The following is a 68,115-nucleotide window of genomic DNA, read 5'->3' on the forward strand; positions in this document are numbered from 1 at the left end:
AACCTACTGGCATGACCTCGAGAGATACAACCTACTGTAACCTACTGGCATGACCTAGAGAGTTACAACCTACTGTAGCCTACTGGCATGACCTAGAGAGATACAATCTACTGTAACCTACTGGCATGACCTAGAGAGATAGAACCTACTGTAACCTACTGGCATGACCTAGAGATATACAACCTACTGGCATGACCTAGAGAGTTACAACTACTGTAGCCTACTGGCATGACCTAGAGAGATACAACCTACCCTAACCTACTGGCATGACCTAGAGAGATACAACCTACTGTAGCCTACTGGCATGACCTAGAGTTACAACCTACTGTAACCTACTAGCATGACCTAGAGACACAACCTACTGTAGCCTACTGGCATGATCTAGAGAGATACAACCGACTGTAGCCTACTGGCATGACCTAGAGAGATACAACCTACTGTAACCTACTGGCATGACCTAGAGAGATACAACCTACTGTAACCTACTGGCATGACCTAGAGAGATACAACCTACTGTAGCCTACTGGCATGACCTAGAGAGATACAACCTACTGTAGCCTACTGGCATGACCTAGAGAGATACAACCTACTGTAACCTACTTGCATGACCTAGAGAGATACAACATACTGTAACCTACTGGCATGACCTAGAGAGATACAACCTACTGTAACCTACTGGCATGACCTAGAGAGTTACAACCTGCTGTAACCTACTGGCATGACCTAGAGAGTTCCAACCTACTGTAATCTACTGGCATGACCTAGAGAGTTACAACCTACTGGCATGACCTAAAGAGATACAACCTACTGTAACCTACTGGCATGACCTAGAGAGATACAACCTACTGTAGCCTACTGGCATGACCTAGAGAGATATAACCTACTGTAACCTACTGGCATGACCTAGAGAGATACAACCTCCTGTAGCCTACTGGCATGACCTAGAGAGATACAACCTACTGTAACCTACTGGCATGACCTAGAGAGATACAACCTACTGTAACCTACTGGCATGACCTGGAGAGATACAACCTACTGTAACCTACTGGCATGACCTAGAGAGTTACAACCTACTGTAACCTACTGGCATGACCTAGAGAGTTACAACCTACTGTAACCTATTGGCATGACCTAGAGAGTTACAACCTACTGGCATGACCTCGAGAGATACAACCTACTGTAACCTACTGGCATGACCTAGAGAGTTACAACCTACTGTAGCCTACTGGCATGACCTAGAGAGATACAACCTACTGTAACCTACTGGCATGACCTAGAGAGATACAACCTACTGTAACCTACTGGCATGACCTAGAGAGATGTAACCTACTGGCATGACCTAGAGAGTTACATCCTACTGTAGCCTACTGGCATGACCTAGAGAGATACAACCTACTGTAACCTACTGGCATGACCTAGAGAGATACAACCTACTGTAACCTACTGGCATGACCTAGAGAGATACAACCTACTGTAACCTACTGGCATGACCTAGAGTTACAACCTACTGGCATGACCTAGAGATATACAACCTACTGGCATGACCTAGAGAGTTACAACCTACTGTAGCCTACTGGCATGACCTAGAGAGATACAACCTACCTTAACCTACTGGCATGACCTAGAGAGATACAACCTACTGTAGCCTACTGGCATGACCTAGAGTTACAACCTACTGTAACCTACTAGAATGACCTAGAGACACAACCTACTGTAGCCTACTGGCATGATCTAGAGAGATACAACCGACTGTAGCCTACTGGCATGACCTAGAGAGTTACAACCTACTGTAGCCTACTGGCATGACCTAGAGAGATGTAACCCACTGGCATGACCTAGAGAGTTACAACCTACTGTAACCTACTGGCATGACCTAGAGAGTTACAACCTACTGTAGCCTACTGGCATGACCTAGAGAGATACAACCTACCCTAACCTACTGGCATGACCTAGAGAGATACAACCTACTGTAGGCTACTGGCATGACCTAGAATTACAACCTACTGTAACCTACTGGCATGACCTAGAGAGTTACAACCTACTGTAGCCTACTGGCATGACCTAGAGAGATACAACCTACTGTAGCCTACTGGCATGACCTAGAGAGTTACAACCTACTGTAACCTAGTGGCATGACCTAGAGAGATACAACCTACTGGAACCTACTGGCATGACCTAGAGAGTTACAACCTACTGTAACCTACTGGCATGACCTAAAGAGATACAACCTACTGTTGCCTACTGGCATGATCTAGAGAGTTACAACCTGCTGTAGCCTACTGGCATGACCTAGAGAGATACAACCTACTGTAGCCTACTGGCATGACCTAGAGAGATACAACCTACTGTAACCTACTGGCATGACGTAGAGAGTTACAACCTACTGTAACCTACTGGCATGACCTAGAGAGTTACAACCTACTGTAACCTACTGGCATGACCTAGAGAGTTACAACCTACTGGCATGACCTCGAGAGATACAACCTACTGTAACCTACTGGCATGACCTAGAGAGTTACAACCTACTGTAGCCTACTGGCATGACCTAGAGAGATACAACCTACTGTAGCCTACTGGCATGACCTAGAGAGATACAACCTACTGTAACCTACTGGCATGACCTAGAGAGATGTAACCTACTGGCATGACCTAGAGAGTTACAACCTACTGTAACCTACTGGCATGACCTAGAGAGTTACAACCTACTGGCATGACCTAGAGATATACAACCTACTGTAACCTACTGGCATGACCTAGAGAGTTAAAACCTACTGTAGCCTACTGGCATGACCTAGAGAGATACAACCTACTGGCATGACCTAGAGAGTTACAACCTACTGTAGCCTACTGGCATGACCTAGAGAGATACAACCTACCCTAACCTACTGGCATGACCTAGAGAGATACAACCTACTGTAGCCTACTGGCATGACCTAGAGAGTTACAATCTACTGTAGCCTACTGGCATGACCTAGAGAGTTACAACCTACTGTAGCCTACTGGCATGACCTAGAAAGTTACAACCTACTGCAACCTAGTGGCATGACCTAGAGAGATACAAACTACTGGAACCTACTGGCATGACCTTGAGAGTTACAACCTACTGTAACCTACTGGCATGTCCTAGAGAGATACAACCTGCTGTAACCTACTGGCATGTCCTAGAGAGATACAACCTACTGTAGCCACTGGCATGACCTAGAGAGTTACAACCTACTGTAGCCTACTGGCATGACCTAGAGAGATACAACCTACTGGCATGACCTAGAGAGATACAACCTACTGTAGCCTACTGGCATGACCTAGATATATATATATATATACAAGCATTTCTAAACTTTTTTTCTCACTTTTATGGGGTATTGTGATGTCTTTATGAGGTATTGTCTGAAAATTGATAATTGAAAAAAAAAATCTATTTTATAATAACCAAATGTGTAAAAAGGGAAGGGGTCTGAATGCATGTATGTTGTATGTTCTAGGGCAGATTTTTTTTTAAAATAGTATTTTTTTTCTACCAAGTGATTGGTTGAAATGTTATGACGTGTATTTGTTCGTATAGACACACCCCGTTTGTTTAATAATTCAACTGTATGTGCAGAACTTGAACTGAACTGATGCTTCAAGCGTTTGATTAAATAATTAACACACACAAATGACTTGAGGAAGCCAGAGATCAATATAACCAGAAGAAAATAACCAATTCCCCACCTGCTGCTGGCCTTCGTTAATTCTGACGTTATGCTCCTGGAGTTTCCGGTAAAATAGGCAAACTTTTTCCATTTCCGTTTGAAGTGCCAATTTATCTTACCATTTCTACCGATCTGCGTGCCAGTTATGAACGAGTTACAACACCTGTTTGGCTCCGCCACTTCCTGGGTCGGTGAAGTGAGGTATTAAATTTAAGGATTAAATCATTTAAGGAATATATCCGAGTCTCACGCTCATCACCTGTGGAATGCGGGGCTTCGAGCGAGGTGTTGATTTAATAGTATGTTGTACCTAGTTTCCCTCCTTCAGGGAACAGTAGTTATAGTCATAACATGTGGATTTAATAGTATGTTGTACCTAGTTTCCCTCCTTCAGGGAACAGTAGTTATAGTCATAACGTTAAGCTTGTCATACGCTGGGAAAACAGTTTTCATGGGCACAGAAATCCTAAATCATTTCAGTTTACTAAATCCAATGGTTCTAACCAAGAGTCACCTTAACTTTATTGACAACTCCCAAATGGATACTGTCATTAATGCGGTTCTTCAATAATTACACATAATACTTAATACTGTAGCTGTTTAGTTACAGTCACATGTTCAACTATCATCAGCTGATCCAGGAAATCATTTTCTCCATGCCAGTCAAATGTAGTTCTTCATTCATTACTCTGGTAAAGACAGTTATGCCGTGCTCCACGTTGGATCCAACATCCCAAACAAATCGATATTTATAATGTGTTATTGTCTACTTGATTTACAGTAGGGTCTCGTTAGTCCGTTTGGAAACGGAGATACTTAGCTCATAATGTGTAGAGAACTGTTCCTTGGTGGATAGGCTATTGTACAACACACAGAGCTATTTTCCTTTATTCAGGACATTTAGAATGACAACACATTACAGAGTAGCCTAGTGGGATTATTCACAAAATTATCTGGTGATCAGGTTATGAATTGTCATGACAAAGACATTTTAGTCTCCTTGTTTCACCTAAAATATTAAATCATTTATAGTCCTAGGTCTATGTTATTGTTAGGTGAAGTTATGGGTCCTACAGTAGGTCTATGTTGTTGTTAGGTGAAGTTATGGGTCCTACAGTAGGTCTATGTTGTTGTTAGGTGAAGTTATGGGTCCTACAGTAGGTCTATGTTATTGTTAGGTGAGATTATAGACCACATACACTTAGTGGACAAAATCTCATTGTCAGGCTGATGGAAAACTAGCCAATGATCATTTTACTGGTTGAAGTCGTTTTTAAATATAAAGTAGTACATTTTCGACAATAACACAAACATTATATTAAATCAGGACATTCAAACGAGCCTTACAATTATAATCCAAAGTAGTGTCAAATTATGATAATAATAATCAACCTGGAAATGGAGGCTTTATTTGCTGTCAGCCTATGAGAACTCCCCTGAGTTTTCCCCCACGGTGGTGAATTAGTGAATAGACACAGAGCTTAATGTGAGTTTCCTTGAGTAGCACTCCTGATCTAGTGCTGTAATATTCAGAATACATTGTGAAAACTAATCTTTGCTCACCATTTTTTAAATATATATATTTTTTTCACCCCTTTTTTCTCCCCAATTGGTACTTACAGTCTTGTCTCATCGCTGCAACTCCCATACGGACTCTGGAGAGGTGAAGGTCGAGAGCCATGCGTCCTCCGAAACACAACCCAACTCAGAATCTCTAATGGCACAGCTTAGGCCACTTGCTCACCATTTTTGCTCCAGGCAGATATACTACATCCATAACTAGCGGTTTCTGCATTAGCAGGGAGGTGTTTCTGCAATCAAATTGTGTGCGCATCGCCCTTGTCGCAATTTTAGCAAACACAGAAAGGTGCCTATATTTGAGAACAAAAGTGGCCTGGCACACTGCTTAGGAGTTCAACACCTTTTACTTATTTCTAGTTACTACTAATGTGAAAACAAGACTAAATATGACTATTGTTGCTCACTTGACTGTCTTAAGACAATTGTCAAGTAATTTTAACATTCATTACAGACGTCAATTGTTGTACAGTATCATGGCTACGCTGTTGGCATCACCTTTTTCAGTGGATTTCTGCTGTTGTGAGCCTTTAACTATCTGTCTGACTTGTTCACACAGGAGAGAGACGTGACTATCATGGATCCTCTGGGGAGCCTCAACATCATGATGCTAACGAGTCAGAGAAGAGTCTGTCCAGATTCTATCACCTCAAGAAACACCAGCAGAGACCCACAGGGAAGAAATCTATCTGCTGCTCTGACTGTGGAAAACATTGCAAATCTTCATCAGAACTTAAAATACACCAGCGAACACACACAGGAGAGAAATCTCACCACTGTTTTGATTGTGGGAAGAGTTACTTAAGATTAAAAGCACTAAAAGTACACCTGAGAATTCACACTGGAGAGAAACCTTATAGCTGTGATCAATGTGGGAGGAGTTTTACTACATCTTTCTCTCTGACTCTACACCAGAGAATACACACAGGAGAGAAACCGTACAGCTGTACTCAATGTGGGAAGAGTTTTACTCAGTCAAGCAACCTGTTATCACATCAGAGGATACACACAGGAGAGAAATCTTTTAGTTGTAATCAATGTGTGAAAAGTTTTATTTCATCTAGTTACCTGACTGTACACCAGAGAACACACACAGGAGAGAAACCTTATAGCTGTGATCAATGTGGGAAGACTTATATTTCATCTTGCCATCTGACTAGACACCAGCGAGTACACACAGGAGAGAAACCTTATAGCTGTAATCAATGTGGGAAGAGTTTTACTCGGCCAGACAGCCTGATATCACACCAGAGAACACACACAAGAGAGAAACCTTATAGCTGTGATCAATGTGGGAAGACTTATATTTCATCTTGCCATCTGACTAGACACCAGCGAGTACACACAGGAGAGAAACCTTATAGCTGTGATCAATGTGGGAAGAGTTTTGCTGCATCTGTCTCTCTGACTCTACACCAGAGAACACACACAGGAGAGAAACCTTATAGCTGTGGTCAATGTGGGAAGAGTTTTACTACATCTGGCTATCTTACTCTACACCAAAGAACACACACAGGAGAGAAACCTTATAGTTGTGGTCAATGTGGGAAGAGTTTTACTACATCTGGCTCTCTGACTCGACACCAGAGAAGACACACAGGAGAGAAACCTTATAGCTGTGGTCAATGTGGGAAGAGTTTTACTACATCTGGCTGTCTCTCCAGATCAAAACACCTCAAGAAACACCTGCAGAGATCCACAGGGAAGAGAACTCACTGCTCCTCTGACTGTGGGAAGAGATTAACCTCTTCATCAGGCATTAAAATTCATCAGAGAATCCACACAGGAGAGAAATCTTTTAGCTGTGGTCAATGTGGGAAGAGTTTTACTAGGTCAACCAGCCTCATATCACACCAGAGAATCCACACAGGAGAGAAGCCTTTTAGCTGTACTCAATGTGGGAAGAGTTTTACTTCATCTAGCCATCTGACTCTACACCAGAGAATACACACAGGAGAGAAACCTTATAGCTGTGATCAATGTGGGAAGAATTTTGCTGCATCTGGCTCTCTGACTCGACACCAGAGAAGACACACAGGAGAGAAACCTTATAGCTGTGGTCAATGTGGGAAGAGTTTTACTACATCTGGCTGTCTGACTCGACACCAGAGAACACACACAGGAGAGAAACCTTATAGCTGTGATCAGTGTGACAAGAGATTCTCCGGTAAAAGACATCTGATCAAACATCAGAAAATACATGAATGAGTTGTTTCATGATATCAATGATATAATATCACAATGTAGAATGTTTTAACATTGTAGTAGGAGTATTTTAATGATGTCACAATGTAGAACCCTAAACGTTTGTCCCCTGTTCTATTGATTTCAACATGATATGGATATTAGCCTCAGGGGGAAAATCCAGGCTCTGAAATGGAAGAGTTACTATTTATGAGATTTATTAAAAAGTGACTAACAAAAAAAGAGTTGTGTTACACTTACCATGTTGGTTACGCACTTGAATCGAAATGTAGCGAGCTGTTTTCTACAAATTGTCCTCTAACCAGTGATGTACACATTATCCCCAGATTCCGTGTGGTTTTTGAGCTGTTAGTTTTAACAAGACGTGCAACCTCCTCTCCCTCCTCTCGGCACAATTGATTTCAATATGATATCGATGAGTTATGACAAATAAGTGTTGTGTTCCTTTGTTTAGTGACCCCTAAATTTAAATGTATCACTCCAAAATGTAGCTGACTGTCTTCTGCAGGTTGTCCTCTAACCAGTGAGGTAAAATATATCTCCATTTCCATGTGTTTTTTGTTTTGTTGTGTTAGTTTGTAGAGCAGATTCAACCTGATTTCCCCCCAAATCGATATAAGATTTGTGTTTTGCGTTTAGCCAGTGCGTTGCCATAGATCTTTATTTATTTTGACTGCACGTTTTTCGTATTGGAGATGAATTTTGTTTGGGCTCGTTCCAAGGAGACGAGAGTTCTAGAAGCTAGTGGGATTTAGAAAGACTTGAGTTCTAGAAGCTAGTGAGTTTTAGGAAGACGAGAGTTCTAGAAGCTAGTGAGTTTTAGGATTCTATAGAAAGAAAAATGAGAAAAATAATACTATTGTATATTATTATTTAGAAATACGTGTTTTTTTCTTGTTTTTAATTGTTGACAGCCAGTGATTATATTGTAGAAGGTGAATCATTGTAGTTGATTATCATGTGAAATGGAAGTTGTTTTCTGTTGGTGGTGAGCAAACTTTTCCAACAAAAATATAGGATATATTTGTTGTCTTAAGGTGTTACAGGCTTTGGTTTTTCCATTTATGTTTTGAGGTTGGACTTTAACAGGTAGCTCGTTAGCACGTCTAGCTCGTTAGCACGTCTAGCTCGTCAGCACGTAGGACGCACTGATTGGTGTCACCTCGTTAGTCAGTATGTGTTTCACCTGTGCTGGCTTGTCCATCTCGTTAGTGGGAAGGTGTTTCACCTGAGCTGGTCCAGGTTCTATTTAAGAGTGTCTGGCCCAGTGCTCCAGTTGTCTTGATACATGTGGAGAGTCAACACCTTTAGTTGCTCCACCTTTTTGGTTTGCTTCCTGTCTTTAAGTTTGGTGTGGGTTTTTCTTTTGTTTTCCTCTTCTTGGGCAGATTTAGTGGGTCTCATGGTGGGTGTCTTTTAGGTCCCAGTTGTTGTTACTAGTCAACTTTCAGTAGACACCCTCATAGTGTCTTTCAGAGCCCCTCCTATAAAACAAGCTTGTAGTTTGGGTTGGACATTGCATCCAATTAATATTTTAATCAACGGAATTTCCTTAGGGTGACAATTAGTCTTTAAGATGTTAATTTACTTTTTTATCCTCTTATGTTTGTTGTGTACTAAATATTTGTTTTTCTCCCCTGTGAAGCCATTGTGTTGCATCCATGTCTGAAATGTGCTGTATAAATAAAGCTTGATTTGATTTGAACATATTGCAAAACAAATTAACCCGATGACCGACAATCAACATACTCTTGCAAAACCAATTAACAAATATGTGCAAAAGCAACACATATTGGTCCATCTTAGTATGAAAAACAGTATAAATTCAGTATATCTTCCACTGTCAAAATAGTGCAAATGGTATGCATGTTACTTATGTAAGTTTAGTATCACTTTTCAACCAACCCAGTTCATTTGTTGAAAATGAAAAATGTTGAACTCAACAATACATCAGAGGATATTATGTTGAAAATGATTCAACTACTGAAAACTGAAACAAACAAATGGATCAATCCCACTTTTCCAGCCTGCTGAAGGCATGGTGGAGTGGTAAACGCCACCCCCGGCTCTACCAGGGGCTTGAGGTGGTCTCCCACAGCTCTGCTTATGTCATGTTCTGTGGCCTTGCTGTTCCATTTCTTTACTACCACTGCAACACAGAAACACATTTAGTCATATTATATAAAACACTCAAAGTAATGGATATGGAGCATCTATGGCCTCAGTTACACCTGGCACCTAAATGTGACTTCTGTCATCCGATCACTCCAAACTGCATTAGGTTCAGATCTACCAGGATGGGCTTTTGACATAGTCTGGATGCAGTCAGGCCACTGAATATAAATAAGCAATGTAAAGAGATGGGGTGAATGAGGGGAAAAATACATTTTACACAAATTACCTTCATATTAACAAAGAACAAATGTGTGTGCCTGAGGGGAAATTACCTTTCATACAGCTAAAAGGGGTGAGAAATTACACCAATTTCAGTGGACAATTTGCACTAATGTAAATAAACATGGATGATGGAACATATTACCTTTTGCTGAGGTGATGAACCGCTAAGGGGACATAAATATTTACCATCTAAACCATGTGTGACCTCTCACCTCTCTGGCTGTAGAAGTGTTCTTCCTAACCAGTCCCTCAACAGCTCTCTGACTGAGCTCCACACTCACTGGGTCTTCAGAGGAGAGGAAGGCTGAGGAGGGATGGAAGGATGAATGGATCAGTCAGTCAAAGTGTAGAGCTGCTGTCTATGCTGTCTGACAAAATCACTATTTTAGTAGTTTATTAAAGTAAATTAGGCTTTATGACTGCTGAATACCAACTATCAATAACTTAGATCATGTATTTTCAGGTAGAGATACATCCTTTGGACGTCCCTAGCCCATTGAAGTTGACATTTAAAATGGTTAAGGTAGGGGTTAAGGTTAGGGTTTAGGGTAGAGATGTCCCAAGGATCCCGGATAGCATTGACCATCATACATTCTTCTGTCTCATTTACATAGCAAGTGTAAAATAAACAGACAAGACAAGTAGGCATTATGGATTATGGTCATTGTAGTTAATTAGGACACGGTTGATTGGCTATCAGACAAGGTTCATTACACTGCTAGCTGGTAGGACTGCTTTGCTGGATTATACTATAGCTGAGATCCCAATACCCATGTAAACATAGCTTACTGACAGATCAATGAGGTCAGATCCCAATACCCATGTAGACATAGCTTACTGACAGATCAATGAGGTTAGATCCCAATACCCATGTAAACATAGCTTACTGACAGATTAATGAGGTCAGATCCCAATACCCATGTAGACATAGCTTACAGACAGATCAATGAGGTCAGATCCCAATACCCCTGTAAACATAGCTTACTGACAGCTCAATGAGGTTAGATCCCAATACCCATGTAGACATAGCTTACTGACAGATCAATGAGGTCAGATCCCAATACCCATGTAGACATAGCTTACTGACAGATCAATGAGGTCAGATCCCAATACCCATGTAGACATAGCTTACTGACAGATCAAGGAGGTCAGATCCCAATACCCATGTAAACATAGCTTACTGACAGATCAATGAGGTCAGATCCCAATACCCATGTAGACATAGCTTACTGACAGATCAATGAGGTTAGATCCCAATACCCATGTAGACATAGCTTACTGACAGATCAATGAGGTCAGATCCCAATACCCATGTAGACATAGCTTACTGACAGATCAATGAGGTTGGATCCCAATACCGTGTAGACATAGCTTACTGACAGATCAATGAGGTTAGATCCCAATACCCATGTATTGCGAACAGGTTGATTATAGCGGTAGTTGTTTCGATAGTGAAGTACTTTACAGTTGTTTTGACTGTGGTGGTTATTGGAGTCGTGGTTTCCTGGAAGAAACCGTTGTTGTGCATCATCTTTCAATGCTCCAATATCTGATAATGACCAAACCTGTAGAGGCTATTTGGGAATTAAACTTTTATTAACCTGAAAGCGTTGCTTCATAGTATTACCATCTGTTGTGTTGGTAGAATGTGGAAAGACCCACCTCATTGGTTAATATTCACTGTAGTATTACCATCTGTTGGGTTGGTAGAATGTGGAAAGACCCACCTCATTGGTTAATATTCACTGTAGTAGAAACATCTGTTGTGTTGGTAGAATGTGGAAAGACCCACCTCATTGGTTAATATTCACTGTAGTATTAACATCTGTTGGGTTGGTAGAATGTGGAAAGACCCACCTCATTGGTTAATATTCACTGTAGTAGGAACATCTGTTGGGTTGGTAGAATGTAGAAGTAGGTTATAAATTCATACTTATTACAAATCTGCAGTTGTCTGACTATTATATTATTATTTAATGAAAGAAATGTAAAAATGCACTTTTTGTCTGGAAATAAAATCCACATTTATCTGCGTTTCCCTCCAGTCAACAGACGGAGATGTGCGTCTTTCAGGCGATGCTTTCAGCGTGACGTATAATGTAGTGGACGGAACACTTCTTCAACAACATCTAGTCAGACACCTCGGTAGCTTCCTAGCCGAGTCATTCAAGCTGTTCAGACTGCTTCGGTGTATATTTGTCACTGTATTTTAAACATAATTCTGTCTTATAACTATTTTCTCTATTTAATGTAATATTTCCGTTTAGTCAGGTAACGGTAGCTGGCTTGATAAATTAGCCTATCACTAGGCTAGTCGCTAACTAGCTAGGTTAGCTGGCCAACATTCCCGACCATGAGCTCACTAAGTTACTCTCCTGTTAAAGAAGAGGAGGTCTGCTGGACGGAGAAAGAAGCTCTGGGGCTGAACATGGTCGAGGAAGAGGAGAAGGAAGAGGAGGATGTTACAGTACAAAAAGAAGTTGAGGGTGAGGCTGTTACATTGAAAGAAGAAAAGAAAGATGATGCTTTTTTTGGAGTGAAGGAAGGAGAGAGAACTGTCATATTGAAGGAGGAAGAAGAGGAGGAGGAGACAGAAGATCTGAACACCAGTAAGTCCTGTCTTGAAAATAGTTGTTGAACTGATGCGTGGTTTTAAAACGGCATTCTACTGAAGTTCTGAGCTTAAATGCCGTTTTTTAATGTAGGAATTGATAAAGCTACACTGTAAGATTTGAATACCATCAACAAGCTGGCCAACAACAAAACTTTAACAATGGATTTGCAGCAAAATCACAACTTAGATGTCTCACAGAATGGACTAGCCCTCATTCAATACTGCAATTACATTGTATTAAACTGGAGGGCAATTCCTAGGCCAATATTAACTGCGGTCAAGTGAGCAGACAGTCGCAAAACGCGGTCAGTCCATCTGCTCTTCAGTTTCTTCCTGAAATCGCGTGCGCAAATTGACTTTACGGAATCACGTATTTTTTCTGGTAGGGAAACTGAGTTGGATGGACTCTCATGCACAGATAGTCGAGACATGGCTACAAATCATTCCAAGAAAACCGTTTGACGCACACTTTTAATTTTCGCGTTCTCAAAAAGGACTTTGATATCGTTGCTAGAGTGAGGCTGCAGTAGTCTAACATGGTGCTGTTTAGCAAATGTTGAATTGTTAAAGCAAGTTGTTTACAGTGATGACATACACTATCTATACAAAAGTATGTGGACACCCCTTCAAATTAGTGGATTCGGCTATTTCAGCCACACCTGTTGCCGACAGGTGTATAAAATCGAGCACACAGCCATGTAATCTCCATAGACAAACATTGGCAGTAGTATGACCCGTACTGAAGAGCTCAGTGACTTTCAACGTGGCACCGTCATAGGATGCCACCTTTCCAAAAAGTCAGTTTGTTGAATTTCTGCCTTGCTAGAGCTTCCCCAATCAACTGTAAGTGCTGTTATTGTGAAGCGGTAACATCTAGGAGCAACAACCGCTCAGTGGTGGGCCACACAAGCTCATAGAACGGGACCGCCATGTGCTGAAGCGCGTAACGAGTACAAATCGTCTGTCCTCGGTTTCAACACTCGCTACCGAGTTCCAAACTGCCTCTGGAAGCAACGTCATCACAATAACTTTTTGTCAGGATCTAAATGAAATGGGTTACCATGGCAGCCACATACAAGCCTAAGATCACCATGCGCAATGCCAAGCGTCAGCTGGAGTGGTGTAAACGCTACGTTAAACAATGACATTGTAGACGATTCTGTGCTTCCAACTTTGTGGCAACAATTTGGGGAAGACCCTTTCCTGTTTCAGCATGACAATGCCCCTGTGCTCAAAGCGAGGTCCATAAAGAAATGGTTTGTCGAGATCGGTGTAGAAGAACTTGACTGGCCTGCACAGACCCCCGACCTCAACCCATCGGACACCTTTGGGATGGATTGGTACGCCAACTGCGAGCCAGGCCTAATCGCCCAACATCAGTGCCCGACCTCACTAATGCTCTTGTGGCTGAATGGAAGCACAGCAATGTTCCAACATTTAGTGGAAAGCCTTCCCAGAAGAGTGGAGGCTGTTATACCAGCAAAGGGGGGACCAACTCCATTTTAATGACCGTGATTTTGGAATAAGTTGTTCGACAAGCAGGTGTCCACATATTTTTGGTCATGTAGTGTATCTACTGTAGTCCAAAGTTGCTCTATAGCTCTGTCACCGAAATAAATGTATTTCCTGTTGCCAAGTAATTTCCGGTTTCTATACCTTTAGTTTTCCTTGTGGACCAATTTATGGGTGAATCCTGAGAGCTATAGATGGATTGTTCCAGAACGTTGTGTTTTTAGGAATTCATATTGATTCTTGTTGAAACGTTTAATTTTCTTCCACATTGTTCTAGTGTTCTTAAGTATGACGCTGTTAATGTTCTATATTTTATCCTTTGAAAATAGATACGTACAATTATTCTGTGGATGAGCAAGTGCATCTTCAATCTGTACCCATTGTTCCTCTTTAGTGCATTTAACTATACAGTACCAGTCAAAAGTTTGGACACAACTACTCATTCAAGGGTTTTCTTTATTTTTACTATTTTCTAAATTGTAGAATAATAGTGAAGACATCAAAACTATGAAATAACACATATGGAATCATGTAGTAACCAAAAAAGTGTTAAACAAATCCAAATATATTTTAGGTTCTTCAAAGTAGCCACCCTTTGCCTTGATGACAGCTTTGCATACTCTTGGCATTCTCTCAACCAGCTTCACCTGGAATGATATTCCAACAGTCTTGAAGAAGTTCCCACATATGCTGAGCACTTGTTAGCTGCTTTTCCTTCACTCTGTGGTCCAACTCATCACAAACCATCTCAATTGGGTTGAGGTCGGATGGTTGTGGAGGCCAGGTCAACTGATGCAGCACTCCATCACTCTCCATGGTCAAATAGCCGTTACACAGCCTGGAGGTATGTTTTGGGTCATTGTCCTGTTGAAAACCAAATGATAGTCCCACTAAGCACAAATCAGGTGATATGGCGTGTCGCTGCAGAATGTTGTGGTAGCCATGCTGGTTAAGTGTGCCTCGAAATCTAAATAAATCACAGACAGTGTCACCAGCAAAGCACCCCCACACCATCACATCTCCTCCATGTTTCACGGTGGGAACCGCACATGCGGAGATCATCCGTTCACATACTCTGCGTCTCACAAAGACACGGCGGTTAGAATAAAAAAGCTCAAATTTGGACTCATCAGACCAAAGGACAAATTTCCCTGGTCAAATGTCCATTTCTTGTGTTTCTTGGCCCAAGAAAGTCTCTTCTTCTTATTGGTGTCCTTTAGTAGTGGTTTCTTTGCAGCAATTCGACCATGAAGGCCTGATTCACACAGTCTCCTCTGAACAGTTGATGTTGAGATGTGTCTGATACTTGAACTCTGTGAAGCATATATTTGGGATGCAATCTGAGGTGCAGTTAACTCTAATGAACTTATCCTCTGCAGCAGAGGTAACTCTGGGTCTTCCTTTCCTGTGGCAGTCCTCATGAGGGCCAGTTTCATAGTGCTTGATGGTTTTTGCGACTGCACTTGAAGAAACTTTCAAAGCTCTTGACACTTTCCGGATTGACTGACCTTCATGTCTTAATGTAATGATGGACTGTCATTTCTCTTTGCTTATTTGAGCTGTTTGTGCCGTAATATGGACTTGGTCTTTCAGCAAATAGGGCTATCTTCTGTATACCAACCCTACTTTGTCACAACACAACTGATTGGCTCAAACGCATTAAGAAATATTCTAGTGTTATAGTGTTCTAAAACTTTTCTAGTGTTCTAAAACTTTTGACCGGTAGTGTATATTAAAGGAGATCTAGACTGTAGATCATCAGTTATTAGGTCTGCTATCATGTTATATATATTTATATATTAAAGGAGATCTAGACTGTAGATCATCAGTTATTAGGTCTGCTATCATGTTATATATATTTATATATTAAAGGAGATCTAGACTGTAGATCATCAGTTATTAGGTCTGCTATCATGTTATATATTTTTATATATTAAAGGAGATCTAGGCTGTAGATCATCAGTTATTCTTTATTTTTCCTATTGTCATTATTTCGTTTTTTCCATGTTAATTTTATGTCCTGAGATTTTAGAGGATTCTGAAAATATTTTTAGCAGGGGGGCATTGAGTTTTCAATATTGGTCATGTACTGTATATCAGTAAATGTAGTTTATATTCATGTTTAAAAATACTGACACCTGTTATGTGCAAACAGGAAGGGGGAGAGGGGACATCCCTGTCTTGTGCCCATTTCTAAAGCAATTTAATCAGATAATGATTGTAAGTTGCTTTGGATATAAGTGTCTGTTAAATGGCATATATTATGATAAGTAAAGAAAATAAACCTAGCAAATGTCTCGCAGCTCTCAGAAAAGGAAAAGGAAAAGCAGTAATTAGAAACAACAATGTGATTTAATTACAATTTTAAAAGCTTCTATGAACTTTTATATAAATAAGAATAAAACAACAGTTGAACGGATCATATGCCTTCTTAGAACCACTATCAGCAAGAAAAAAATATCTGTACCAACAGTACTGCCGGGTATCGGAGTTGAGATTTGTTTCCCTTTTCCTCAAGTGACTGTCTGATCGGAATGATTTCTTTTCTTCTTCAGCCTAGCAGACAGGTCCTGGACGAATCACATGGACTGGACCTTGATCCCCCCCCCCCCTGCTCTCAGAATGTTGACTTTGTTCTGATAATTCCACATCTTAAGGGTATTTAGCGTTTTTCTGCTTAACGCCGGTTCAGTGGCATTGGGCATCTTTGACTATTGTTATCTACATTGCTCCAGATCCTCCGGTGATACAGCCACGCCAAGCTCCTCCAATATCAGCTTGATAATAGAACTGGAAAGGTCTCTTTTTTTTTACCTCATTTTCCGGTAGGGACCATATTCTCATGTTTTGTCTCAATCTGTTTTCTAGCTGATCCAGCTCATCTTCTATAGTTTGCACCTTTGTTTCCAGATGGGGTATTGTGATGTGATTATGGGGTATTGTGATGCCAATTTTGTTGTCTTGTTTGTCCACGCACCCACCCTGCACATCTGACAGATTCCACTTTCCTTTCAAACAAATCCACCCTTTTAACAACAGATTGCTACAGTTTGTTTCTTTTGGTGTTGTAGCATTGAGAGTATTTGAGCTATGTTTTCCTGGATATCCTTTGGCTGTTTGTTGCTCTCATTTGCATCTCCAAGTTGTTCTTTGTCTTTTCCTCTGAGGGAATCCATGGCTTGTTCGGTTCGAGTCTCAGCGTCGCTTTACTCACAGATTGGTTCACTGTTGTATGTAACTGACCTCTCACTCTCCCCCGGTTGCTTGGAGAAAGATTCATCTATCAGTTTTAAAGGCTTCGTTTAAACTATGTTGTCTGGCTTCTACATGTAATCACAGTTTTGATGTTCATGCGCCTCTATACTGAACCAAGTTTATTTTTAAGGATGAAAGGTTTTAGGATGAAAATTTGCCTCAGGTTGAGGATCTGATTGTGATTTAAAAATGTAATAAAAATGTATGCACTCTACTATAAGTCGCTCTGGATAAGAGCGTGTGCTAAATGACTAAAATGTAAATGTAAAAAATGATTTAAAACCTAATAGGAAGACAGTGTTATCAGTTTTGATCTCTCTGTTAAACTAAATACCCTCTTTGTCTTTGGCAGGAGAGAGACCAAACTCAGAGGAACCAGAGGCAGAGGCGTCCAAAACAGCAAGACGACACCACTGCTCCCAGTGTGGAAAAGTTTTTTCCCTTTTAGCATCCCTGAAAAGACATAAATGAATACATACAGGAGAGAAGCCTTACTACTGCTCCCAATGTGGAAAGAGTTTTACCCAGTTAGGAACCCTGAACATACATAAGAGAAAACACTCTGGAGCGAAGCCTCACCAATGCACCAAGTGTGGAGAGGGTTTTGCCCATTTAAGGTTCCTGAAAATACACGAAAGAATACATACAGGAGAGAAGCCTTTCCACTGCTCCCACTGTGGAAAGTGTTATATCAAGTTAGGGAACCTAAAAGCGCATGAGAGGAAACACACAGGAGAAAAGCCTTTTCAATGATCCCAGTGTGGAAAGAGTTTTACCTATTCACAGAACCTAAACGGGCATGAGAGAATACACACAAGAGAGGAGAGGACTTACTACTACTGCTCTCAGTGTGGAAAGCGTTTTAGTTGGTTAAAGGACCTAAAACGGCATGAGAGAACACACACTGGAGAGACCCCTTACCAATGCTCTCTGTGTGGAAAGGCTTTCTCTCGTTTAGCGTCCCTGAAGATGCACAAAAGAATACATACAGGAGAGAAGCCTTACTACTGCTCCCAATGTGGAAGGAGTTTTGCCCAGTTAGGAAGCCTGAGCATACATAAGAGAATACACTCTGGAGCGAAGCCTTACCATTGCGCCGAGTGTGGAACCGTTTTTTCTCATTTAGGTTCCTTGAAATTACATGAAAGAATACATACAGGAGAGAAGCCTTACCACTGCTCCCACTGTGGTAAGCGTTTTACCAGGTTAGGGCACCTAAAAGAACATGAGGACGCACACAGGAGAAAAACCTTTCCAATGTTCCCAGTGTGGAAAGAGTTTTACCCATTCACAGACCCTCAAAGTGCATGAGAGAATACACACAAGACAGGAGAGGACTTACTATTACTGCTCCCAGTGTGGAAAGAGTTTTAGTTGTTTAAAGTACCTGTAAAGGCACGAGAGAACACACACTGGAGAGACCCCTTACCACTGCTCCCAGTGTGGAAAGAGTTTTACCCAGTTTGGTAGCCTGAACAAACATAAGAGAATACACTCTGGAGAGAAGCCCTTAGCTCGTTAGCGCATCTAGCTCGTTAGCGCGTCTAGCTCGTTAGCGCGTCTAGCTCGTTAGCACGTAGGACGCACTGATTGGTGTCACCTCGTTAGTATGTGTTACACCTGTGCTGGCTTGTCCATCTCGTTATGGTTGGATGTTGCATCCAATTGTTCATATTTTAATCAATGGATTTTCCAATGCTCATTAGTCTTTCTGTTGTTGATCTTCTGTTTTTTATCCTCTTATGTTTGTTGTGTAGTAAATATTTATGTTTATTTTCATAGTTTTTTATTTGTTTTTTCCTGTGAAGCCATTGTGTTGCATCCATGTCTGAAATGTGCTGTATAAATAAATCTTGATTTGAACATATTGCAAAACAAAGCAACCCAATGACTGACCAATCAACAGACTTAATAATTTTTTATTTTATTTAACCTTTATTTAATTAGACAAGTCAGTTAAGAACAAATTCTTATTTACAATGATTGCCTACCAGGGAACAGTGGGTTAACTGCCTTGTTCAGGGGCAGAACAACAGATTTTTACCTTTGCAGCTCTAACCACTAGGCTACCTGCCGCCCTCTTGCATAACCAATGAGCACATATTTTAGTCCATCTTAGAATGAAAAACAGTATCAATTCAGTGTATCTTCCACGATGTCAAAACAGTATCACTTTTCAACCAACCCAATGCATTTTTTGAAACTGCATTTTTTTTAAATCAACAATAGGTCAAAGGATTCAACTACTGAAAACTGAAACAAACAATTGGATCAACCAGATCAATCCCACTTTTCCAGCCTGCTGAAAACTGAAACAAACAGACCAGTCCCACTGGACATTAGGTTTCATTCAGACCCTGCAGGGCTTAGATTCAGCCAGGACTTGTTAAACTAGGACATTTAAGTAGCTTTCCTGAACGTGGCATAAATTTGGCTTAGTTAGTCGGAGACTGGAGTAAGGTAAGTAAGCCTAAATGAGAACACCTGGGTTAAGCCTGATTAGGTTCAGTATGAACACCTGGGTTAATCCTGATTAGGTTCAGTATGAACACCTGGGTTAATCCTGATTAGGTTCAGTATGAACACCTGGGTTAATCCTGATTAGGTTCAGTATGAACACCTGGGTTAATCCTGATTAGGTTCAGTATGAATACCTGGGTTAATCCTGATTAGGTTCAGTATGAACACCTGGGTTAAGCCTGATTAGGTTCAGTATGAACACCTGGGTTAATCCTGATTAGGTTCAGTATTAACACCTGGGTTAATCCTGATTAGGTTCAGTATGAACACCTGGGTTAATCCTGATTAGGTTCAGTATGAACACCTGGGTTAATCCTGATTAGGTTCAGTATGAACACCTGGGTTAAGCCTGATTAGGTTCAGTATGAACACCTGGGTTAAGCCTGATTAGGTTCAGTATGAACACCTGGGTTAATCCTGATTAGGTTCAGTATTAACACCTGGGTTAATCCTGATTAGGTTCAGTATGAACACCTGGGTTAATCCTGATTAGGTTCAGTATGAACACCTGGGTTAATCCTGATTAGGTTCAGAATGAACACCTGGGTTAATCCTGATTAGGTTCAGTATGAACACCTGGGTTAATCCTGATTAGGTTCAGTATGAACACCTGGGTTAATCCTGATTAGGTTCAGTATGAACACCTGGGTTAATCCTGATTAGGTTCAGTATGAACACATGCTGTTGGTCTAGTGGTGCTCATTAAAACACAGAATAGAAAACACCAATACTGGTGTGAATCTTGGGACGAAACAATGGCAGAGGCAAAAATAATTTGTTCAAAAAAACTTTAGTGTGTATGAAAAAACGCTCCAAAACAAATGTTGTCAAACCATCCAGTTATTGAAGGTACATTTAGTCTGCTAAATTTAGTAATTTAGCAGATGCTCTTATCCAGAGCGACTTACAGTAGTGAATGCATACATTTAATTTCATTTTCATGCATTTTTTGTACTGGCCCCCCGTGGGAATCAAACCCACAACCATGGCGTTGCAAACACCATGCTCTACCAACTGAGCCACACTGCTGCTACTGAGCAGTAGAACAAGCGGGTTGGGCTGCAATTTGCAGTGAATTCAATGGAAATGTAACCACAAGAAGAAACAACAACTAGAGGTGAGATATCTGCATTATTATCAGGATTACAAGAAGAAACAACAACTAGAGGTGAGATATCTGCATTATTATCAGGATTACAAGAAGAAACAACAACTAGAGGTGAGATATCTGCATTATTATCAGGATTACAAGAAGAAACAACAACTAGAGGTGAGATATCTGCATTATTATCAGGATTACAGGAAGAAACAACAACTAGAGGTGAGATATCTGCATTATTATCAGGATTACAAGAAGAAACAACAACTAGAGGTGAGATATCTGCATTATTATCAGGATTACAAGAAGAAACAACAACTAGAGGTGCGATATCTGCATTATTATCAGGATTACAGGAAGAAACAACAACTAGAGGTGAGATATCTGCATTATTATCAGGATTACAAGAAGAAACAACAACTAGAGGTGAGATATCTGCATTATTATCAGGATTACAAGAAGAAACAACAACTAGAGGTGAGATATCTGCATTATTATCAGGATTACAAGAAGAAACAACAACTAGAGGTGAGATATCTGCATTATTATCAGGATTACAAGAAGAAACAACAACTAGAGGTGAGATATCTGCATTATTATCAGGATTACAAGAAGAAACAACAACTAGAGGTGCGATATCTGCATTATTATCAGGATTACAGGAAGAAACAACAACTAGAGGTGAGATATCTGCATTATTATCAGGATTACAAGAAGAAACAACAACTAGAGGTGAGATATCTGCATTATTATCAGGATTACAGGAAGAAACAACAACTAGAGGTGAGATATCTGCATTATTATCAGGATTACAGGAAGAAACAACAACTAGAGGTGAGATATCTGCATTATTATCAGGATTACAGGAAGAAACAACAACTAGAGGTGAGATATCTGCATTATTATCAGGATTACAAGAAGAAACAACAACTAGAGGTGAGATATCTGCATTATTATCAGGGTTACAAGAAGAAACAACAACTAGAGGTGAGATATCTGCATTATTATCAGGATTACAGGAAGAAACAACAACTAGAGGTGAGATATCTGCATTATTATCAGGATTACAAGAAGAAACAACAACTAGAGGTGAGATATCTGCATTATTATCAGGATTACAGGAAGAAACAACAACTAGAGGTGAGATATCTGCATTATTATCAGGATTACAGGAAGAAACAACAACTAGAGGTGAGATATCTGCATTATTATCAGGATTACAAGAAGAAACAACAACTAGAGGTGAGATATCTGCATTATTATCAGGATTACAAGAAGAAACAACAACTAGAGGTGAGATATCTGCATTATTATCAGGATTACAAGAAGAAACAACAACTAGAGGTGAGATATCTGCATTATTATCAGGATTACAGGAAGAAACAACAACTAGAGGTGAGATATCTGCATTATTATCAGGATTACAAGAAGAAACAACAACTAGAGGTGAGATATCTGCATTATTATCAGGATTACAGGAAGAAACAACAACTAGAGGTGAGATATCTGCATTATTATCAGGATTACAAGAAGAAACAACAACTAGAGGTGAGATATCTGCATTATTATCAGGATTACAAGAAGAAACAACAACTAGAGGTGCGATATCTGCATTATTATCAGGATTACAGGAAGAAACAACAACTAGAGGTGAGATATCTGCATTATTATCAGGATTACAAGAAGAAACAACAACTAGAGGTGAGATATCTGCATTATTATCAGGATTACAAGAAGAAACAACAACTAGAGGTGAGATATCTGCATTATTATCAGGATTACAAGAAGAAACAACAACTAGAGGTGAGATATCTGCATTATTATCAGGATTACAAGAAGAAACAACAACTAGAGGTGAGATATCTGCATTATTATCAGGATTACAAGAAGAAACAACAACTAGAGGTGCGATATCTGCATTATTATCAGGATTACAGGAAGAAACAACAACTAGAGGTGAGATATCTGCATTATTATCAGGATTACAAGAAGAAACAACAACTAGAGGTGAGATATCTGCATTATTATCAGGATTACAGGAAGAAACAACAACTAGAGGTGAGATATCTGCATTATTATCAGGATTACAGGAAGAAACAACAACTAGAGGTGAGATATCTGCATTATTATCAGGATTACAGGAAGAAACAACAACTAGAGGTGAGATATCTGCATTATTATCAGGATTACAAGAAGAAACAACAACTAGAGGTGAGATATCTGCATTATTATCAGGGTTACAAGAAGAAACAACAACTAGAGGTGAGATATCTGCATTATTATCAGGATTACAGGAAGAAACAACAACTAGAGGTGAGATATCTGCATTATTATCAGGATTACAAGAAGAAACAACAACTAGAGGTGAGATATCTGCATTATTATCAGGATTACAAGAAGAAACAACAACTAGAGGTGAGATATCTGCATTATTATCAGGATTACAGGAAGAAACAACAACTAGAGGTGAGATATCTGCATTATTATCAGGATTACAAGAAGAAACAACAACTAGAGGTGAGATATCTGCATTATTATCAGGATTACAAGAAGAAACAACAACTAGAGGTGAGATATCTGCATTATTATCAGGATTACAAGAAGAAACAACAACTAGAGGTGAGATATCTGCATTATTATCAGGATTACAAGAAGAAACAACAACTAGAGGTGAGATATCTGCATTATTATCAGGATTACAGGAAGAAACAACAACTAGAGGTGAGATATCTGCATTATTATCAGGATTACAAGAAGAAACAACAACTAGAGGTGAGATATCTGCATTATTATCAGGATTACAAGAAGAAACAACAACTACAGGTGAGATATCTGCATTATTATCAGGATTACAAGAAGAAACAACAACTAGAGGTGAGATATCTGCATTATTATCAGGATTACAAGAAGAAACAACAACTAGAGGTGAGATATCTGCATTATTATCAGGATTACAAGAAGAAACAACAACTAGAGGTGAGATATCTGCATTATTATCAGGATTACAAGAAGAAACAACAACTTCAGGTGAGATATCTGCATTATTATCAGGTTTACAAGATGAAACAACAACTAGAGGTGAGATATCTGCATTATTATCAGGATTACAAGAAGAAACAACAACTAGAGGTGAGATATCTGCATTATTATCAGGATTACAAGAAGAAACAACAACTAGAGGTGAGATATCTGCATTATTATCAGGATTACAGGAAGAAACAACAACTAGAGGTGAGATATCTGCATTATTATCAGGATTACAAGAAGAAACAACAACTAGAGGTGAGATATCTGCATTATTATCAGGATTACAGGAAGAAACAACAACTAGAGGTGAGATATCTGCATTATTATCAGGATTACAAGAAGAAACAACAACTAGAGGTGAGATATCTGCATTATTATCAGGATTACAAGAAGAAACAACAACTAGAGGTGAGATATCTGCATTATTATCAGGATTACAGGAAGAAACAACAACTAGAGGTGAGATATCTGCATTATTATCAGGATTACAAGAAGAAACAACAACTAGAGGTGAGATATCTGCATTATTATCAGGATTACAAGAAGAAACAACAACTAGAGGTGAGATATCTGCATTATTATCAGGATTACAGGAAGAAACAACAACTAGAGGTGAGATATCTGCATTATTATCAGGATTACAGGAAGAAACAACAACTAGAGGTGAGATATCTGCATTATTATCAGGATTACAGGAAGAAACAACAACTAGAGGTGAGATATCTGCATTATTATCAGGATTACAAGAAGAAACACCAACTAGAGGTGAGATATCTGCATTATTATCAGGATTACAAGAAGAAACAACAACTAGAGGTGAGATATCTGCATTATTATCAGGATTACAAGAAGAAACAACAACTAGAGGTGAGATATCTGCATTATTATCAGGATTACAAGAAGAAACAACAACTAGAGGTGAGATATCTGCATTATTATCAGGATTACAGGAAGAAACAACAACTAGAGGTGAGATATCTGCATTATTATCAGGATTACAAGAAGAAACAACAACTAGAGGTGAGATATCTGCATTATTATCAGGATTACAAGAAGAAACACCAACTAGAGGTGAGATATCTGCATTATTATCAGGATTACAAGAAGAAACAACAACTAGAGGTGAGATATCTGCATTATTATCAGGATTACAAGAAGAAACAACAACTAGAGGTGAGATATCTGCATTATTATCAGGATTACAAGAAGAAACAACAACTTCAGGTCAGATATCTGCATTATTATCAGGATTACAGGAAGAAACAACAACTAGAGGTGAGATATCTGCATTATTATCAGGATTACAGGAAGAAACAACAACTAGAGGTGAGATATCTGCATTATTATCAGGATTACAGGAAGAAACAACAACTAGAGGTGAGATATCTGCATTATTATCAGGATTACAGGAAGAAACAACAACTAGAGGTGAGATATCTGCATTATTATCAGGATTACATGAAGAAACAACAACTAGAGGTGAGATATCTGCATTATTATCAGGATTACAAGAAGAAACAACAACTAGAGGTGAGATATCTGCATTATTATCAGGATTACAGGAAGAAACAACAACTAGAGGTGAGATATCTGCATTATTATCAGGATTACAAGAAGAAACAACAACTAGAGGTGAGATATCTGCATTATTATCAGGAGTACAGGAAGAAACAACAACTAGAGGTGAGATATCTGCATTATTATCAGGATTACAGGAAGAAACAACAACTAGAGGTGAGATATCTGCATTATTATCAGGATTACAAGAAGAAACAACAACTAGAGGTGAGATATCTGCATTATTATCAGGATTACAAGAAGAAACAACAACTAGAGTTGAGATATCTGCATTATTATCAGGATTACAAGAAGAAACAACAACTAGAGGTGAGATATCTGCATTATTATCAGGATTACAAGAAGAAACAACAACTAGAGGTGAGATATCTGCATTATTATCAGGATTACAAGAAGAAACAACAACTAGAGGTGAGATATCTGCATTATTATCAGGATTACAGGAAGAAACAACAACTAGAGGTGAGATATCTGCATTATTATCAGGATTACAAGAAGAAACAACAACTAGAGGTGAGATATCTGCATTATTATCAGGATTACAAGAAGAAACAACAACTAGGGGTGAGATATCTGCATTATTATCAGGATTACAAGCAGAAACAACAACTAGAGGTGAGATATCTGCATTATTATCAGGATTACAAGAAGAAACAACAACTAGATGTGAGATATCTGCATTATTATCAGGATTACAAGAAGAAACAACAACTAGAGGTGAGATATCTGCATTATTATCAGGATTACAAGAAGAAACAACAACTAGAGGTGAGATAACTGCATTATTATCAGGATTACAGGAAGAAACAACAACTAGAGGTGAGATATCTGCATTATTATCAGGATTACAAGAAGAAACAATTTCAGGTGAGATATCTGCATTATTATCAGGATTTCTCATATTCATATTTTTGTGACATCACTTTTATTATTAAATGATATCTGTCTTTTATAGACTCTGTGGAAGAACCTTAAACTGGCTTTAAAACGAGAGAAAGCAGAGATCAGAAGAGAGAGATTTACTACTGGTGGTGGACCACCAAAACAAGACAACACTGATGAATTGAGTGACTTCCTGTCAGGAATAATAGAGCAGCAGCAACCTCTGGATGGTATACCAGATGATGACCAACCTCTGGATGGTATACCAGACGATGACCAACCTCTGGATGGTATACCAGACGATGACCAACCTCTGGATGGTATACCAGACGATGACCAACCTCTGGATGGTATACCAGATGATGACCGACCTCTGGATGGTATACCAGACGATGACCGACCTCTGGATTGTATACCAGACGATGACCGACCTCTGGATTGTATACCAGATGATGACCAACCTCTGGATGGTATACCAGATGATGACCGACCTCTGGATGGTATTCCAGATGATGACCGACCTCTGGATGGTATACCAGATGATGACCAACCTCTGGATGGTATACCAGATGATGACCGACCTCTGGACGGTATACCAGAAGATGACCATTTGGACAGTTCAGATGAAGAACTGAGCACTAATGGTACATAAACCAAAGACAGTAAATTGGTTACTTCCTTTGTTAAATATATTCCAATGTCTGAGTCAATCTTTATTCTTCTTCATTATAAGGACCATATGAGTTTATTTGTGCTTCTAACCGTGTTCTTTTTCCAGAGGAAAGGAATGTGAACAGGTTGGAAGAGCCAGTACACAGTGAGGGTGGAATGTGAACAGGTTGGAAGAGCCAGTACACAGTGAGGGTGGAATGTGAACAGGTTGGAAGAGCCAGTACACAGTGAGGGTGGAATGTGAACAGGTTGGAAGAGCCAGTACACAGTGAGGGTGTAATGTGAACAGGTTGGAAGAGCCAGTACACAGTGAGGGTAGAATGTGAACAGGTTGGAAGAGCCAGTACACAGTGAGGGTGTAATGTGAACAGGTTGGAAGAGCCAGTACACAGTGAGGGTGTAATGTGAACAGGTTGGAAGAGCCAGTACACAGTGAGGGTGGAATGTGAACAGGTTGGAAGAGCCAGTACACAGTGAGGGTGTACTGTGAACAGGTTGGAAGAGCCAGTACACAGTGAGGGTGGAATGTGAACAGGTTGGAAGAGCCAGTACACAGTGAGGGTGGAATGTGAACAGGTTGGAAGAGCCAGTACACAGTGAGGGTGGAATGTGAACAGGTTGGAAGAGCCAGACCACAGTGAGGGTGGAATGTGAACAGGTTGGAAGAGCCAGTACACAGTGAGGGTGTAATGTGAACAGGTTGGAAGAGCCAGTACACAGTGAGGGTGGAATGTGAACAGGTTGGAAGAGCCAGTACACAGTGAGGGTGTGCTGTGAACAGGTTGGAAGAGCCAGTACACAGTGAGGGTGGAATGTGAACAGGTTGGAAGAGCCAGTACACAGTGAGGGTGGAATGTGAACAGGTTGGAAGAGCCAGTACACAGTGAGGGTGTGCTGTGAACAGGTTGGAAGAGCCAGTACACAGTGAGGGTGGAATGTGAACAGGTTGGAAGAGCCAGTACACAGTGAGGGTGGAATGTGAACAGGTTGGAAGAGCCAGTACACAGTGAGGGTGGAATGTGAACAGGTTGGAAGAGCCAGTACACAGTGAGGGTGGAATGTGAACAGGTTGGAAGAGCCAGTACACAGTGAGGGTGGAATGTGAACAGGTTGGAAGAGCCAGTACACAGTGAGGGTGGAATGTGAACAGGTTGGAAGAGCCAGTACACAGTGAGGGTGGAATGTGAACAGGTTGGAAGAGCCAGTACACAGTGAGGGTGTAATGTGAACAGGTTGGAAGAGCCAGTACACAGTGAGGGTGGAATGTGAACAGGTTGGAAGAGCCAGTACACAGTGAGGGTGGAATGTGAACAGGTTGGAAGAGCCAGTACACAGTGAGGGTGGAATGTGAACAGGTTGGAAGAGCCAGTACACAGTGAGGGTGTAATGTGAACAGGTTGGAAGAGCCAGTACACAGTGAGGGTGGAATGTGAACAGGTTGGAAGAGCCAGTATACAGTGAGGGTGGAATGTGAACAGGTTGGAAGAGCCAGTACACAGTGAGGGTGGAATGTGAACAGGTTGGAAGAGCCAGTACACAGTGAGGGTGGAATGTGAACAGGTTGGAAGAGCCAGTACACAGTGAGGGTGGAATGTGAACAGGTTGGAAGAGCCAGTACACAGTGAGGGTGGAATGTGAACAGGTTGGAAGAGCCAGTACACAGTGAGGGTGGAATGTGAACAGGTTGGAAGAGCCAGTACACAGTGAGGGTGGAATGTGAACAGGTTGGAAGAGCCAGTACACAGTGAGGGTGGAATGTGAACAGGTTGGAAGAGCCAGTACACAGTGAGGGTGGAATGTGAACAGGTTGGAAGAGCCAGTACACAGTGAGGGTGTAATGTGAACAGGTTGGAAGAGCCAGTACACAGTGAGGGTGGAATGTGAACAGGTTGGAAGAGCCAGTACACAGTGAGGGTGGAATGTGAACAGGTTGGAAGAGCCAGTACACAGTGAGGGTGGAATGTGAACAGGTTGGAAGAGCCAGTACACAGTGAGGGTGTAATGTGAACAGGTTGGAAGAGCCAGTACACAGTGAGGGTGGAATGTGAACAGGTTGGAAGAGCCAGTATACAGTGAGGGTGGAATGTGAACAGGTTGGAAGAGCCAGTACACAGTGAGGGTGGAATGTGAACAGGTTGGAAGAGCCAGTACACAGTGAGGGTGGAATGTGAACAGGTTGGAAGAGCCAGTACACAGTGAGGGTGGAATGTGAACAGGTCGGAAGAGCCAGTACACAGTGAGGGTGTAATGTGAACAGGTTGGAAGAGCCAGTACACAGTGAGGGTGTAATGTGAACAGGTTGGAAGAGCCAGTACACAGTGAGGGTGGAATGTGAACAGGTTGGAAGAGCCAGTACACAGTGAGGGTGGAATGTGAACAGGTTGGAAGAGCCAGTACACAGTGAGTGTGTAATGTGAACAGGTTGGAAGAGCCAGTACACAGTGAGGCTGTAATGTGAACAGGTTGGAAGAGCCAGTACACAGTGATTGTGTTCCCTCCACATCTGCTATAACATCCCTGAGAGAAGATGCTGCCACCACCTTTCAGCAGAGAACAAAGAAGTTAACCTCATGAGCACATCTGTTTCTCATCCTATTATCCTCTGACCATGTTACTATGTAGTAACTATTAGTAGACCATATTACTATGTAGTAACTATTAGTAGACCATATTACTATGTAGTAACTATTAGTAGACCATGTTACTATGTAGTAACTATTAATAGACCAGATTACTATGTAGTAACTATTAGTAGACCATATTACTATGTAGTAACTATTAGTAGACCATATTACTATGTAGTAACTATTAGTAGACCATGTTACTATGTAGTAACTATTAGTAGACCATGTTACTATGTAGTAACTATTAGTAGACCATATTACTATGTAGTAACTATTAGTAGACCATGTTACTATGTAGTAACTATTAGTAGACCAGATTACTATGTAGTAACTATTAGTAGACCATATTACTATGTAGTAACTATTAGACCATATTACTATGTAGTAACTATTAGTAGACCATATTACTATGTAGTAACTATTAGTAGACCATATTACTATGTAGTAACTATTAGTAGACCATATTACTATGTAGTAACTCTTAGTAGACCATGTTACTATGTAGTAACTATTAGTAGACCATGTTACTATGAAGTAACTATTAGTAGACCATATTACTATGTAGTAACTATTAGTAGACCATATTACTATGTAGTAACTACTAGACCATATTACTATGTAGTAACTATTAGTAGACCATGTTACTATGTAGTAACTATTAGTAGACCATGTTACTATGTAGTAACTATTAGTAGACCATATTACTATGTAGTAACTATTAGTAGACCATGTTACTATGTAGTAACTATTAGTAGACCATGTTACTATGTAGTAACTATTAGTAGACCATATTACTATGTAGTAACTATTAGTAGACCATGTTACTATGTAGTAACTATTAGTAGACCATGTTACTATGTAGTAACTATTAGTAGACCATATTACTATGTAGTAACTATTAGTAGACCATGTTACTATGTAGTAACTATTAGACCATATTACTATGTAGTAACTATTAGTAGACCATATTATTATGTAGTAACTATTAGTAGACCATGTTACTATGTAGTAACTATTAGTAGACCATGTTACTATGTTGTAACTATTAGACCATATTACTATGTAGTAACTATTAGACCATATTACTATGTAGTAACTATTAGTAGACCATATTACTATGTAGTAACTATTAGTAGACCATGTTACTATGTAGTAGCTATTAGTAGACCATGTTACTATGTAGTAACTATTAGTAGACCATGTTACTATGTAGTAACTATTAGTAGACCATATTACTATGTAGTAACTATTAGTAGACCATGTTACTATGTAGTAACTATTAGTAGACCATGTTACTATGTAGTAACTATTAGTAGACCATATTACTATGTAGTAACTATTAGTAGACCATATTACTATGTAGTAACTATTAGACCATATTACTATGTACTAACTATTAGTAGACCATATTACTATGTAGTAACTATTAGTAGAACATGTTAATATGTAGTAACTATTTGTAGACCATATTACTATGTACTAACTATTAGTAGACCATGTTACTATGTAGTAACTATTAGTAGACCATATTACTATGTAGTAACTATTAGTAGACCATGTTACTATGTAGTAACTATTAGTAGACCATATTACTATGTAGTAACTATTAGTAGACCATGTTACTATGTAGTAACTATTAGTAGACCATATTACTATGTAGTAACTATTAGTAGACCATGATACTATATAGTAACTATTAGTAGACCATATTACTATGTAGTAACTATTAGTAGACCATGTTACTATGTAGTAACTATTAGTAGACCATATTACTATGTAGTAACTATTAGTAGACCATATTACTATGTAGTAACTATTAGTAGACCATGTTACTATGTAGTAACTATTAGTAGACCATATTACTATGTAGTAACTATTAGTAGACCATGTTACTATGTAGTAACTATTAGACCATATTACTATGTAGTAACTATTAGTAGACCATATTACTATGTAGTAACTATTAGTAGAAAATATTACTATGTAGTAACTATTAGTAGACCATATTACGATATAGTAACTATTAGTAGACCATGTTACTAGGTAGTAACTATTAGTAGACCATATTACTATGTAGTAACTATTAGACCATATTACTATGTAGTAACTATTAGTAGACCATGTTACTATGTAGTAACTATTAGTAGACCATGTTACTGTGTAGTAACTTTTAGTAGACCATATTACTATGTAGTAACTATTAGACCATATTACTATGTAGTAACTATTAGTAGACCATGTTACTATGTAGTAACTATTAGTAGACCATGTTACTATGTAGTAACTATTAGTAGACCATATTACTATGTAGTAACTATTAGTAGACCATGTTACTATGTAGTAACTATTAGTAGACCATTTTACTATGTAGTAACTATTAGTAGACCATGTTACTATGTAGTAACTATTAGACCATATTACTATGTAGTAACTATTAGTAGACCATATTATTATGTAGTAACTATTAGTAGACCATGTTACTATGTAGTAACTATTAGTAGACCATGTTACTATGTAGTAACTATTAGACCATATTACTATTTAGTAACTATTAGACCATATTACTATGTAGTAACTATTAGTAGACCATATTACTATGTAGTAACTATTAGTAGACCATGTTACTATGTAGTAACTATTAGTAGAAAATATTACTATGTAGTAACTATTAGTAGACCATGTTACTATGTAGTAACTATTAGTAGACCATATTACTATGTAGTAACTATTAGTAGACCATATTACTATGTAGTAACTATTAGACCATATTACTATGTACTAACTATTAGTAGACCATATTACTATGTAGTAACTATTAGTAGACCATGTTACTATGTAGTAACTATTAGTAGACCATATTACTATGTAGTAACTATTAGTAGACCATGTTACTATGTAGTAACTATTAGTAGACCATATTACTATGTAGTAACTATTAGTAGACCATGTTACTATGTAGTAACTATTAGTAGACCATATTACTATGTAGTAACTATTAGTAGACCATGTTACTATGTAGTAACTATTAGTAGACCATATTACTATGTAGTAACTATTAGTAGACCATGATACTATATAGTAACTATTAGTAGACCATATTACTATGTAGTAACTTTTAGTAGACCATGTTACTATGTAGTAACTATTAGTAGACCATGTTACTATGTAGTAACTATTAGTAGACCATATTACTATGTAGTAACTATTAGTAGATCATGTTACTATGTAGTAACTATTAGTAGACCATATTACTATGTAGTAACTATTAGTAAACCATGTTACTATGTAGTAACTATTAGTAGACCATGTTACTATGTAGTAACTATTAGTAGACCATATTACTATGTAGTAACTATTAGTAGACCATATTACTATGTAGTAACTATTTGTAGACCATGTTACTATGTAGTAACTATTAGTAGACCATATTACTATGTAGTAACTATTAGTAGACCATGTTACTATGTAGTAACTATTAGACCATATTACTATGTAGTAACTATTAGTAGACCATATTACTATGTAGTAACTATTAGTAGACCATATTACTATGTAGTAACTATTAGTAGACCATATTACTATATAGTAACTATTAGTAGACCATGTTACTAGGTAGTAACTATTAGTAGACCATATTACTATGTAGTAACTATTAGACCATATTACTATGTAGTAACTATTAGTAGACCATGTTACTATGTAGTAACTATTAGTAGACCATGTTACTGTGTAGTAACTATTAGTAGACCATGTTACTATGTAGTAACTATTAGTAGACCAGGTTACTATGTAGTAACTATTAGTAGACCATGTTACTATGTAGTAACTATTAGTAGACCATATTACTATGTAGTAACTATTAGTAGACCATGTTACTATGTAGTAACTATTAGTAGACCACATTACTATGTAGTAACTATTAGTAGACCATGTTACTATGTAGTAACTATTAGTAGACCATGTTACTATGTAGTAACTATTAGTAGACCATGTTACTATGTAGTAACTATTAGACCATATTACTATGTAGTAACTATTAGTAGACCATATTACTATGTAGTAACTATTAGTAGACCATATTACTATGTAGTAACTATTAGTTGACAATATTACTGTGTAGTAACTATTAGTAGACCATGTTTCTCACCCTAATATCCACTATCACCAAGTAGTTGTCCACTATGTTGTCCTCTCTGAAACTAAGACCAATGAAGTGTTGAGGGAAATCCTTCCATCCTGAGTTGCACCTTTCCAACGGGAAACAATGTTTGACAACTCTAAATGAGGAGTTCATCCACCCTGAACATTGATGGTAAACCAGTTGTTATGGTTACGGTACTCCTCAGCATCAGGAGTTGATGGTAAACCAGTTGTTATGGTTACGGTACTCCTCAGCATCAGGAGTTGATGTGAAACCAGTTGTTATGGTTACGGTACTCCTCAGCATCAGGAGTTGATGGTAAACCAGTTGTTATGGTTACGGTACACCTCAGCATCAGGAGCTGATGGACACTTGATGGGAACATGACATCCATCTAACCAGCCAATCACTCCTGGGAACTGCCCATATTCAGAGAATTGCACTTTATAGTTGGCTTGGCCAGCAGCATCAGGAAACTAGATGTAAAGACTCCTCCTGCAGACTTTGTGAACTATTAAACACACAGTTGCTTCACCGGCACCACACAAATCACCAGTTTCACAATGAAAGATTCCAGATGCCAAAAACCTCAGTGATCAGAACTTGGAGAGAATTGGGTGAAGGCCTTCCTCTTTGAGACAGAGAGGAAAGTCTAGGCTCAAGGAGAGATATTATCTCCAATGCATTTTCTTTGTACATACGAAAACGGTCTCAAAGTAATGTAATGGATTCCTCCTATCCACAAGTACTGGTCTGGCTGGCCTCTGTAGTGCATGTTGGTCTTTATTTAGACATTCCACATAGTCCAGGCTCCCTCACAAACAGCACTAAGCAGAAGTTAAACCTGCCTCTTTGAAAGATTAATTTAATCTTCAATTTAGCTCTAATCCTCCCTCTTGCAATCGGCTTTGATTAGTCCAGAACAGGCTAAATCAACGACTATTTTAAGATAACTCAAAGCGACTTGCACAGACTTAAGACAGCTCAAACAAGCATTTTAGTCTGGGACTAAGCTTAAGCCTTGTCTGTGAAACCGGCCCTGAGTGTTTTATATAATATTACTAAATGTGTTTCTTTCTGTGTTGCAGGGGCAGTCAAGAAACGGAACAGCAAGTCCACAGAACATGACATAATCAGAGCTGTGGGAGACCACCTCAAGCCCCTGGTAGAGCCGGGGGTGGTGTTTACCACTCCACCATGCCTTCAGGGGGCTGGGCAAGTGATCATTTTAAGATGGACCAAGAAATGTGTTGCTTTTACACATATTTGTTCATTGGTTTGGAAACAGTCTTGATTGGTCAGTCATTGGATTCATTTGTTTTACAATATGTTTATATTAAATCAAGCTTTATTTATACAGCACATTTCAGACATGGATGCAATGCAATGTTTCACAGGGGGAAAAAAACAGAAATATTTAGTACACAACAAACAGGATAAAAAACAAGATTAACAACTGAAAGACTAATGAGCACCCTAAAGAAATGCCATTGATTAAAATATTAACAATTGGATGCAACATCCAACCCAAAATATCAGCTTGTTTTACTACATTGTTTGTTGTTACGTTTCCCAGCAAGAAAAATCTAAAATGTTGTTCAAACAGAAGAGGAACTAACAACAACCACAACTAAACAGGTGGGGTTTTAGGAGGGGTTCTGATAGACACTATGGGGGTGTTTACTGAAAGTTGACTAGTAACAACAACTGGGACCTAAAAGACACCCACCCTGAGACCCACTAAATCTGCCCAAGAAGAGGCAAACAAAAGAAAAACCCACACCAAACTTAAAGACAGGAAGTAAACCAAAAAGGTGGAGCAACTAAAGGTGTTGACTCTCCACATGTATCAAGACAACTGGAGCACTGGGCCAGACACTCTTAAATAGAACCTGGACCAGCTCAGGTGAAACACCTTCCCACTAACGAGATGGACAAGCCAGCACAGGTGTAACACATACTGACTAACGAGGTGACACCAATCAGTGCGTCCTACCTGCTAACGAGCTAGACGGGCTAACGAGCTAGACGTGCTAACGGGCTAGACGGGCTAACGAGCTAGACGTGCTAACGAGCTAGACGTGCTAACGAGCTAGACGTGCTAACGAGCTGTACGTGCTAACGAGCTAGACGGGCTAACGAGCTGTACGTGCTAACGAGCTAGACGGGCTAACGAGCTAGACGGGCTAACGAGCTAACGAGCTAGACGTGCTAACGAGCTAGACGTGCTGACGAGCTAGACGTGCTGACGAGCTAGACGTGCTAACGAGCTAGACGTGCTAACGTCAAACCTCAAAATTAAAGATTGAACCACCTTCCCCTTAGGACAACAAATATATTGTATATTTATGACTCAATTTATTATGATTGTTAATAAAACTGATTATAGACGTCCATGTGTATAAGCTGCAAGTACATTGAAATTAAATAGTTTTCAACTAAAACCAAACTTGTATTGTATGTCGGGCATAGTCTTAGTTTCAACGACATTTTGCTAGGTGGGATATCCCCAATGTCAGTTTTAACGTGTCCAAATGCAGAAACAGTTTGTGATAAATTGAAAACCTAAACGTAAAATGTACTATATCCAAAAACATCTGCCATAATAATCATATTACTTGTATTTTTTTTAAAACAAGCACCTTATAAACTGCACAAGCACCAAAAACGCTGTTGTTTTAGCAATAAATCAATGATATCGATTAAGGGGGAAATCAGGTTGTACGTGATGTTGAAACTAACACAACTAAAAAAACACATGGAAATGGGAGATATCTTTTATCTCACTGATTAGAGAACAACCTGCAGGAGACAGTCAGCTACATTTTGGAATGATGCATTTAAATTTAAGGGTCGCTAAACAAAGGAACGCAACACTTATTTGTCATAACTCATCAATATCATGCTAAAATCAATTGTGCCGAGATGAGGTTGCACGTCCTGTTAAAACTAACAGCTCAAAAACCACATGGAATCTGGGAATAATGTGTACATCACTGGTTAGAGAACAACTTGTAGAAAACAGCTAGCTACATTTTGAAGTGTTGCATTTTGATTCAAGTGGGTCACCAACGTGGTAAGTGTAACACAACTCTTTTTTTGTTAGTCACTTTTTGTTAAAACTCATAAATAGTAACTCTTCCATTTCAGAGCCTGGATTTTCCCCCTGAGGCTAATATCCATATCATGCTGAAATCAATAGAACAGGGGACAAACGTTTAGGGTTCTACATTGTGACATCATTAATATACTCCAACTACAATGTTAAAACATTCTACATTGTGACATCATTAAAATACTCCAACTACAATGGTAAAACATTCTACATTGTGACATTAATTCATTGACATCATGAAACAACTCCATCAATTCCTTCATGTATTTTCTGATGTTTAATCAGAGAACGTTTTTGACAGTATCTCTTCCCACATTGATTGCAGCTATAAGGTTTCTCTCCTGTGTGTGTTCTTTGGTGTCTGGTCCACATGCTAAAGTAAGTAAAACTCTTCCCACATTGAGCACAGCTATAAGGTTTTTCTACTGTGTGTGTTTTCTGGTGGTATATCAGGCTGCTTAGCAGAGTAAAACTCTTCCCACATTGATTACAGCCAAAAGGTTTCTCTCCTGTGTGTGTTCTCTGGTGTGCTGTCAGGCCGCCAGGTGAAGCAAAACTCTTCCCACATTCATCACAGCTACACGGTTTCTTTCCTGTGTGTGTTCTCTGGTGTGATATCAGGGCGATTAAAATAGGAAAACTCCTCCCACATTCATCACAACTGTAAGTTCTCTTTCTTGTGTGTGTTCTCTGGTGTGATATCAGGCTGGTTGACATAGGAAAACTCTTCCCACAGTCAGAGCAGAAGTAAGGTTTCTCTTTTGTGTGATTTCTCAGGTGTATTTTGAGTTCTGATGAAGATTTAAAAAATGTCCCACAATCAGAGCAGCAGTGAGAATTATCACTTGTGTGAATTCTCCGGTGTAGTTTAATGCCTGATGAGGTGCATCTTTTCCCACAGTCAAAGCAGCGGTGAGATCTTATCCCTGTGGTTCTCCGCTGGCGTTTCTTGAGGTGTTCTGATGTGGAGAGATTCTTCTCTGCCCTGTCAGCATCATGAGGTTGTTGAGGCTCCCCAGAGAATCCACGGTAGTCACGTCTCTCTCCTGTGTGAACAACAAAGTCAGACAGATGGTTAATGGCCCACAACAGCGAAAATCCACTGTAAAAGGTGATGCCAACAGCGTAGCCATGATGTTGTACAACAATTGACGTCTGTAATGAATGTAATGATTACTTGGCATTTGTCTTAAAATGAGCAAGAATAGTCATATTTTGTCTTGTTTTCACATTAGTAGTATCATCGATGATTGTAGGCTAGAAATAAGTTATTCATGTTGTTGAAACTCTAAGCAGTGTGCCAGACGACTTTTGGTCTCCAATATAGGCCCCTTTCTATGTTTGCTATAATTGACAAAACTGACGCATCTTGCGGGGTCAGGTGAAAAATGGGTGTCTGATTATTTCTGGCTGGGTACTCTCCTGACAATCTAATGTTTTGCTTTCGTTGTAAAGCCTTTTTGAAATCGGACAGTGTGGTTAGATAAAGGAGAGTCTTGTCTTTAAAATGGTGTAAAATAGTCATATGTTTGAAAAATTGAAGATTTCGGATTTTCGAGGAATTTGTAATTCGCGCCACGCCCTATCATTGGATATTGGAGCGGTGTTCCACTAGTGGAACATCTAGATGTAACAGGTTAATATCTCAATGTTCAAAGTTTAGCCCGAATCCAACAATAGTCATAAAGTTACACTCCCTTTCAACTTCGGTACAACATACTATGGGAAAATACAATCATTCCCCATGCCGACCCAAATGGATACTAAATGAAACGGCCCCTGGCAGACCACCCAGATCTGACCCCGCAAGATGCATCAGTTTTGTCAATTTATTAATTGTCTTTTGATTGAAACACTCCTGTCAATGTTGAGTAAGGACGCACACCTAATTACGCATATAGAAGTAGGACTAGTCTACCTGGCCTGTGTGCAAATGTAGGCCTATAAAATGTGCCCATTTGGGGATGTCTGATAGTATTTCTGATTGTCTTAATGCACCACCACTAATGAGTTGTGGAGTTTCTCAAAACAAATGTTTCTTCACCTCAAACAGCAACTGCACCTCAGTGATGCTCAAGGTCCTAAACGATATCTTAACCGCCATCGATAAGAAACAATACTGTGCAGCCGTATTCATTGACCTGGCCAAGGCTTTCGACTGTCAATCACCACATCCTCATCGGCAGACTCAATAGCCTTGGTTTCTCAAATGATTGCCTCACCTGGTTCAACAACTACTTTTCTGATAGAGTTCAGTGTGTCAAATCGGAGGGCCTGTTGTCCGGACCTCTGGCAGTTTCTATGGGGGTGCCACAGGGTTCAATTCTTGGGCCGACTCTCTTCTCTGTATACATCAATGATGTCGCTCTTGCTGCTGGAGAGTCTCTGATCCACCTCTACGCAGACGACACCATTCTGTATATTTCTGGCCCTTCTTTGGACACTGTGTTAACAACCCTCCAGACAAGCTTCAATGCCATACAACTCTCCTTCCGTGGCCACCAACTGCTCTTAAATACAAGTAAAACTAAATGCATGGTCTTCAAACGATCGCTGCCTGCACCTGCCCGCCCGTCCAGCATCACTACTCTGGACGGTTCTGACTTAGAATATGTGGACAACTACAAATACCTAGGTGTCTGGTTAGACTGTCAAACATCTCCAATCCAAAGTTAAATCTAGAATTGGCTTCCTATTTCGCAACAAAGCATCTTTCACTCATGCTGCCACAACTACAAATACCTAGGTGTCTGGTTAGACTGTCAAACATCTCCAATCCAAAGTTAAATCTAGAATTGGCTTCCTATTTCGCAACAAAGCATCTTTCACTCATGCTGCCAAACATACCTTCATAAAACTGACCATCCTACCGATCCTCGACTTCGGCGATGTCATTTACAAAATAGCCTCCAATACCCTACTCAATAAATTGGATGCAGTCTGTCACAGTGCCATCCGTTTTGTCACCAAAGCCCCATATACTACCCACCACTGCGACCTGTACGCTCTCGTTGGCTGGCCCTCGCTTCATACTCGTCGCCAAACCCACTGGCTCCAGGTCATCTACAAGACCCAGCTAGGTAAAGTTCCCCCTTATCTCAGCTCGCTGGTCACCATAGCAGCACCCATCTGTAGCATGCGCTCCAGCAGGTATCTCCCTGGTCACCCCCCAAAGCCAATTCCCCCTTCGGCCGCCTCTCCTTCCAGTTCTCTGCTGCCAGTGACTGGAACGAACTACAAAAATCTCTGAAACTGTAAACACTTCTCCCTCACTAGCTTTAAGCACCAGCTGTTAGAGCAGCTCACAGATCACTGCACCTGTACATAGCCCATCTATAATTTAGCCCAAACAACTACCTCTTCCCCTACTGTATTTATTTATTTAGCTCCTTTGCACCCCATTATTTCTATTTCTACTTTGCACTTTCTTCCACTTCAAATCTACCATTCCAGGGTTTTACTTGCTATATTGTTTTTATTTTGCCACCACTGCCTTTTTGTCATTACCTCCCTTATCTCACCTCCTTTGCTCACATTGTATATAGACTTATTTTTCTAATGTATTATTGACTGTATGTTTGTTTTACTCCATGTGTAACTCTGTGTTGTTGTATGTTGTCGAACTGCTTTGCTTTATCTTGGCCAGGTCGCAATTGTAAATGAGAACTTGTTCTCAACTTGCCTACCTGGTTAAAAAAGGTGAAAAAAAATTAAAATAAAATATCAATGTCCCTGTTTTATAGAAAGTACTCACTGTATTTACTGGTGTTAATCAGATCAATGTCCCTGTTTTATATGATAGTACTCACTGTATTTACTGGTGTTAATCAGATCTGCAGTCTTCTCTTCTTCGTCCTCCTCTAATGTGACAGTAATCTCCCCCTCTTCATCCTCCACCCCAAAAACTGCATCTTCCATCTCTTCATCTTCTTTCACAGTAACATCCTCCTCCTCTCTGAAGGCGTCTTTCTCTTCTTCTTTCACGGTAACAGCTTCACCCTCTACTTGTTTTTGTATTGTAACATCTTTCTCTTCCTCCTCCTCTTTCACCAGAGCTTCTTTCTCCGTCCAGCAGGCCTCCTCTTTAACAGAAGGAGAGTAGCTTAGTGAACTCATGGTCGGGGATAATAGCTAGTTAGCATTAGCGACTAGACTAGTGCTAACTTAACTATCCAGCTAGCTGACTTACAACGTAAATATTAAATTAAATGTAGTACTATGTTTAAATCACAGTGGCAATTAAACCACGAAATTGTCTAAACAGCTTGAAAGTTCCGACTTTGTCGGCTAGGGAGCTACCGAGGTGGCTGCAGTTGTTGAAGAAGCGTTCCGTCCACTAGATTATACGTCACACTAGAAACATCGCCTGAAAGACACATATCGCCATCTGCTGTCTGGAGGGAGGAAACGCAGTTGAGGAGGGAAAACTATTTTCTTCTTCATTGAATTATAATATTATAAAGCAGTTTAGGGAAACGTTTTTTTCTCTCTATTAAATATTAATATTATATCAACACGTACAAAGAGTAACAAGTGTTGTTTGATTAATTCAGATTTTTTATGAAAATTTAAAACAAACTTAACCTCTACTTCACATCTGTATTTCTGATTAAGAAGCAAATGATTATATATCAAAATAAGCACCTAGTTATTGATACCCTTGATAAAGATGAGCAAAAATTACTGTATGAAATAAATAAATTAACTTTACCAGGATATTTTAGCCCAAAACCTGGTTACCTCTCTGCTAGGAGGCTGAAACTTGGCAATAAGTGGATCTTCCAGCAAGACACATCAACATCCATGAAGAAATGGTTAATTGGGCACAAAAGCAACATTTTCAATGGCTTTCTCAGACTTCGGACTTGAACTCCATTGAAAACCTGTGGTTTGAATTGAACAGGGCAGTACATAAGCGCAGACTAAATCAATCAAGGACCTGGAGAGATTCTGTATGTGTTCTCTAATCTCATAAAACATTTCAGTGTCATTATCCTCCCAAGGGGAGAGTGCTGGAGAATTAAAAACATGGGTGGCAATAATTCAGACCCCTACATTTTGAGAATTACATGTTAAACTAAATCTCTTTCTCTGAGCAATTGTATTAGTATAAAATGATATAATTTCCCTTTATTTTGGTGACACAATACATCATATTGATGTCTATAATGAACAGACTAGGTCTATACTGCTGCTACATGGTGTAACAATACATCATGTAGATGTATATAATGAACAGACTAGGTCTATACTGCTCCTACATGGTGTAACAATACATCATGTAGATGTATATAATGAACAGACTAGGTCTATACTGCTCCTACATGGTGTAACAATACATCATGTAGATGTATATAATGAACAGACTAGGTCTATACTGCTCCTACATGGTGTAACAATACATCATGTAGATGTATATAATGAACAGACTAGGTCTATTCTGCTCCTACATGGTGTTTCAATACATCATGTAGATGTATATAATGAACAGACTAGGTCTATACTGCTCCTACATGGTGTAACAATACATCATGTAGATATATACTACTGTTCAAAAGTTTGGGATCACTTAGAAATGTCCTTGTTTTTTAAAGAAAGCACATTTTTCATCCATTAAAATAATAATAAAATTGATCAGAAATACAGTGTAGACATTGTTAATGTTGTAAAAAATATTACAATTTTTTTTTTTTAACAAATTCACCTTTATCTAACCAGGTGACCAGTTGAGAACAAGTTCTCATTTACATCTGCGACCTGGCCAAGATAAAGCAAAGCAGTGCGACACAAACAACAACTTGTTCTTTAACAAAGCTTTTGTAAAAAGTGTTGTTGCATAACAATCAGGCAGTAGAACAACAATAATCATCACCCTCTTGACCAATCTTCCCTCCCCTTAACATTGGGTTTGATTCAGACCCTGTCAGTATACCAGGTGGACATTGGGTTGATTCAGACCCTGTCAGTGTACCAGGTGGACATTGGGTTGATTCAGACCCTGCCAGTGTACCAGGTGGACATTGGGTTTGATTCAGACCCTGCCAGTGTACCAGGTGGACATTGGGTGGATTCAGACCCTGTCAGTGTACCAGATGGACATTGGGGTTGATTCAGACCCTGTCAGTGTACCAGGTGGACATTGGGTTTGATTCAGACCCTGCCAGTGTACCAGGTGGACATTGGGTTTGATTCAGACCCTGTCAGTGTACCAGGTGGACATTGGGTTTAATTCAGACCCTGCCAGTGTACCAGGTGGACATTGGGTTTGATTCAGACCCTGCCAGTGTACCAGATGGACATTGGGTTGATTCAGACCCTGCCAGTGTACCAGGTGGACATTGGGTTTGATTCAGACCCTGCCAGTGTGCCATGTGGACATTGGGTTTGATTCAGACCCTGTCAGTGTGCCAGGTGGACATTGGGTTTGATTCAGACCCTGCCAGCATGGCCAGAAATGTATTCCAAGGTCAGTAACTTATAACCACAGAACCACCCCAGACCTTTCATGCATCACTAAAAACACCTAAGTATTAGATTTACTGCCATGGTCTAGTATGTCACTGCATCAGACACCAGTCACAATGCTGGCTGAGGTACTAGTAAAACATGACATATTATTTCCTAACCATTCACAATGCTGGCTGAGGTACGAGTAAAACATGACATATTATTTCCTAACCATTCACAATGCTGGCTGAGGTACGAGTAAAACATGACATATTATTTCCTAACCATTCACAATGCTAGCTGAGGTACAAGTAAAACATGACATATTATTTCCTAACCATTCACAATGCTGGCTGAGGTACGAGTAAAACATGACATATTATTTCCTAACCATTCACAATGCTGGCTGAAGTACTAGTAAAACATGACATATTATTTCCTAACCATTCACAATGCTGGCTGAGGTACGAGTAAAACATGACATATTATTTCCTAACCATTCACAATGCTGGCTGAGGTACGAGTAAAACATGAAATATTATTTCCTAATTGTAAAAAAATCCCCACTCCTTAATCAACTAGTCTCCCACTGTTTAACCAGAATAACAGGAGTTGTGTCCTTCAAACTGTTAGATTGTTAGTCCAATAGAATATTCAGCTACTTAGATGTCATGTATTGTCATGTTATGCTCACTATAAGAAGTCCTGAATGTATTTTAATGCCTGGAGGGGATGTGTTAATTCATAACCCATCATGTATACCTGTTAATTCATTTCCCATCATTTATACCTGTTAATTCATAACCCATCATTTATACCTGTTAATTTATAACCCATCATTTATACCTGTTAATTCATAACCCATCATTTATAGCTGTTAATTTATAACCCATCATTTATACCTGTTAGTTCATAACCCATCATTTATACCTGTTCATTCATAACCCATCATTTATACCTGTTAATTCATAACCCATCATTTATACCTGTTAATTCATAACCCATCATTTATACCTGTTAGTTCATAACCCATCATTTATACCTGTTAGTTCATAACCCATCATTTATACCTGTTAATTCATAACCCATCATTTATACCTGTTAATTCATAACCCATCATTTATACCTGTTAATTCATAACCCATCAATTATACCTGTTAGTTCATAACCCATCATTTATACCTGTTCATTTATAACCCATCATTTATACCTGTTAGTTCATAACCCATAATTTATACCTGTTAGTTCATAACCCATCATTTATACCTGTTAATTCATAACTCATCATTTATAGCTGTTAATTCATAACCCATCATTTATACCTGTTAGTTCATAACCCATCATTTATACCTGTTAATTCATAACTCATCATTTATAGCTGTTAATTCATAACCCATCATTTATACCTGTTAATTCATAACCCATCATTTATACCTGTTAATTCAGGGGCGGTTCAGGCAGGCTGGCACGCTCCCTAACCATACTCGGCAGGAACTCATGGGGATCCATAATAAACCCCAGGAAGAGTAGCTGCTGCCTTGACAGGAACTAATGGGGATCCATAATAAACCCCAGGAAGAGTAGCTGCTGCCTTGGCAGGAACTAATGGGTATCCTTAATAAACCCCAAGAAGAGTAGCTGCTGCCTTGACAGGAACTAATGGGGATCCATAATAAACCCCAGGAAGAGTATCTGCTGCCTTGGCAGGAACTAATGGGGATCCATAATCAATACAAATACTTGTATCAATATATTTGTGTCTCTTTACTCTCGGATTCTAAAATGCTAATTAGCATCAAAGTAGATGACATGCAAGACTACAAATCCCTGCAAGCTCCTGCATGTCATCCCTAGCCAACACCTTTCACAGAACAATTCACTGAATTGTCCATTGAAATACATTTTGACAATTTAATCATTGCTACATTAAGGCCTGATTGCTGGAGTGCTGCAGAGATGGTTGTCCTTCTGGAAGGTTCTCCCATCTCCACAGAGGAACTCTGGAGCTCTGTCAGAGTGAACATCAGGTTCTTGTTCACCTCCCTGACCAAGGCCCTTCTCCCCCGATTTCTCAGTTTGGCCGGGCGGCCGGCTCTAGGAAGAGTCTTGGTGGTTCCAAACTTCTTCCATTTAAGAATGATGGAGGCCAGTGTGTTCTTGGGTACCTTCAATGCTGAAGACATTTTTTGGTTCCTTTCCCCAGATCTGTGCCTTGACACAATCCTGTCTCAGAGCAATATTGACAATTCCTTTGACCTCATGGCTTGGTTTTTGCTCTGACATGCACTGTAAACTTTGGGACCTTATATAGACAGTTGTGTGCCTTTCCAAATCATGTCCAATCAATTGAATTTACCACAAGTGGACTCCAAGTTGTAGAAACATTTCAAGGAAGATCAATTGAATCAGGATGCATCTGAGCTCAATTTCGAGTCTCATAGCAAAGGGTCTGAATACTTAAGTAAATACATTTGTAAAAATGTTTTTTTTAAATGATTTTGTTTTGTCATTATGGGTTATTGTGTTGTCATTATGGGGTATTGATTATTCAATTATAAAATTATTCAACTTTAGAATAAGGCTGTAATGTAACTAAATGTTTAAAAAGTGAAGGGTTCTGAATACTTAATGAATGCACTATATACCCCTTGCAGTTTTGTACACAGTCATGTGATACGTGGTATAGAAGAGTCCAATCTTAGGAGAGTACATGGGAGGCACTATACTGTGTGTCTGCATGTGTCTATCTGGTTAAAACCACTGTTACAGGAGCCCCTCCACCCTCTGGTGGGATGGATCATGTCTACAGAGAAACCTAGATTCAAATACTTAGATTTGTGTGTATTGGGTATATGTTGTGAAATTGTTAGATATTTCTTATTAGATATTACTGCACTGTCGGAGCTAGAAACACAAGCATTTCACTACACCCACAAAAACATCTGCTAAACACGTGTATGTGACCAATAAAATGTGATTTTGTTTTGAAATAAACGTCCTATTTATCAAAGATGCTTCTGGCTGGAGTCAAACTGTCTCCAAAGGATTTGAATTTGTTAAAAGTCCATATTGATACAGAAACACTAAACCATGATATAGATTTCTTAAGAACAAGTTGATTGACAAAGTCATGAAAATTTGGAAGAATTGAATAAACCACATTTTGTCTATGATAAAAGATATGCCTCTGGGGTCAAAATGATCCATGTCAGAAGTATGGTTCAATGCAAATCTATAGTGAAAAGTGTAAAGTTTGTTTTAAATTCTCACTCATTAAACACGAATCAGTCAACACATGCTTCTCTTTGAACGACTTAATATAATATTAAACATTTATGAAATAAATGAAAAATAAACGTTTGGTTCCACAACTGCGTTGCCCTCCAGTCAGCAGATGGCGATGTGCGTCTTTTAGGTTCAGGCGATGCTGCCAGTGTGACGTATAATCTAGTGGACGGGACGCTCCTTCAACAACAACAGCTAGTCAGACACCTCGGTAGCTTTCTAGCAAACATAGCTACAACATTCACGCTCTTTACACTGGTTTTGTGTGTATTAGTCGCTGTGTATTAAACACACTTCTGTTGTATGTACTTGTTGGCCCATTTAATTATATATTTACATTGTTTGTCAGCTAGCTGGTTTGCTAAGTTAGCTTAGAACTAGGCTAGTCGCTAATGCTAACTAGCTAACATCTCCGACCATGAGTTCACTAAGCTACTCTCCTCCTGCTAAAGAAGAGGAGGTCTGCTGGACGGAGAAAGAAACTCTAGTGAAAGAGGAGGAGGAAGAGAAGGATGTTACAATACAAAAACAAGTAGAGGGTGAGGCTGTTACCGTGAAAGAAGAAGAGAAAGACGTTTCAGTGAAAGAAGAGGAAGACGCGTTCAGAGTGAAAGAGGAGGAGGAGGATGTTACAGTAAACGAAGAGGAGGAAGCAGTTTTTGATTGAAAGAGGAGGAGGGGGAGATGACTGTCACATTGGAGGAAGAAGAGGAGGTTGGAGATCTGTTTAACACCAGTAAGTACCGTCTCTGCAGTCGTTGAACCAATATGCAGTAAAGGGCTTCTACACTTTAATGTTGTTCTGTAGGAATGGCTGAAGCTACACTGTAACGTGTAGAACATCAAGAGTGGACCATCAACAACACGTTAACAATTGATCAAATGCATCCAATGACAATGCCTGAAATACTGTAGTCCTCAATATCTCCTATTAGATTAGCCCAAGATGTTCTCTTAAAGGGGCAATCAGCAGTTGTTACATCCATTTTGGGACTTATACATTAATGATATGTACCCATCTGTTTCTTGAATAAATCACTTATAAATGCCTCATGAGCTTAGTTCAACTGTTGTACCCCATCAGAAACCAAAATATAAGCTTTTTTTTACTCCAATGTTTGTCAGTAAATATAAACAAACATTGTATATCCTCAAAACATGGTTAAAACTATAATGTTGATATCATGGATGGTTGCATTTCTCCAGCCCCATCCCTCAGCTTTTTACCGAAACGGGCAGGGAGTACGCTTTGTTATTGTTTCTACTGCTGATTGCTGCCCCCGTTACTCCTCAAGGTCCAAGGACTGTATGTTATTTTCAGAGGTAGACTGGCTCCGGCAGCTAAAATAGTCAAATATTCCATCTAAATGTGAATCGGTTCTCAATTGCGATACGTTTCTAGAAACATAAATTGCTGTACATTCATATCAATTCAGAATAGTTTCACACAATATTTAAATATCACATCAAAATAATTTCACATAATACTTTCCGGACTAGTCTCCCAGTCCCTGCTGCTGAAAAAACATACCCACAGCATCATGCTGCCACCACCATGCTTTACCGTAGGGATGGTGCCAGGTTTCCTCCAGACGTGACTCTTGGCATTCAGGCCAAAGAGTTAAATCTTGGTTTCATCAAGCCAGAGAATCTTGTTTCTCATGGTCTTGGAGTCCTTAAGGTGCCTTTTGTCAAACTCCAAGTGGGCTGTCATGTGCCTTTTACTGAGGAGTGGTTTCCATCTGGCCACTCTACCATAAATGTCTGATTGGTGGAGTACTGCAGAGATGGTTGTCCTTCTGGAAGGTTCTCCCATCTCCACAGAGGAACTTTGGAGCTCTGTCAGAGTGACCATCAGGTTTTTGGTCATTTCCCTGACCAAGGCCCTTCTCCCCCAATCGCTCAGTTTGGCCGGGTGACCAGCTCTAGGAAGAGTTTTCCATTTATGAATGATGGAGGCCACTGTGTTCTTGGGGACCTTCAATGCTACATATTATTATTTGGTACCCTTCCCCAGATCTTTGCCTCGACACAATCCTGTCTCGGAGCTCTAAGGACAATTCCTTCGAACTCATGGCTTGGTTTTTGCTCTGACATGCACTGTCAACTGTGGGACCTTATATAGACAGGTGTGTGCCTTCCAAATCATATCCAATCAATTGAATTTACCAAAGGTGGACTCCAATCAAGTTGTAGATACATCTCAAGGATGATTAATGGAAACAAGATGCACCTGAAAGCAATTTCGAGTCTCATAGCAAATGGTCTGAATACATTTACATTTCATTTCATTTCATTCCCATTTCCATTTCAGTCATTTAGCAGACGCTCTTATCCAGAGCGACTTACAGTAGTGAATGCATACATTTCCTACATTTTTTCTCCGTACTTGAATACTTATGTAAATAAGGTATTTCTGTTTTTTACCTGTTTTCACTTTGTCATTATGGGCTATTGATGACACCCCTCTGAAACAAGATAGCCTAACCATCAGAAAAAAAACTCTACTTAGCCTACTCCTCCCGCTGCTGCTGGCCTTCGTAAATTCTGATGTTATGCTCCTATAGTTTCTGGTAATAGACTACACCAGCAGTCGTTATGCTCCTATAGTTTCTGGTAATAGGCTACACCAGCAGTCGTTATGCTCCTATAGTTTCTGGTAATAGGCTACACCAGCAGTCGTTATGCTCCTATAGTTTCTGGTAATAGACTACACCAGCAGTCGTTATGCTCCTATAGTTTCTGGTAATAGGCTACACCAGCAGTCGTTATGCTCCTATAGTTTCTGGTAATAGGCTACACCAGCAGTCGTTATGCTCCTATAGTTTCTGGTAATAGGCTACACCAGCAGTCATTATGCTCCTATAGTTTCTGGTAATAGGCTACACCAGCAGTCGTTATGCTCCTATAGTTTCTGGTAATAGACTACACCAGCAGTCGTTATGCTCCTATAGTTTCTGGTAATAGGCTACACCAGCAGTCGTTATGCTCCTATAGTTTCTGGTAATAGACTACACCAGCAGTTGTTATGGGCCTATAGTTTCTGGTAATAGGCTACACCAGCAGTCGTTATGCTCCTATAGTTTCTGGTAATAGGCTACACCAGCAGTCGTTATGCTCCTATAGTTTCTGGTAATAGGCTACACCAGCAGTCGTTATACTCCTATAGTTTCTGGTAATAGACTACACCAGCAGTTGTTATGGGCCTATAGTTTCTGGTAATAGGCTACACCAGCAGTCGTTATGCTCCTATAGTTTCTGGTAATAGGCTACACCAGCAGTCGTTATGCTCCTATAGTTTCTGGTATTAGACAACACCAGCAGTCGTTATGCTCCTATAGTTTCTGGTAATAGGCTACACCAGCAGTCGTTATGCTCCTATAGTTTCTGGTAATAGACTACACCAGCAGTCGTTATGCTCCTATAGTTTCTGGTAATAGGCTACACCAGCAGTCGTTATGCTCCTATAGTTTCTGGTAATAGGCTACAACAGCAGTTGTTATGCTCCTATAGTTTCTGGTAATAGGCTACACCAGCAGTCGTTATGCTCCTATAGTTTCTGGTAATAGGCTACACCAGCAGTCGTTATGCTCCTATAGTTTCTGGTAATAGACTACACCAGCAGTCGTTATGCTCCTATAGTTTCTGGTAATAGGCTACACCAGCAGTCGTTATGCTCCTATAGTTTCTGGTAATAGGCTACACCAGCAGTCGTTATGCTCCTATAGTTTCTGGTAATAGACTACACCAGCAGTCGTTATGCTCCTATAGTTTCTGGTATTAGGCTACACCAGCAGTCGTTATGCTCCTATAGTTTCTGGTAATAGGCTACACCAGCAGTCGTTATGCTCCTATAGTTTCTGGTAATAGACTACACCAGCAGTCGTTATGCTCCTATAGTTTCTGGTAATAGACTACACCAGCAGTCGTTATGCTCCTATAGTTTCTGGTAATAGGCTACACCAGCAGTCGTTATGCTCCTATAGTTTCTGGTAATAGGCTACACCAGCAGTCGTTATGCTCCTATAGTTTCTGGTAATAGACTACACCAGCAGTCGTTATGCTCCTATAGTTTCTGGTAATAGACTACACCAGCAGTCGTTATGCTCCTATAGTTTCTGGTAATAGGCTACACCAGCAGTCGTTATGCTCCTATAGTTTCTGGTAATAGGCTACACCAGCAGTCGTTATGCTCCTATAGTTTCTGGTAATAGACTACACCAGCAGTCGTTATGCTCCTATAGTTTCTGGTATTAGGCTACACCAGCAGTCGTTATGCTCCTATAGTTTCTGGTAATAGGCTACACCAGCAGTCGTTATGCTCCTATAGTTTCTGGTAATAGACTACACCAGCAGTCGTTATGCTCCTATAGTTTCTGGTAATAGGCTACACCAGCAGTCGTTATGCTCCTATAGTTTCTGGTAATAGGCTACACCAGCAGTCGTTATGCTCCTATAGTTTCTGGTAATAGGCTACACCAGCAGTCGTTATGCTCCTATAGTTTCTGGTAATAGACTACACCAGCAGTCGTTATGCTCCTATAGTTTCTGGTAATAGGCTACACCAGCAGTCGTTATGCTCCTTTAGTTTCTGGTAATAGGCTACACCAGCAGTCGTTATGCTCCTATAGTTTCTGGTAATAGGCTACACCAGCAGTCGTTATGCTCCTATAGTTTCTGGTAATAGGCTACACCAGCAGTCGTTATGCTCCTATAGTTTCTGGTAATAGGCTACACCAGCAGTCGTTATGCTCCTATAGTTTCTGGTAATAGGCTACACCAGCAGTCGTTATGCTCCTATAGTTTCTGGTAATAGACTACACCAGCAGTCGTTATGCTCCTATAGTTTCTGGTAATAGACTACACCAGCAGTCGTTATGCTCCTATAGTTTCTGGTCATAGACTACACCAGCAGTCGTTATGCTCCTATAGTTTCTGGTAATAGGCTACACCAGCAGTCGTTATGCTCCTATAGTTTCTGGTAATAGGCTACACCAGCAGTCGTTATGCTCCTATAGTTTCTGGTAATAGGCTACACCAGCAGTCGTTATGCTCCTATAGTTTCTGGTAATAGGCTACACCAGCAGTCGTTATGCTCCTATAGTTTCTGGTAATAGGCTACACCAGCAGTCGTTATGGGCCTATAGTTTCTGGTAATAGACTACACCAGCAGTCGTTATGCTCCTATAGTTTCTGGTAATAGGCTACACCAGCAGTCGTTATGCTCCTATAGTTTCTGGTAATAGGCTACACCAGCAGTCGTTATGCTCCTATAGTTTCTGGTAATAGGCTACACCAGCAGTCGTTATGCTCCTATAGTTTCTGGTAATAGGCTACACCATCAGTCGTTATGCTCCTATAGTTTCTGGTAATAGACTACACCAGCAGTCGTTATGCTCCTATAGTTTCTGGTATTAGGCTACACCAGCAGTCGTTATGCTCCTATAGTTTCTGGTAATAGGCTACACCAGCAGTCGTTATGCTCCTATAGTTTCTGGTAATAGACTACACCAGCAGTCGTTATGCTCCTATAGTTTCTGGTATTAGGCTACACCAGCAGTCGTTATGCTCCTATAGTTTCTGGTAATAGACTACACCAGCAGTCGTTATGCTCCTATAGTTTCTGGTAATAGACTACACCAGCAGTCGTTATGCTCCTATAGTTTCTGGTATTAGGCTACACCAGCAGTCGTTATGCTCCTATAGTTTCTGGTAATAGACTACACCAGCAGTCGTTATGCTCCTATAGTTTCTGGTAATAGACTACACCAGCAGTCGTTATGCTCCTATAGTTTCTGGTAATAGACTACACCAGCAGTCGTTATGCTCCTATAGTTTCTGGTAATACTGCTGCCCTAACCAGAAGCCCCCCCCCCCCCCCCCACTGCTGGACTTTGTAAATTCTGCCGTTCTGCTCCTGAAGTTTTCAGTAATAGTCTAATAGACTACAAATAGACAACACCAGCAGTCAGCAACCTTTTCCATTTTGTGCCAATTTATCTGACCATTTCTACTGATCTGGTGCCAGTTATGATTTTCATATTCACATTTTACTGAAACAGTTTCATTTAATTTCTAATAGTATTAATAATTATAATAGTCTTTGTATCTCAACATCATTCTCTGTGGTTAATCTACGTTCTATTTAAATGAAAATTATAAATATACATTTTTATTTCCATTGCTAAGTTTAAAATGACCTACATAAAGCCCAAAAATTTAAACACTCCCACTCATTAGTGGTGGTGTGTTAAGACAATCAGAAATACTATCAGACATCCCCAAATTTAACTTTGACTATAATTACTCTTCCCTGAAGGAGGGAAACGAGGTACAACACCTGTTTGGCCCCGCCCCTACCTGGGTCGGTGAAGAGCGGTTTTAAATTTAAGGAATAAATCCGAGCCTCACGCTCATTACCTGTAGAAGGCGGGGCTTCCAGCGAGGTGCGGATTTAATAGTATGGTGTACCTAGTTTCCCTCCTTCAGGGAACAGTAGTTATAGTCATAACGTGTGGATTTAATAGTATGTTGTACCTAGTTTCCCTCCTACAGGGAACAGTAGTTATAGTCATAACGTTAAGCTTGTCATATGATGAACATCACCTTAAATACTGGATCTTGCTGTCAGACAGTTTGTTGTATTCAGATCTCTGAAATGCTCTCTAATTACGTAACATTTAGTGTCTCCTTATGTTACGCTGGAAAAAATAGTTTTCATGGGCACAGAAATCCTAAATCATTTCAGAGTTTGCTAAATCCAATGGTTCTAACCTAGAGTCACCTTAACTTTATTGACAACACCCAAATGGATACTGTCATTAATGTGGTTCTTCAATAATTACACATAATTCTTAATACTGTAGCTGTTTAGTTACAGTCACATGTTCAACTATCATCAGCTGATCCAGGAAATAATTTTCTGAATGACAGTCACATGACAAACATCACGACATGCAACAACAACCAAAGTGCTTCTTCATTCATTACTCTGGTAAAGACAGTTATGCCGTGCTCCACGTTGGATCCAACATCCCTAACAAATTGATGTTTATAATGTGTTATTGACTGCTTGATTTACAGTAGGGTCTCGTTAGTCTGTTTGCACACAGATACTTTGCTCATAATGTGTTGAGAACTGTTCATTGATTAATAGGTTATTGTACAACCCACAGAGCTATTTTCCTTTATTCAGGACATTTAGAATGGCAACACATTACAGAATAGCCTAGTGGGTTTATTCACAAAAGTATCTGGTGATCAGGTTATGAAATGTCATGAAAGACATTTTAGTTTCCATGTTTCACCTGAAGTATGAAATTATTTATAGTCCTAGGTCTATGTTGTTAGGTGAAGTTATGAATCCTGCAGTATGTCTATGTTATTGTTTGTTGAAGTTATGGGCCAATTTGTTAACTTCTTTGGGCTAGGGGGCGGTGTTCGGAAGTTCGGAGAGTCTTGCATGCCCAAAGGAAACTGCCTGTTACTCAGACCCAGAAGCTAGGATATGCATATAATTGGTTGTATTTGATAGAAAACACTATGCTTGATTTACAGTTTTATTGTTTATTTACATATTAGGGTACCTGAGGATTGATTAGAAACGTTGTTTGACTTGTTTGGATGAAGTTTATTGTTAACGTTTTGGATTATTTTGTCTGCATGTTGAACGAGTTGAACGGGTGGATTACTGAACAAAACGCGCCAACCAAACTGAGTTTTTGGGATATAAAGAGGGACTTTATCAAACAAAACAGCAATTTATTGTGTAGCTGAGACCCTTGGGATTGCAAACAGAGGAAGATCTTCAAAGGTAAGTGATTTATTTTATCGCTAATTTTGATTTTTGTGACGCTGTGCTGGTTTGAGAAATATTTCTATGCAGGAAGTATGCGGGGCTCTGTCCTCAGATAATCAAATGCTATGCTTTCACCATAAAGCCTATTGTAAATCGGACAATGCGGTTCGATTACCAAGATTCTAAACTAAAGAATCATGTATGACACTTGTATTTTCATGAATGTTTAATATTACGGTTTTTGTATTTTGAATTTCGCGCTCTGCAATTTCACCGGATGTTGTCTAAGTGGAACGCTAGCAGAACACTGATCCGTAAGAAGTTAAACACTTAGTGTACAAACCCTCATTGTCAGGCTGATGGCAAAGCTAGCCAAATAACATTTTACTGGTTGAAGTGTTTAAGTATAAAGCAGTTGGTTTATATCACAAAGTTAAGTTGGAGATTCAAACAATCCTTACAGTTATAATCTAAAAGTAGTGTGAAATACACTCATAAGCAACCTGGAAATGGAGGCTATTTTTACTGTCAGCCTATGAGTTCTCCCCTGAGATTTCCCCCATGGTGGTGAATTAGTGAATAGACACAGAGCTTAATGTGAGTTTCCTTGAGTACCACTCCTGATCTTGTGCTGTAATATTCAGAATACATTGTGAAAAACTAAAATCTTTGCTCACCATTTTTTTCTCCTGGCAGATATACTACATCCATAACTAGTGGTTTCCTCATTACCAGATATACTACATCCATAACTAGTGGTTTCCTCATTACCAGATATACTACATCCATAACTAGTGGTTTCCTCATTACCAGATATACTACATCCATAACTAGTGGTTTCCTCGTTACCAGATATACTACATCCATAACTAGTGGTTTCCTCATTACCAGATATACTACATCCATAACTAGTGGTGTCCTCATTACCAGATATACTACATCCATAACTAGTGGTTTCCTCATTACCAAATATACTACATCCATAACTAGTGGTTTCCTCATTACCAGATATACTACATCCATAACTAGTGGTTTCCTCATTACCAGATATACTACATCCATAACTAGTGGTTTCCTCATTACCAGATATACTACATCCATAACTAGTGGTTTCCTCATTACCAGATATACTACATCCATAACTAGTGGTTTCCTCATTACCAGATATACTACATCCATAACTATTGGTTTCCTCATTACCAGATATACTACATCCATAACTAGTGGTTTCCTCATTACCAGATATACTACATCCATAACTAGTGGTTTCCTCATTACCAGATATACTACATCCGTAACTAGTGGTTTCCTCATTACCAGATATACTACATCCATAACTAGCGGTTTCCTCATTACCAGATATACTACATCCATAACTAGTGGTTTCCTCATTACCAGATATACTACATCCATAACTAGTGGTTTCCTCATTACCAGATATACTACATCCATAACTAGTGGTTACCTCATTACCAGATATACTACATCCATAACTAGTGGTTTCCTCATTACCAGATATACTACATCCATAACTAGTGGTTTCCTCATTACCAGATATACTACATCCATAACTAGTGGTTTCCTCATTACCAGATATACTACATCCATAACTAGTGGTTTCCTCATTACCAGATATACTACATCCATAACTAGTGGTTTCCTCATTACCAGATATACTACATCCATAACTAGTGGTTTCTCATTACCAGATATACTACATCCATAACTAGTGGTTTCCTCATTACCAGATATACTACATCCATAACTAGTGGTTTCCTCATTACCAGATATACTACATCCATAACTATTGGTTTCCTCATTACCAGATATACTACATCCATAACTAGTGGTTTCCTCATTACCAGATATACTACATCCATAACTAGTGGTTTCCTCATTACCAGATATACTACATCCATAACTAGTGGTTTCCTCATTACCAGATATACTACATCCATAACTAGTGGTTTCCTCATTACCAGATATACTACATCCATAACTAGTGGTTTCCTCATTACCAGATATACCACATCCATAACTAGTGGTTTCCTCATTACCAGATATACTACATCCATAACTAGTGGTTTCCTCATTACCAGATATACTACATCCATAACTAGTGGTTTCCTCATTACCAGATATACTACATCCGTAACTAGTGGTTTCGTCATTACCAGATATACTACATCCATAACTAGTGGTTTCCTCATCATCAGATATACTACATCCATAACTAGTGGTTTCCTCATTAGCAGATATACTACATCCATAACTAGTGGTTTCCTCATTACCAGATATACTACATCCATAACTAGTGGTTTCCTCATTAGCAGATATACTACATCCATAACTAGTGGTTTCCTCATTACCAGATATACTACATCCATAACTAGTGGTTTCCTCATTACCAGATATACTACATCCATAACTAGTGGTTTCCTCATTACCAGATATACTACATCCATAACTAGTGGTTTCCTCATTACCAGATATACTACATCCATAACTAGTGGTTTCCTCATTACCAGATATACTACATCCATAACTAGTGGTTTCCTCATTAGCAGATATACTACATCCATAACTAGTGGTTTCCTCATTAGCAGATATACTACATCCATAACTAGTGGTTTCCTCATTACCAGATATACTATATCCATAACTAGTGGTTTCCTCATTACCAGATATACTACATCCATAACTAGTGGTTTCCTCATTACCAGATATACTACATCCATAACTAGTGGTTTCCTCATTACCAGATATACTACATCCATAACTAGTGGTTTCCTCATTACCAGATATACTACATCCATAACTAGTGGTTTCCTCATTAGCAGATATACTACATCCATAACTAGTGGTTTCCTCATTACCAGATATACTACATCCATAACTAGTGGTTTCCTCATCAGCAGGGAGGAGTTTCTACAACCAAATTGCATGTGCATTGCCCTCGTGCCGCAATTTTAGCAAACACAGAAAGGGGCCTATATTGGAGAGCGAAAGTCGTCTGGCACACTGCTTAGAGTTTCAACAACTTTAATAATTTATTTCTAGCCTACAATCATCGATGTTACTACTAATGTGAAAACAAGACTAAATATGACTATTCTTGCTCATTTTAAGACAGTTGTCAAATAATTTTAACATTCATTACAGACGTCAATTGTTGTACAATATCATGGCTACGCTGTTGGCATCACCTTTTACAGTGGATTACTGCTGTTGTGGGCCTTTAACCATCTGTCTGACTTTGTTGTTCACACAGGAGAGATACGGGACAGTCGTGGATCCTCTGGGGAGCCCCAACAACATCATGATGCTGACAAGGCAGAGAAGAGTCTCTCCACATTAGAACACCTCAAGAAACACCAGCAGAGACCCACAGGGAAGAGAACTCACTGCTGCTCTGACTGTGGGAAGAGATTCACCTCCCCATCAGGCATTAAAATTCATCAGAGAATCCACACAGGAGAGAAACCTTATAGCTGTCATCAATGTGGGAAGAGTTTTACCACATCTGGCCATCTGACTCAACACCAGAGAACACACACAGGAGAGAAACCTTATAGCTGTGTTCAATGTGGGAAGAGTTTTGGTCAATCTGGAGCTCTGACAGTGCACCAGAGAACACACACAGGAGAGAAACCTTATATCTGTGATTTTTGTGGGAAGAGTTTTGTTCGATCTGCCCATCTGACATTACACCAGAGAACACACACGGGAGAGAAACCTTATAGCTGTGATCAATGTGGGAAGAGTTTTGGTCAATCTGGAGATCTGACAGTGCACCAGAGAACACACACAGGAGAGAAACCTTATAGCTGTGATCAATGTGGGAAGAGATTTGCGACATCGAGCAATCTGACTCTACACCAGAGAACACACACAGGAGAGAAAACTTCTTGCTGTGGTCAATGTGGGAAGAGTCATGTTTCATCTAGCAATCTGACTCTACACCGGAGAACACACACAGGAGAGAAATCTTATAGCTGTGTTCAATGTGGGAAGAGTTTTAGTCAATCTAGCAGTCTGACTGTACACAAGAGAACACACACAGGAGAGAAACCTCTTAGTTGTGACCAGAGATAATCTGATAAAAGATCTCTGATCAAATATCAGAAAATACATGGAGGTGTTTCATGATATTAATGTCACAATGTGGAATGTTTTAACATTGTAGTAGGAGTATTTTAATAATGTCACAATGTAGAACCCTAAACGTTTGTCCCCTGTTCTATTGATTTCAACATTTTATGGATATTAGCCTCAGGGGAAAAATCCAGGCTCTGAAATGGAAGAGTTACTATTTATGTGATTTAACAAAAAGTGACTAACAAAAAAAGAATTGTGTTACACTTACCATGTTGGTGACCCACTGGAATCAAAATGCAACTCTTCAAAATGTAGCTAGCTGTTTTCTACAAATTGTCCTCTAACCAGTGATGTACACATTATTCCCAGATTCCATGTGGTTTTGAGCTGTTAGTTTTAACAGGACGTGCAACCTCATCTCCCTTCTGTCACACAATTGATTTCAACATGATATCGATGAGTTATGACAAATAAGTGTTGTGTTCCTTTGTTTAGCGACCCCTAAATTTAAATGCATCACTCCAAAATGTAGCTGACTGTCTTCTGCAGGTTGTCCTCTACCCAGTGAGGTAAAATATATCTCCCATTTCCATGTGTTTTTTTAGTTGTGTTAGTTTCAACAGCACGTACAACCTGATTTTCCCCCCTAATCGATATCAGTGATTTATTGCTACTTGTCAAAAGAACAGCGTTTCTGGTGCTTGTGCAGTTTACAAGGTGCTTGTTTAAAAAAATACAAGTAATATGATTATTGTGGCAGATGTTTGTGTATATAGCACATTTTATGCTTTCAATTTATCCCAAACTGTTTCTGCATATTGGTTATTGATTTGGACACGTTAAAACTGTGTTTTGACATTGGGGCTTTCCCACCTAGCAAAATGTAATTGAAAAGACATTGAAAATAAGACTATGCAACCAAATATTTCATATTTACATTTCATGTAAGATTTAGTAATGATTATTATTTATGCGACCAACTGACCATTTTTTGTGTACAATTATATTCACATTGTTGCTGTGTTTTTATGAATATCAGGGTTTATTCTCAGATGTGCCAACCCAAATGTACTAGAGCATGACATTGGGGACTGGGCCCCGATCCAACAACATGCCTATCTAGTGAACCCTGAAAAGAGAGAGAAGCTCTGCAGTGAGGTGGAAAGTTACTACGGATATTGCAGGAGTTTCCTCTTGAAATCAGACATGTCTGTGGTAAGGACATATTGGTTGCTGATTGTCTCAAGGGTGGGCAGTCAAAAAGTTTTGTGTTTTGTGGAAAAAATTGCTTTTCTGGGGGGGGGGGTTCTATAGGAATTATATGATTGTGTATATTATTATTTAGAAATGTGTTTTTTTTCTTGTTTTTAATTGTTGACAGCCAGTAGACACCATGTTTATATTTGTGAAGGTGAAGCATTGTAGTTGATTATCATGTGAAATGGAAGTTGTTTTCTGTTGGTGGTGAGCAAACTTGTCCAACAAAAATATAGGATATATTTGTTGTCTTAAGGGGGAAGGTGTTACAGGCTTTGGTTTTTCCATTTATGTTTTGAGGTTGGACTTGCGCACGTATAGCTCGTTAGCACGTCTAGCTCGTTAGCACGTCTAGCTCGTTAGCACGTCTAGCTCGTTAGCACGTCTAGCTCGTTAGCACGTCTAGCTCGTTAGCACGTCTAGCTCGTTAGCACGTCTAGCTCGTTAGCACGTCTAGCTCGTTAGCACGTCTAGCTCGTTACGTTAGCACGTCTAGCTCGTTAGCACGTAGGACGCACTGATTGGTGTCACCTCGTTAGTCAGTATGTGTTACACCTGTGCTGGCTTGTCCATCTCGTTAGTGGGAAGGTGTTTCACCTGAGCTGGTCCAGGTTCAATTTAAGAGTGTCTGGCCCAGTGCTCCAGTTGTCTTGATAGATGTGGAGAGTCAACACCTTTAGTTGCGCCACATTTTTTGGTTTGCTTCCTGTCTTTAAGTTTGGTGTGGGTTTTTCTTTTGTTTGCCTCTTCTTGGGCATATTTAGTGGGTCTCATGGTGGGTGTCTTTTAGGTCCCAGTTGTTGTTACAAGTCAACTTTCAGTGGACACCCCCGTAGTGTCTTTCAGAACCCCTCCTAAAACCCCACCTGTTTAGTTGTGGTTGTTGTCAGTGACTCTTTGTTAGTTCCCTCTTCTATTTAAGGGACATTTCTGGTTTACTGCTGGGGAACGTAACAACAAACAATGTAGTAAAACAAGCTTATATTTTGGGTTGGATGTTGCATCCAATTGATAATATTTTTATCAATGGAATTTCCTTAGAATGCTCTCTAGTCTTTCAGTTGTTAATCTTGTTTGTTATGGTAAATATTTGTTTTTTCCTGTGAAGCCATTGTGTTGCATCCATGGGCCTGTTGCACAAAACTAGGATAAGGGATTAAGCCAGGATATCTTGGTGATCCTGGCTCAATTGATCCATAATCCGGTTGCACTAAAGATGGATAGGGGGCAGGAGGATATGTTATGGTATAAATTACCATGGAGATTTATTCTGTGGAGCTAGCCTGCTCCAGACCAGGCTAAATTCCAGGATCTATTTAATCTCATCCCTAATGTCAGTCAGCAGTCACCACAAATGGAAACCAATAGTTATTTCACTGCTCACTATACATTATCACATATAACTAGACCCACTGTCATTATTTAAACGTTTGTGATCATTAATTTCAATGATTTTGGATAAAAAAATAATTTTTAGATTATGTTGCTATCATTAGATAATTTACAGTTTCCCATAGACTATAAGGCTATATATAAAATGATAGAATATTAGGGCCACAGAGGGGGAAAAAAACACAAGTAATAATATTGTAACCGGTTGTTTTAAAGGAGGACAGTTGTTAAAATGACAGATGTGGGGCATTTCGTGAAATTGTACTTCAGTATGGTTTCATAAACAAAGACATGCTGATGTGCCAGAATATTAAGTATCACATTGTCATAAGTGTAAAAACAATATGTAGCTTTTCTGCAGAAAGAACCAGCCTCATAAATTTATGACTTTATCCTTTTTCTTCAGTGTGGCCCTAGTACTCTGTCATATAAACAAATACACATTCCATATGAATATAAAAACACAATGTGTAACATTATGTTCCTTTATTGAATAAGGACAAAACAAAGCAGGTAAACCATCAGCTCCTTTCGAAACTGAAGTCACAGTGACTACAAGATGGAAAGCACAGAATCCAAGCATATTATACAAAATGATACATACACATTCAAAGGTCTGTATATAACACACCCTGCATGTCTGCACACTAAAATAAATGCAGGACAAATCCATACACATCAACTGAACAGACAAATGAATGGATGCAGTAGCCTCCCTGCAGCCTTGTATTACACACAGTATACCGCACAAACATCATAAGAGGCCAAATTCGTAAAAAAACGAACCCAAAAAAACCCCAATTCCTCTGCCACCGCAGGACATATTTAACCAAAATTGAAAGCACACATACTAACTAAAATAATTCAACACATATTGGTCCCTCAGCAGCCGACCACTGTCGTCATCAGGGAAGATTGCCGGATTGTCCCAGTCCATGGCTGGTGGCACTCTGGGGACCCTCTCCTTCCTCAGGCAGGCCACATTGTGGAGGACAGCACAAGCCACAGTAATATCACATGCCCTAACAGGGCTGACCCTTAATTTGTGAAGGCAGTGAAAGCGTGCCTTCAGGAGGCCAAAGGTCATTTCAACTCTGGCCCTGGTCCTGGCATGGGCATGGTTGTAGGCCTGCTGTGCTTCCTGGGGGTCTGTGAAAGGTGTCAGGAGAAAAGGCTGGCAGCCATACCCCCTGTCTCCCAGCAACACACCAGAGAATTCACCTGTCAACACAAAATCTCATCATTACTACCTCATAAACACAGTGATATTCTTGACACAGCCATGATGGTTATAAATAGGGGTTGTGTGGCTTACCTTGTGATAGGCACTGATAGATTTCAGAGGCCCGAAAGATTCTGGAGTCATGGACTGAGCCAGGCCATTTTGCCACAACATTGCTGATCACACAGTCAGCATTGCAGACCATCTGAAATCATAAGATGAGGAATATTACACCAATCAATGCACATCACTGGCAATGCAGAGTGTTCGTCAATGGACAATATCAAAAAGTTATGTTCACCTGAACATTAATGCTGTGAAAGGATTTCCTATTCACAAAAATCGGCCTCATGGGCACCTGAGGGGGCTTTTATCCTTATGTGTGTGCAGTCCACTGCACCAATGACATTGGGGAAACCTGTCACACAAAGTAATGAGTATCCTACTATGTGTTAACAGTTGTCCTGTAATTTGTAGATCCTCTTACCTGCAATCCTATAGAACTCCTCTTTGATGTCACAGAGTATTCTGTGGCCAGGGAAGGAGATGAAGACATATGCTAATGCTTTGATAGCCAGACACACACTCCTTATTGTGCGGCAAATTGTGGCCTTGTTCAGCTGTTCTGCATCCCCCACTGAGTACAGGAAGGCTCCACTAGCAAAAAAGCGCAAGGCCACACAAACCATTTGCTCCACACTCAGTGCATGGCTCCGTGCAGTGCGGTGCTTAATCCTGGGACCCAGTAGTCTGCATAGATACCTGATGCCATCTGCAGAAAACCTGTATCTTTCATATAGATGGTCATCAGGGAAGGCCAGTGGGTCCAACCGGTCCCTGAAGACCCTTTCTGCCTGAAGGCTCTCCTCAGCACAAGTGCTTCTTCATCCACCACATCTCGCACGAATGGGCATGCCATTGTCAGAGCAGAAAGGAACACACAATTTTGGGCCTTCATATAGGCTAGTGGCCACACCTGGTGCTGGGGGGGTGGGCAAAAGAGGGCGATGCCTTATAACGATGACTTGGTTGTACTGATTGCTGGGAAAATAAAAAAAACCTTAGAAAGATGCCACCGTCCTGTGTGCTCACAATAAGAGCTCATATGTCATGGCTCACTTGACTTTACGAGAATATACCTAATTTTTATTTTGAGCTGTGTCATCTTCTTGGAGCTGGGGGAGGAAAGAAAAATAATGATTAATACATTTGTGTTACAGTTAGCATACAGTGTACATTGAAGGCATATCTCACCTCCCTCTCAAGTTTTTTTATTTCAAGGTCCAGTTTCCTAATTGTCCTCTTTTTTATTTCGGACTCCAGTGCAAGATTTTCCATCTTTTTCTTCTTGTACTGAATGTCTATGTCTGCCAGTTCTATTTGGCGCCGGAGGTGGTTGCCATACAACTTTCTGATAGCTTGTGAGCTCTGTGAACACAATACAATTAGCGCAGCTGGAATTTGGCAGGATGTGGTGTCCTTTTATTAATACGCACTATGTTGCCAGGCTGGTTTTCCCACTGTATAGCATCTGGGTCCTGTAAAAGAAATTAGATTTTTTGATTTTGATGAGGACTCCTCACCATTGTAGAGTAAATAGTACTTTCACAGTCTTAACATGATACCTCATGCCTTCTGGAATCCAGAGAGATGGTCTCCTCCTCATCATCGTCTCCATCATGTGCTGTTGCTGCTGCACTGGGGCCTTCACCCTATCACATTTAATCGGATTCATATTGAAGCTAGTAGACAAGACATGCCAGGCCTACAGTATGCCTTTGATGGAGTACTCACTGGATCAGCATCGTCTGGTGCTTGTGCTGGTGGCTCTAACAGGAACACAGTGCTGCCAGACACTGCAAGGCAATAGGTAAACCAAAGTCAGACAGTCCAAATTGATTCAATATGAATGTGGTTGTATCCCATGTAGAGATGGAAGGACATACCTTGAATGAAGCGGGTGGCATCTTGGGAGGAACCTATGCTCGTCTCTTTCCCCCCAGGGATCCCCTCTAAGACGGGCCTGCCTTTATTTAGCTCCAAGGCCATGTCCTCTGCTGGGGTAAGGTCAGCCTTTGGTGACCCACCACCCGTGCCTTGTCTGTGGGTATTCTTTTTCACTGCTAAAACAGTACAGACAATGTGTGAGCAGGCACCTTCTGGGTACAATATATGCTTGTGCTTTGTTAAATATTAGTCAGGGACCATACCATTCTGCAGAATGTTCTTGTATTTGATTTTGACCTGCTGCCATGTCCGTTTTGGCCCGTTCATGTTTAATCTACACACACACACACACACACACACACACACACACACACATTTAATGGAGTCACACTGCAAAAAATTACTTGGTATTTTTGTCTTGTTTTCAGTAGAAATATCAAAAAATCTATCATAGCTTTATACAGTGTGATGGAGTTACTTTACACAATTTCACTCATATCTGCAGTGCATTTCAATTAAAAATTTAACCGTTTCATAATTACAGTACAACTGCATTTTTGGAGATGTGAATTAAATATTTGAATTGTAATTGTGATGTTTCAGCGGAGCGGTGACTGTGTAATTGTGCACTACTTACGCATTCAGGCGGTCTGCAATACTTTGCCACGCTTTTTCTCTTTGCTTTATCACTGTGGCGGTGTTGCCTTTCTTCTTAATTATATCTTTTACCTCCTCGTATGCCTCCATGAGGATTTGTGCTTCCGACGGGGAAAAGTACGCGGCTCTAGTTGCCATGGTAAATCAGTTAATCTGTGATCTGTGGCGGGGTCTATTTGAGTGAGCCGTGAGCGCACACCTATCCAGGATTGGTTTCACCTGGCTTAATGAATCCGTGTCTGCTCATCCTGGCTTGGTCTTTGTGCAACCAATTAAGCCTGGACGCACATGTTTTGGCTTCATTGAGCTCAGCTGAGTCATTTATCCCGGATGTCTTAATTCTACTTTTGTGCAACAGGCCCCAGGTCTCCTTCGACATGGTCAGCCTCATTATGAGTCTAATCTGGTCTCCTTCGACATGGTCAGACTCAATATGAGTCTAATCTGGTCTCCTTCGACATGGTGAGCCTCATTATGAGTCTAATCTGGTCTCCTTCGACATGGTCAGCCTCATTATGAGTCTAATCTGGTCTCCTTCGACATGGTGAGCCTCATTATGAGTCTAATCTGGTCTCCTTCAACATGGTGAGCCTCATTATGAGTCTAATCTGGTCTCCTTTAACATGGTGAGCCTCATTATGAGTCTAATCTGGTCTCCTTCAACATGGTGAGCCTCATTATGAATCTGGTCTCCTTCAACATGGTGAGCCTCATTAATTGTCTGATGAAAAAGAAAACCCACACACTGATCAGTATCAATCAGCCTTTTGTTTTCTTTCAAGTTATTAACTAATGATTAACACACACAAGTTCTCAGATGTGTGAGTGCTTTACCTATTTCTAACAGTATCATTTCAAATGGAGAAAACATCTCAGCAAAATGGAAACAATGTGGGAGGACTAGCAAATCCTGTTTCACTATCGAAATTACAAACCACATGCACAAGTGCATTGGACACGCCTATGAGGCCAATACTAATCCCATCATGTCTGCATTGGATACGCCTATGAAGCCAATACTAATCCCATCATGCCTATGAAGCCAATACTAATCCCATCATGCCTATGAAGCCAATACTAATCCCATCATGTCAACATTGGACACGCCTATGAAGCCAATATTAATCCCATCATGTCTGCATTGGACACGCCTATGAAGCCAATACTAATCCCATCATGTCTGCATTGGACACGCCTATGAAGCCAATACTAATCTCATCATGTCTGCATTGGACACGCCTATAAAGCCAATACTAATCCCATCATGTCTGCATTGGATACGCCTATGAAGCCAATACTAATCCCATCATGCCTATGAAGCCAATACTAATCCCATCATGCCTATGAAGCCAATACTAATCCCATCATGTCTGCATTGGACACGTCTATGAAGCCAATACTAATCCCATCATGTCTGCATTGGACACGCCTATGAAGCCAATACTAATCCCATCATGTCTGCATTGGACACGCCTATAAAGCCAATACTAATCCCATCATGTCTGCATTGGATACGCCTATGAAGCCAATACTAATCCCATCATGCCTATGAAGCCAATACCTATCCCATCATGGCTATGAAGCCAATACTAATCCCATCATGTCTGCATTGGACACGTCTATGAAGCCAATACTAATCCCATCATGTCTGCATTGGACACGCCTATGAAGCCAATACTAATCCCATCATGTCTGCATTGGACACGCCTATGAAGCCAATGCTAATCCCATCATGTCTGCATTGGACACGCCTATGAAGCCAATGCTAATCCCATCATGTCTGCATTGGACACGCCTATGAAGCCAATACTAATCCCATCATGTCTGCATTGGATACGCCTATGAAGCCAATGCTAATCCCATCATGTCTGCATTGGATACGCCTATGAAGCCAATACTAATCCCATCATGCCTATGAAGCCAATACTAATCCCATCATGCCTATGAAGCCAATACTAATCCCATCATGTCTGCATTGGACACGTCTATGAAGCCAATACTAATCCCATCATGTCTGCATTGGACACACCTATGAAGCCAATACTAATCCCATCATGTCTGCATTGGACACGCCTATAAAGCCAATACTAATCCCATCATGTCTGCATTGGATACGCCTATGAAGCCAATACTAATCCCATCATGCCTATGAAGCCAATACTAATCCCATCATGCCTATGAAGCCAATACTAATCCCATCATGTCTGCATTGGACACGCCTATGAAGCCAATACTAATCCCATCATGTCTGCATTGGACACGTCTATGGGCCGGCAAGTAGCCTAGTGGTTAGAGCATTGGGCCAGAAACCAAAAGGTTGGTGTATCGAATCCCGAGCTGACAAGGTAAAAATCTGTCGTTCTGCCCCTGAACAGTTAACCCACTGTTCCCTGGTTTATTTATTTATTTATTTCACCTTTATTTAACCAGGTAGGCAAGTTGAGAACAAGTTCTCATTTACAATTGCGACCTGGCCAAGATAAAGCAAAGCAGTTCGACATCATACAAAAACACAGAGTTACACATGGAGTAAAACAACACATACAATCAATGATACAGTACAAAAATAAGACTATATACAATGTGAGCAAATGATGTGAGATAAGGGAGGTAAAGGCAAAAAAGGCCATGGTGGCAGAGTAAATACAATATAGCAAGTAAAACACTGGAATGGTAGATTTGTTATTTGAAAAAAGATCAAAGTTAAAATATAAATAATATGGTGCCAAGGAGCAAAATAAATAAAATAAATACAGTAGGGAAGAGGTAGTAGTTTGGGCTAAATTATAGATGGGCTATGTACAGGTGCAGTGATCTGTGAGCTGCTCTGACAGCTGGTGCTTAAAGCTAGCGAGGGAGATTCTAGTTTCTAGCTTCAGAGATTTTTGTAGTTCGTTACAGTCATTGGCAGCAGAGAACTGGAAGGAGAGACGACCAAAGGAGGAGTTGGCTTTAGGGGTGACCAGAGAGATATACCTGCTGGAGCGCGTGCTACAGGTGGGTGCTGCTATGGTGACCAGTGAGCGGAGATAAGGGGGGACTTTACCTAGCAGGGTCTTGTAGATGACCTGGAGCCAATGTGTTTGGCGATGATTATGAAG

General features: G+C 39.7%; 1 protein-coding gene and 1 pseudogene across 1 annotated transcript; both read left to right on the forward strand.

Moving 5' to 3' along the window:
* Nucleotides 1-6,350: 6,350 nt before the first annotated feature.
* Nucleotides 6,351-7,397, forward strand: LOC115148384 (zinc finger protein 2 homolog; the record flags this gene model as incomplete). The annotated part of the gene is made up of 3 exons (XM_029690284.1): nt 6,351-6,664; nt 6,746-6,924; nt 7,027-7,397. Coding segments are annotated over 3 exons (864 nt in total), but the record flags the coding sequence as incomplete, so codon positions are not given.
* Nucleotides 7,398-12,225: 4,828 nt separating this feature from the next.
* Nucleotides 12,226-58,503, forward strand: LOC115149602 (zinc finger protein 883-like; annotated as a pseudogene).
* Nucleotides 58,504-68,115: the final 9,612 nt, after the last annotated feature.

This window comes from Salmo trutta, chromosome 15, assembly GCF_901001165.1.
Source record: "Salmo trutta chromosome 15, fSalTru1.1, whole genome shotgun sequence".
Classification (NCBI taxonomy): Eukaryota; Metazoa; Chordata; class Actinopteri; order Salmoniformes; family Salmonidae; genus Salmo; species Salmo trutta.